The sequence below is a fragment of the Mesocricetus auratus genome, unplaced genomic scaffold (genome assembly GCF_017639785.1).
Source record: "Mesocricetus auratus isolate SY011 unplaced genomic scaffold, BCM_Maur_2.0 Super-Scaffold_6730, whole genome shotgun sequence".
Taxonomy (NCBI): Eukaryota; Metazoa; Chordata; class Mammalia; order Rodentia; family Cricetidae; genus Mesocricetus; species Mesocricetus auratus.
The window spans coordinates 64,003,914-64,076,002 of NW_024429184.1; positions in this window are offsets into that span (position 1 = coordinate 64,003,914).

Sequence of the window (72,089 nt, forward strand, 5' to 3'; positions counted from 1 at the left end):
TCCCAGGCATCAGCCTGGGATTCAAGAGTTAATCCTTGTCAGGTCAGCTGTTTCTGGGGATAAACCAGCCTAGTCTTAATCCCTTTGGTCATCAGTCTTCCCTCTCTGTTGCTGGCTTTCTTGAGTTCAGCTCAGTACTTAGCCATGGGAGTCTGCCTCTGAATAAAGTTTCTGTTTCCCAGACTCTCTGGCCATGGGATTGTAGGCTGGCACTCCCCAGATCTATGTCTAGAATCCATATATGAGAGAGTACATGCCATGTTCCTCTTTTTGTGACTGTGTTACCTCACTCAGGATGGTTTCTTCTAGTGTCATCCATTTGCCTGCAAATCTCAGGATTTCATTGTTTTTTTCTGCTGAATAGTACTCCATTGTGTAAATGTACCACATTTTCTCTATCCACTCTTCGGTTGAGGGGCATCTAGGTTGCTTCCAAGTTCTGGCTATTACAAATAATGCTGCTATGAACATAGTGGAACAGACATCCTTGTTGTATGAATGGGCATCTTTTGGATATATGCCTAAGAGTGGAGTTGTTGGGTCCTGTGGTAGGTTTATTCCCATTTTTCATAGGAATCTCCATACTGATTTCCAAAGTGGCTGAACAAGTTGGCATTCCCACCAGCAATGGAAGAGTGTTTCCCTTTCACCACATCCTCTCCAGTATAAATTGTCGTTGGTGTTTTTTATTTTAGCCATTCTGACAGGAGTGAGATGGTATCTCATAGTTGTTTTGATTTGCATTTCCCAGATGGCTAAGGACGTTGAACATTTTCTCAAGTGCCGCTCAGCCATTTTAGACTCCTCTATTGAAAATTCTCTATTTAGTTCTGCAGCCCACTTTTTAATTGGATCCTTTGGTGTTTTGGAGACTTGCTTCTTGAGATCTTTGTAAATTTTGGAGATCAACCATCTGGCAGATGTGGGGTTAGTGAAAAATTTTCCCATTATGTGGGCTGCCTTTTTGTCTTTATTAACTGTATCCTTTGCATGGGAGAACATTCCATTTTCTGAGGGCTTCTTTAATTTCTTTCTTTAAAGATTCAAAGTTCTTGTGATACAGGTCTTTCACTTGTTTGGTTAGCGTTACCCCAAGGTATATTAGGTTGTTTGTGGCCATTGTAAAGGGACATGTTTCTCTGATTTCTTTCTTAGCCCTTTTATCATCTGTATATAGTAGGGCTACTGATTTTCTTGAGTTGTTCTTGCAGCCTGCCATTTTGCTGAAGGTGTTAATCAGCTGTCAGAGTTCCCTGGTAGAGTTCTTTGGGTCATGTATGTAAACTATCATACCATCTGCAAACAGTGAAAGTTTGACCTCTTCCTTCCCAATTTGTATCCCCTTGATCCCCTTTTGTTGTCTTATGGCAAGGGCTAGAACTTCAAGTTCAATATTGAAAAGGTATGGAGAGAGCAGACATCCTTGTTTTGTTCCTGATTTTAGAGGAATTGCATTGAGTTTCTGTCCATTTAGTTTGATGTTGGCTGTTGGTTTACTGTATATGGCTTTTATCATGTTTAAGTAAGTTCCTGTTATCCCAGATCTCTCCAAGACCTTTATCATGAAGGGGTGTTGGATTTTGACAAAGGCTTTTTCAGCATATAGTGAGATGATCATGTGATTTTTGTTTTTCAGCTTGTTTTTATGGTGGATTACGTTGATGGATTTTCGTATGTTAAACCATCCCTGAATCCCTGGGCTGAAACCTACTTGATCGTGGTGAATGATTGTTTTGATGTGTTCTTGGATCCGATTTGCCCGTATTTTATTGAGTATTTTTGCATCAATGTTCATGATGGATATTGGTCTGAAGTTTTCTTTCTTAGTTGTATCTTTGTGTGGCTTGGGGATCAAGGTTATTGAAGCCTCATAGAAAGAGTTTGGCAAAGACCCTTCTGCTTCTATTGTGTGGAACACTTTGAGAAGAATTGGTATAAGCTGTTCTTTGAATTTCTGGTAAAAATCTGCACTGAGGCCATCTGGACCTGGGCTTTATTTGGTTGGGAGACTTTTGATGACTGCTTCTATTTCCATAGGGGTTATAGGTCTATTTAAAATGCTTATCTGTTCTTGATTTAATTTTGGCAAGTGATAGCTATCCAGGAAGTTGTCCATTTCCTTTAAATTTTCAAATTTTGTGGAGTACACGTTTTCAAAGTATGATCTGATGATTCTCTGAATTTTCTCAGAATCCATTGTTATGTCCCCCTTTTCATTTATGATTTTGTTAATTTGCATGTTCACTCTCTGCTGTTTGGTAAGTTTGGACAAATGTTTGTCAAAGAACCAACTCTTGGTTGCATTGATTCTTTGTGTTGTTTTCCTAGTTTCTACTTTATTGATTTCAGCCCTCAATTTGATTATTTCCTGGCACTCTACTCCTTCTGGGGGAGTTTGCTTTTTTGTGTTCTAGAGCTTTCATCTGTGCTGTTAATTCTCTAGTATAACTATTCTCTAGTTTCTTCATGTGAGCACTTAGTGCTATGAACTTCCCCCAGAGCACTGCTTTCAAAGTGTCCCATAGGTTTGGGTATGTTGTGTCTTCATTCGCATTTAATTCTAGGAAGTCTTTAATTTCTTTTTTTATTTCTTCTATGACCCTGGAATATTGCAGTTGTGCATTATTCAATTTCCATGAGTTTGTAGGTTTTCTGAAATTTGTGTTGTTGAATTCTAATTTTAAAGCATAGTGGTCTGATAAGATGCATGGAGTTATTCCAATTTTTTTGATGTTCCTGAGGTTTGATATGTTGCCAAGTATGTGGTTGATTTTTGAGAAGCTTCCATGTGGTGGTGAGCAGAAGGTATATTCTTTTTTATGTGGATGAAATGTTCTATAGGTGTCTGTTAATCACAGTTGGGTCATTACTTCTATTAGATCCTTTGCTTCTTTGTTGAGTTTCTGTCTGTTGTTCCTGTCTAGTGGTGAGAGTGGTGTGTTGAAATCTCTCACTATAAGTGTGGGGCTTTATATGTGATTTAAGTTTTAGTATTGTTTCTTTCACCAATATGGATGCCTTTGTATTTGGGGCCTAGATGTTCTGGATAGACACTTCATCTTGGTGGATTTTGTCTGTGATGAGTATGTAATGACCTCCTTCATCTCTTTTGATTGATTTTATTTCAATGTCTAATTTGTTAGGTATTAGGATTGCTATCCCTGCTTGTTTCTTGGGTCCATTTGATTGGAGAATTTTTTCCCAACCTTTAACTCTCAGGTAATGTCTGTCTTTGAGGGTGAGGTGTGTTTTTTGTATGCAGCAGAAGGATGGGTTCTGTCTTCAAATCCATTCTGCTAGCTTGTGTCTTTTTGTGTGTGAGTTAAGGCCATTCATATTGACAGATATTAATGACCATTGATTGCTCATTCTTCTTTGACTTGGGATGGTTGGTGGTGGTGGAATTATGTGTGGAATTTCACCCCTTTGTTCTTTTGGCTGTTGGTAGAGAGGGATTCTCTAATGCCTTTGTTTTTCTGGTTGTAGTTAACTTCCTTGGGTTGGCCTTTTCCTTCCAAAACTTTCTGTAGCGCTGGGATAGTGGATACGTGTTGCTTGAATCTAGTTTTGTCATGGAATATCTTGTTTTCTCTGTCTATAGTGATTGAGAGCTTTGCCGGGTATAGTAGTCTGGGCTGGCATCCATGGTCTCTTAGTGTTGGTAGAAAATCTATCCAGGACCTTTTGGCTTTCAGAGTTTCCATGGAGAAGTCAGGTGTAATTCTGATAGGTTTGACTTTATATGTTACTTGGCCTTTTTTCTTAGCTGCTCTTAATATTCTTTCTTTATTCTGTACATTTGGGGTCTTGATTATTATGTGGCGAGGGGACTTTTTTTTGTGATCCACTCTATTTGGTGTTCTGTAAGCTTCTTGTACCTTCATTGGCATGTCTTCCTTAAGGTTGGGAAACTTTTCTTCTATGATTTTGTTGAATATGTTTTCTGCCCCTTTGAGATGGTTTTCTTCTCCTTCTTCTACACCTATTATTCTTACGTTTGGTATTTTCATGGTGTCCCTTATTTCCTGAATGTTTTGTGTTAAGGATTTGTTGGACTTAAGATTTTCTTTGGTTGATGAATCCATTTCTCTTAGTTTATCTTCAACACCTGAGATTCTCTCTTCCGTCTCTTCTATTCTGTTGGTAATGCTTGTATTGGTAGTACCTGAATGTTTACCCAGCTTTTCTATTTCCTGCCTTTCTTCAGATTGTGTTTTTTATTGTTTCTATTTCAGTTTTCAACCCTTGCACTGTTTCCATTGTTTCTTGCAATTTTCGTTTTATCTTTTCATCCATTTGTTGCCTTTTATGATATTTTTGGTTTTTTCTTTCCTCCATTTCTTGCATTTTTTTGTTGTTTTTTCTTCTTCCATTTCTTGAATTTTTTGCTTTGTTTTTTCTTCAATTTCTTGCATTTTTTGCTTTGTTTCTTCTTCCATTTCCTGCCTTTTTGGTGTGTTTTTTCTTCCATATCTTGCATTTTTTTGTTTGCTTTTTATTCCCTTTCATGCATTTTTTTGGTTTGTTTTTTCTTCCATTACTTGCATTTTTTGGTTTGTTTTTTCATCCATTTCTTTGAGGTATATTCCTATATTCTCTTATTGCCTCTATAATTTTCATGAAAGTAGTTTTAAGGTCATTCTCTTCTGCTTCATTTGCATTGGAATGTTGGAGTTCTTTTTCAAGTTGAGGAACTCCTTGTTACATTGCTGAGAGTTTTGAAATCAGTCACTACTGAAGTTGTTAAAACTCTACAGTCTTCATCAAAGTAGTTCAATGTTTTGAGAACAAACTTAAATTAGAAATATTGTGTACACTAACTAGGAAACACATAAACTTTTTTTCTCATGGTTTTCTTTAGCATTCCATATACAACAGCACAGTCCTTCCAATTATTATTCATAGCATTTCTTTCATATTGCATAATTTTTGTGAGGTATAGTTTTATGGATTTTAAATGATATTATGTACTCATCATAACATTACTACAAAGCACAGCTTCAGTATTCTTAAGGCCCCCATCCTGATTCTCTATTTTTGCTTTTTACAAAGTTCTCCATCAAGATTGTGTAGCATGGTTGTCAGTTTCTAATGCTGTGACAAAACACCATGAGGAAAAATTGTATTAATATTAAATGGTTCAAGAGGCAGAATCAATATTGGTGGGAGAGCAATAGGTGGCTGGAGCCTAGATGAGAGATCACATTTTATGACACAAACAGGCAAGTAGAAGGAGTGAATTGGAAGTGGACAATGTTATGAAAAGCCTGTCCTCTGTGATGTACTTTCTTCTGCCAGCCACCATTACCTGGGCACCAAATACTCAAATATATGAACCCCCAAGGGAATCTTTCTCATTCAAGCCACTACAGATTATAAGCAGTGTTTTCATTTAGTACTGATTTCTCCCATTTAACAATATACATTTGATATCACTTCAGAGTTTCAGATTTCTTTTCACTGATTCATAGTTCATTTGTTCCTGTTAGGCAACACAGATCTCCTATAATTTATTTATGTAAAAAATAGCATCATTTGTTAGCTTCCAGTTTGCAACAATTATCAATAAAACCAACAGTAAGTGTTTCTATGTAGACTTTCCCACAGACTATAAGTTTCAACTCACTTACTTAAATTAAGAGTAAAACTGTAGGTTACCCTGTGGAATGCTTAGCTTCATCAGATGCTGACAAAGACATTCTCAAAGCAGCTCTACCATTTTGCATTCCTACAGCAGTGTGAGCTCTGTGGTTGCACACTGTGGTGGCACTTGGGATTGTTATAGATTTTATCTCTTCTGCCTTTGTCACTCTCTATCACTTTATGCACTTATACATAGAGCTTCTCATGGGCGTGGATGTCTGTGCTCCCCGTCCCATTGTCTCCACTGACACTGCTGGAGGTAGTCTGGCTATTACTGAATGTGAGTATCCTCTGGATTATTTGGCTTCTCTCACACTATCTGACTGAGGACATGGGGCAGTCTGTGTTTGTTATATGGTTTCTGTTTTGCTGCAGTGAGAACTTTGCCCTGCTGGAGGAAATGAGAGTCTTGGTAGTCACTGACATCACCCCTACAGAGGCGCTTGGGACATCTCTTCAAAACTTTATGAGGGTGGAAGTCTAGACTTCACATTTGGGCTTTGCTAGCATGGGTGGAAAGGGGTCTGGAGTGGCAGTAATAATAGACTACATTTCCTGTCTCAATTGACTGCCCCTTTCCTGGTTCTTTGCCAAGACTGCAATATTTTATTGGGTCATTTTATGCACCTGTTTTTCCTAGGTACTGGCCTTATAGTTTTAAGTCTGGAATATATGATGGCAAAAAAAAAAACCCAGGAATATCACTAATATGTCTTTCACTGGGCATCTCAGTGGGATCATAGTTCATTATCTGCTCTTTTCTATTGTTTGTTTTTAGAAGAAAAGGGATAAACATGCATACATATAAAAGACTAGAGAAAAATATATATCTGTTTCACCTTCCTAATACAAAGGTCATCTCAGACCTACTATTAAAATCTCTCTCTCTCTCTCTCTCTCTCTCTCTCTCTCTCTCTCTCTCTCAGTACATTTTGATACAGCACATATAACTAAATTCTTTTGAGTGAAAATTTTATCTGTTAAGATTTTCAGACTTTTGATCAATATGAGCAAGTAACTTCTGAAATATTTTGACTATAAATTTTGTTTACAATGTTTTTGATGCCACATTAAATTTTATACACTCTGTGGGAAAACCTTTGTGAACATTATCCTGTATGAGTTCTTGCATTGCTTTAAATAAACATGCTACATGGCAAGTCTGTAATTCAAAACATTTTGTGAATATTTGTGATATATTTTTCTTTTTGATTCATTGCATTGGCTTAATATTTACATTTGTTTCTCTAATCCATGTGGAATTTATTTGGGTATATAATGGAGATAAAGTTATAATTTAATACTCTATATTCTGCAAATAGTTAACAAGCATGCCATTATCCTGATGAAATAATCTTCCCTTTCTTTAAAGATTAGGATTGGCCCCCTGTGTTTGTTTGCTTGCTTCCATGTTTGACACTGCTTTCTTCTGACAGGTTTTTTTCCCCATTGGAATTTATAACAACATCACTGCTTCACTTAACCAGAGGCCCTTCTGCTTCACTTAACCAGAGGCCCTGATATATTTCTTCTCAGACTTTCTTTGTTTATAGTCATCACCACTCGTGCATCCTGTAGGACAGCTGACGAGGGAGGGGACAGAAGAAGACTCATTCTCTCTGCTTTGCAAACAGGCTTCATCCATGACTCTGTGGGGGATGCTTCATATAGTGTTTAGGAAAGACGGTTCTGGAAAGAATGCTAGCAGGAAGCTGAGCACAAAAGCCAAAGTTCTGCAGTGGTTAAAAGGCTCATTTATAGACATTCGTCAAGCCAGGAATTCTCAAATTTCCTCCCATTTTATTGCCCTATTAACTAAAAATGAAGCTAAGTATGGAAACTAAACAATCAATTATTTCACAGAAGGTAACTGGCTTTGGAATTAAATAAATATGATGTTGAAACTATGTGGCTTTTTCCATGTGGATGTTATATGTCCAAATAAGATTAAATGTACTACTTTTTTCTTTATCAATAATGGTGGAATAACAACATTTACATCGGGAACACATTTTTACATCAATATGTGAATAACAGACTCTTGAAAAACTCCTACTGATTAATAATTACCAAGTCCTTTTGTCTCTTTGAAAAGTTGCAGTTTGTCTGATACGTGTCTCTATCGATTATTGAATAATTATTACATGGGTGACATGTTTAATTTTTGTTTTCATTCTTTCCAAACATATGGGAATCACTGTGTGTCCTGCTGAGTTTTATCTGACCCTGTGCTCTGGTGTGTCTATTCAACACATACCTGCATGAAGATCTGAGGAGCATTCTTGGACAGATGTTGAGATACAAGAGACAGTCAAGGATGTCCAGACCAATCAGGAAAAAGGGATGTTGTTTCAGGGTACGTGGCCTGTGTTACTCTGGGAGCCAGCATAACCTGCTTTGGGATTGTGCCTGAACATGAAGACAGGGGATTTTGTAAGCCCAAATAACAAGGATTGGAATTAATTTTATAGATTAAAGATACAAAATCAGAAAATTGGGTGGGGGGTAAGAATTGTCACTATTCTCAGAAAACAGGCTCTTATGTTTAGAAAAACCTGGAGACTCCACCTAAAACTGATGAAAAATTCAAAACAAAAAGTGGGGTGATACAAAATCAACACCACAAAATAAATAACATTTTCACATATCAATGACAAGCTGAAAAAAAAAAGACAGAAAAAGTCAAGGAAAAATAAGGAAGTGAAAATCATTACATGGAAAGCTAGAAACACTAACATGTGCAGTTGAAGAAGACAGTAAAGAATGGAAAGGTGTCCGTGCTCACAGAAAAGAACTAATATCACTAAAATGTCCATACTCCTTGGTGCCCTGCACAGTCAATAAATCCTTGCCAAAATACCAAATGCATTCTTCACCCAAAGGGAAAATAAAGCTTTACATTTTATATTAAATTGAAATCCAGCATGGGACGGATCAAGACCCCCTGAATGTGGGTGTCAGTGAGGAGGCCTAGGTAATCTATTGAGCCTTGGGTATTAGATCAGTATTCATCCTGGATACCCAAATAGACTTTGGACTCCCATCCAATAATGAGAGATGCACTCTCACCCTGAACTCTTGGGGGAGGGTCTAGGCCCTGTCCTGGATGAAATGACAGATTATGGACACCCCCATGGAGGGCCTCACCCTCGCTGGGGAAATGAGGGGATATTGGGGGGGGTTGGTGGGAGGGCAGGGGAGGAGGGGAGGGAAAGGGAGAGGGACCTGGAATTGACATGTGAAGCAACCTTGTTTCTAATTTAAATTTAAATTTAAAAATAAAAAATATATATAAAAGAAAAGAAAAAAAGTCTCTGAATCGTCAAAGAGATTCTAAATGATAAGGCCTGAAGTGAGATAAGCCTTTCTTTAGATGTACAGCAAGAAGGTTAAACTGCACAACAATGGCAGACACCTAGTGATGTCACATACCACTCACAAATCAATCCAAAGCTAATTGGTTTTCAGCCAAGATACCAAGAATATGTAGTGGAGAAAGGATAGCCCTTCAGCAAATCATGCTGGGTATCTACATGCCCAAGAGAGTAGGCCTCTGTGTCTCTAATGAAAACCACAAAACCAAATATAAGGTATAAAACTATTGAGTTACCAGGAGGTAATATAGAGGGCACACTATAGGACATTGTTCTGAGCAAAGGTCTTCTGGATAAGATCCTAAAAACACAGATAAGATGATTGAAAGTAGAGGAAAGGAACCATGTCAAACGCAAATGCTTAAACACAGCAAGGGACTGGAAGAAATCATTCACAGACTGTTCATCTTAGAGATTAGTTTTCTGAATACACAAGGAACTTAACATCTCAATAAGAAAACCCCAATAGTCCAGTTTTTAAAAGGTAAATTATCCAAACACAAGCTTCTGCAATGAACATTCAAATGGCTGACATATGTGGGAAACATGTTCACCATTATCAACTGGCGATGGTCCCAGTTAGAATGGCCATTCCAGTAAGAAAAAGGAACACTCCATGGTGAGGCTGTGGAGAAGTGCAGGCTCTTAGACACAGTTGCTGTCGGACTAAACCAATACAGCATCAGGAAAATTTAAATTTTCCTCAAAAAGCTGAATGTAACAGTCTCATATGACTAGGCAGTATGTCCCTGTTCTTGGTTATGCATCCAAATAAAAGGGAACCATCAGGTGGAAGTGTGCAGGCTTCTTGTCATATTGTTCTCAGTGGCTTATACACGGAATCAGCCTAGGTGCTAATTAATGCATAAATGGATAACATAAATGGCGATGTGTATCCTCAAGGAAGATTTAAGTGTATAAACGTTCTGTTTCATGCTGCAGCACAGGTTAGCCTGGAGAGAAGTACAGTAAGAAAAATACTATTTGTACTTATGCTTACATGGAAGCTTGGACGTTCAAACCAAAAGGGGAAAAAAAAGTGGGAGAGGTAAACATTGCTCCTCACATTGAATTTGTGTGCTCCACGTTCTGCATAGTGGAAGAAGCAGAGGCAGCATCAGGAAGGATGTTAAGAAGTGGGATCCAGAGTAGTAAATCTAGAGAAGGGCGTAAGTATGAGAATGATGAGGGTTCTGTTTCTGGGCACACACCAGCACCAGCACCAGCACCAGCACCAGCACCAGGCTTTTCCTTTAGGAGATGACCAAAGAGTGGGAAATAATGTATGTTTTAGTTTTGTCAAATTTCTTTACAACTGATAATAGCAGACAGCTGACCCATCCCTACCCCAAGACTAGAGTTCAGAGTGAAGGTTTGGATTTGTTAGGTGAAAATTAATTAGGTCCAGTCCAATATTTTCATTTTTGGGTGAGTTAGTGTTTTTAATATAGTGTGTGAATTTTGGAGCTCATGCAACCACTGCTTAAATTACTGTACATCCATAAGATGATCCCACACTTCTTCCCTCCTTCCCTCCCTCCTCCCCTCCCTCCCTCCCTCTCTCCGTCTCTTTTCCCTCCTTTCTTGTTCCTTCCCTTCTAACTCCCTACTTCCCCTGCCTCTCTTCCTCTCCCCTCCTTTCTCCCTCACTCTATTTATTATTTGGAAGTATTAGATACAGCTTGTAAGAGAAGTACTAGAGCAGGAAGGTTGGGAAAAGCGATTCAGTCACCCATTAGCTTGAGGCTGGTGTGTGGAAATTGGCTATTTTATTCCGCCATTTATTCTCCAGAAATGTTTCTTTGAACCATTAGTCCCTTTTCGTCTCGTCTTAGCTCTGGCAGAGGAAGTAGGTCAGTTCAAAAGCACTGTGCTTTCAAATAACTGTAGGAAAGAAAACGAAATTGTCTTTAATTTGATATTGCAAGTCCCTAGTAACTTATCATGATTCTCCTTCAAGACTGCTTTTTAACAACAGTTCACCACAGAGGACAAGGGAAAGTACCACTCCAGTGCAAATATGAGCACTTAGAAAAACAACAGTAACAAGAAAGTGCTAAGTTCTGTTTTTTTAAATGTATATAGATAGAAAGCACTTTGAGAGCTGTGAGTTTTTCTGCAGCTGCCTTTCCTGGTGCCAACTCAGGCTGAGTGTGTGTGTGTGTGTGTGTGTGTGTGTGTGTGTGTGTGTGTGTGTGTGTGTGTGTATTGTATGGCTATGGTGTGCATGTATAGATATGTGATGTATGCACACTTACTTGCATTGGGTTGATGCCCATGCATGCATACATTTTGGGGCCTGTGATGAGCATTCTTCCAGCCAGCCTGGTCCCAGAGCAGCACCAACCCCAAATAATACACAGAGACTCTATTAGATACAATGCTGTCGGCTAATGTCCAGGGTTTCTCATTGGCTATAGTTCTGCTTTAAGTATTAACCCATGACTACTGATATATATATATATGTATACATATACATATATATGCATATATTTTTTTTCCTATAAGGTCTTATGTTACTGAGACTCCAGCTTCATGTGTCCTCTCCTACCGGGATCACATGGGGACTCCCTACTCTTTACTATACTTCCCAGAATTCTCCTTGACTCCTAGTCCCATCTATCTTGCTTCCTTATTGGCCATCAGTGCTTTAATTATCAACCAATAAGACAAATATATACACAGAAGGACTTCCTCCATCAGGGGCCCATACAGATGGCTCCTCTTCATCTTATCTCAAGGTCAGAGAGTTCAAAACTGTCCTTAATAAATTTAATGACCTAAAGGTTTAATACTTGGCCACTACAGGATGTTTGGGTCTTGGTAGCAGATGTCTTATCTAAATAACAACAGACTTGGTCTTAGGTGTGTTTACTCTTGACCCTAAAGGTTGGATAACAGGTGTGGTTACCAAATGCTTGGAGAATTGAGGGAAGAAGGTCTGTTTGTTCCTTATACATGATAATAGAAGTCTTCTGCCATGTCCCCCTTTTGGTTTGGGTACTTAAGAATGTTGAAGAATAAATTTGGGGTGTCCAGTATTCGCTGGATTGCCCTCCCGACTCTATCCTGTGTCTCTGTCTCTTTCTTAGTGTCTTTATATTCCCTTTCTCAATCCACACTCCCCCTCTTAGTTATGAACCAACTGGATCCGACTCAAGCCACAAAGAAAATTCTCTCTCTCTCTCTCTCTCTCTCTCTCTCTCTCTCTCTCTCTCTCTCTCTCTCTATCCAGGCTTGGCTTTCTTTATGGGTTCTGGAGATCTGTAGTCAGGTCCTCATGCCCATTTGATAAACCTTCTGTCCAGATTTCCACTGCTTACCTGTGAGAGTCCCAGAGAAGATACTTAATTTCCTCCCAAATCTCTTTTCCTTCCTTATCAGTAAAATAAGGCTAACAGCAGGAGTGGCCCTGTGAATAGGAAATATTTCCGTGGAATCCATGGAATCCAAGCGCTTGAACTCAGTGGCCCTTAAGAGGTAAGAGTAGCTGGTAAGCTCTGCCCACTGCTCCCATTTTCTGATGTTCAGTTCACCTAAGCTGGAGGCTGAATTCTGTCAAGGCAAATACTTCCCACTCAGAAAAATGAATTCTGATGTTTACAAAAATTAGAGATGTATTTAATTCATAAATCACCCCGAGTCACGGCTGATCTTGAAATGTGGAAATCTAAACCAGACAAATTTTTAAGAATGACATTTTTACACACACTTCTTTCTGCACAATTCAATTAAATGTGAAAATCTAAAGCATGTTGATATATATCAAACAAAAAACAATGAACATCAAAAAGGAACAAATTCTGTTGTGTCCTGAAAGTGCTCAACATACCTTTGTGTCTCTTGATGTAATACTGGGTCCCAGATAAGTGTTCCAGCCACATCTTCTGGGTGATACAATTTAACGTAATTATAATATTTCCAGCAAAAATAATCTGGTTTGGAGATTAAATGGAGCAAGCCTTTTCAAATAACTGGGAGCAGGGAAAACTGTTGCAGAATGTAGATGTATTTCTTCTTAACATGGGGTATCAGGTCTGAGATAGTTCTCCATGACTGGTGTCAACAATTCCTTCTGGGTGTACCATGTTCCCAAGAAAATACAATATGTAGAATGAATATATCTTTCCCAAGGGCTTAGTGTTAATTTCCCCAGGGCTTGGAGAAGCAACAGGCATCAAATTACCCAAACCATTGAGAATAACGCTGTTTTTGTCACATGAGGAATTTATTCTGAGCTCAAAGGTACTTGCTGACATTAGACTATAGGTATAGCAGACCTGTTAGCACCATAAACTGTCACAGTGTTCTACTGTTAGCAAGATGAACAGCACCATGCACCATGTACTGTCACAGTGTGTCCTTAGCTAGCTGAATTCATGTCTTCAGCTTGTTCTGGTTTCTACCTTCTTCCAGACTTAACAGACAAATGCATGCAAATAAAGTGATGGCCTTTTCCAGATTCTCCATTTTATTTTTCTATGAACAAAGGTAGGTACTATTTTATAGGCTTGTCTGTCAGTCTGGTACTAAATTTGAGTACATTTATACTTAGAAGAATGTGAATTTGGTACTGGAAACCAAAATATGTTATAGTAGGAAGTGGTTTTATAAGTTATTACCTGAAATGTGATTATAATAACTAAATTTAATGTGAACATCACCAAAATAATTGAAGAGTAGCTAAGATACACCCTTCCTTAAAAACAATTGATTGGTATCCTTGGAACTCCTTTTTGCATTTGAACGTGCTATGTATTAGATGCTTAGTAATTACAGATGTCAATTATTGCACATGCTACTTGCACATTTTAAATTTCTTATAAAGATGGAATTAGTTCCAAAGCAGACATACCAGGGACCATGGTCTGCAAACAAACCCCCATGTCTGCGTTATATAATGTACCCATTTTAGGGGAATGAATTTTGCCCCACAATGAACCATGCTTACTGTGGTGCTTTATATATACAAGGACTCTCTCATCATTCCTGGAAGAAAGATGCTTCCTCAGAGAAGGCCACAGGCCACAGGCCACAGCAACTAGAATATTATTTCCCAGATTCAGAGGGCAGAAATGCCCATCTTCCCCACTTTTCTCTGAACAACGCTGTGTGGCAGTAGGTAACATGAACTCTATGCTGGAGGTCTTACGGGGAGGGGATGCAGAAGCTGAACAGACAACTGGATTTCTCTAGGTCTTTTATGAGCATAAGATCAGCTGCTTTCAGTCCAGTCACATCCCAACAGAGCTGTCCACCAATTCATACCTATGATACCATGTTGATTAATCATGGCTGTTCACTTGACTGAGTTTGAAGTCAACAAAGAAACAAGCCTTTGGACATGTCTGTGAGGTTTTCTTAATTGGGTCAGGTGAAGCGGGAAGACTCATCCCAAAGAGGGCAGCACCTTTTAGTGGCAGACAGATGTAAGGAAATCCATGGAAAAATCTTTGGCTTTTTACCTGCCTGCCTTTGCATCTTGCTTAGGGGTGTATCTACTCTATTGTTGCCTCTGCAGCTGCTATCCTTTAATTATACTGAAATCCAACAACTGTTGCTGCTGTTTTTTCTCCTCTTCCTTCTTCTTGTCCCTTCCTCCCCTCCCTCCCTTCCTTCTTGCCTTCTTTTTTGCAGAGTCTCTCTATATAGCTTTTGTTGTTATTGAACTTAGTATACATGCCAGATAGCCTTCAAACTCATAAAGAACTGCCCCTGCCCCCAGTTCCACCTCTGCCAGCTCTTTGGCTTTGCAATATAGACTGGAGGTTGGTGGATGTTTAGGACTCCCCCACACCATCAGAGGCAGACTGGGACAGTGGAGGCATCCAGGCTTGCAGGCTGGGAAGTGACTGTCTTTTGTCTCACAATGTGAAGATACCACTGGTCATACTACCCAGTCGTACTGTGCAAACCAATCTAACAGAACCTGTTTTTAGTATATAGTCATTGTTATCAGATCCATTACTTTTAAGAATCCTAACACAAAAGTCTCAAAGCAACAACAACAAACAAATAAGCAAATTCCCAAATCCAGCAGACACCCAAACCAAATAACCGAACAAACCAAATGAACCACAAAGACCCTCCAAAATTTACTAAGAATGTATTGAGCATCCCATATGCAAAAGGTTCAAAATGCAAATACGGATTCCATGGGTTCCAATGAACTGTTCTTAAGGAGGAATGTACTCACACTTTAGGGGTATTCACATTAAATTCAGTGGTTTGAATAGCTTTCAGATAGCTGAACTCATGGAGCTTCCTGGAAGGAGGTGTGCCTAGGGAGGGCATAGATGCTCTGAGTCCCATCTCCTGTGTCTCACCATATGTCTTTATCTACATCCTTTGTGATATTCTCTATAACAAGCCAGAAAATGTGGCAAGTTCTGAGGACTGCCTGAGGGCATTAGACAAAGACAAAGAGAGGGTTTTGGGGGGTCATGAGGACAGTTGGGATGTCAAAAACCCATCAAAAACCTACTCTAGTAGTAGCAAATAATCATCTTTGATGAATGAAGGGGCAGGGACTTTAGGGACTAAACCTTCAAACTATGAGAACTGTCACTGTCTCCAGGTAGGTAGTGTCAGGATAGAATTGTGTCAGGGAACTCTCAGCAGGTGTCTGCTGCTGTAAAACTGCTTGTTCAGGGTAAAGGAAAACGCTGATGCATCTGGTGCCAGAGGTGATCTGTGTTGTGAATCAGAAGAGAAAACATTAAGTTTGGTTTTCCCTCCTTACTAGGAGCAGACAGGTTCTCTTAAAAGATTGTGGTAGAAACAGGCAAAAGTGTCACAAAACTGATATCGATTCTGAGCACACCTCGTGAGAACTTTGGAATACAGGGCAAGTTCGTGGCTTTAGAGTCTTTCCTTCCTCTATGAAGCAATGGCAGTAATCTCATCACTCATCATCCAGCACTGAGACAAGGCATGTAAAGGACAAGTTGCAGGATCTTAGCCCAACCACGGAAGGTGTCCGAGGAAGAGTAAGTGTTCTGCTTGCCCTTTCCCAATCTCCCAGAGACAATCAGATGCAGCAGGGAGTCTAGTCAGGCAGTAACTCATTTATTCTCCCACAGTAAACCTCTTTTAAAGGAAAAAAACACAGAACGGGCAAACAACCAAACAATGGTTTTAAAGGTCAGCCTAACACAGGCCTAGGTACCTTAGGCTTTACCTAGTGAACAGAAGCTATTCGTGCAGTGACCTAATCTGGTTTGATCTTGGCAACCAATCATCTTTTTGTTGTTGTTGTTGTTGTTAAAAAAAAAACCTCAGGACTCACCCATCTAACCTCACCTCAGTACATCTTTGACTGGCTCCTGTGCCCTACAGATTCCCCCTTTTTGTTTTAGACTGTGGCCCACCTCATTTTAGAAGTACAGGCCTCTTGGCATCTCTGCAGAGGTTCACCTCTAATAGCACCTTTTGTGAAGGTTCACTCAAAAGGGAGATATCCTCAGGCCTGAGCCTGTCACAGTGTATAAGGGGTTATCAGTTGGGTCTCTTGAGTCTTTGTTCTGATTAGTCTGACCAACCTATTGAAAAGGAAAGGCCCAAAGACACAAAGTTATTACTATAGAGGAACCCAACAGGGTGGAGCTTGCCTTATCCAGGAATCTGTCCCTGTTTTCTCACACCTCCATTGTCTCACACAGTGGAAGGTGTCCACCCCACCACATTTGGATATATCTGTTGCTATGTGATTGCTCCGGGGCATATGTAAAAGTCAATGTCCCTTAAGCCTTCCCTATTGGGAACATGTGAGCAGCCCGGGTATTGGGGGTCCAATACGTGGGGCAGGTGGCATCCCTACAACCCTCACATCCTTGATGAAGAGAAGTCCAGTCTCCCATGTCCCAAGATCCTTGGACCAGGTCACAGAGGTCAAAGAAGAGCATGGGTCATCAGGCCTGGGGGACTGCATCATTCATGGTGCTGTTGAGGACATCTTCATTGGTGGCATTGATCACCATCCATGTCATCTTTTGGAGATGATGAGGGTTCTGCTGGGTGGTCACTGTAGTAGTCAGCATCAGCATAAGGAGAATCATAGAGGTAAGGAAGTGGGACATCATCTGTAATTTTTAAAGAACATAAGAGCTTCTCAAGGATTTGAGACCCTTGGACATGGTTAGGTATCATTGTATTGGTCCTCTTATTTTGGAAGATGAGTCTTGACCACCATTGTTGCTTCCTTTCTTTGTTGGTAAATGTGTTCTTGGTCATTCTCCTGTATTATAGGAGCAGGCATGAATTTTAGATTTCTGGCCGGAAGTCATGTGGGTGCTTCCTCCCCTATGGGAAGACACATCCAATTTCTCTTCCCTTGTAATTAATGGGTCAGGGCCCCTCCATTGGGATGTTAGAGGGTCTTTCCATTTGACCTTAATGTGGGGTTTGGGCTTTAGGTGGCCCCAATGTTTTTGGGACTTAGATTCAGTTGTTCCCTTAGAAAAATTAAAAATATTAATAGTAAATAAAGCCATTCCTAGATGTAGATGGGGTCTGATTCCCTTTTTTGTTTTAAAACAATGATATGGGGGTCTAGCTCATAGTGTCACTGGGCTTGGGTCCTGCCCTTTATGATGGTATCAGCAAGCTGATCTGCCTGAGAGTAGACCCAGGGTATTCCTCCCACAGACATATGGATCCATTCTAATGGTTCTCTCTCCTGGGTTAGAACTACTGTAATCAGGGAGATTCCAACAAACAGCCAGAGGGACAAGGCCCTAATCACCGAATACCTCCTTAGAGAGAATTTGTCCAAGGCCTCTTGAAGGACAAGGAGCATCTTGCGGTGTTCCTTTGTCATAGTTATACTATCATGAGGTGCCTTGTCCTTTAGCAGGACATACAGGGGTATCACTTCTTCTGTGGGAATCAACACCCAGGGTCTTAGCCAATTAATTTCCCCTAGTAAGTGCTGAAGCTGGGTCAGGGTCCTAGATTCAGGCACCTCCAGAACATGCTTAAGCAGGCTAGTGTGTGTCAGCATGAGGCTAGCCTGTGTCAGTGTGAGGTGTGACCCAAGTACATTGAAAGGGGGCACCTTTTGGACTTTTTACTGGGGCAACACCAAAGCCCCCTTTTGTAAGCAATTGGAGTACCTGTGTCACAAAGCCCACCAGATATGCTGGATCCTGATGCCCCGAAATTAAATCATCCACATAAGGACATATTATTGAACCTTTTGACTTTAGCATAGGCCTTAAGAGAGTAGCAAGATACTGTTGACATAAGGTGGAGATATTAGCCCTTCCCTGTGGTAGCACTACCCATTCAAAACGTTGATCAGGTTTGGAATAATGAAGTGAAGGAACAGAGAATGCAAATTTATCACAATCCTCTGGATGTAGCAGTTTAGAAAAGAAGAAATCCCTTAATACCAATTAACATAAATGCAGGAATAGCAGGGGTCCAGTGCATGCCCCTTAAGGGGGTGCCCACTAGTTCCATCCTCTCATTTATCTTTCACAAGTCTTGGAGCATGTGCCAAGCTCCAGATGCCTTTTGAATTACAAACACCAGGGTGTTCCATGGGCTCATGGAAGGGCAGATATGTCCCAGCCTTAATTGTTCATCCACTAGCTGATGGAGTGCTAGCAGCTTAGGTTTAGTCAGCCAGCGGCCATGGCTTTCCAGGTGCCCATCTGACAGGCAGCACTCGGGGGAAGTAGTGGCCCTTATGATTAGGGGTACGCCAGCATAGACCTCACATGATCTACCCTGTAGTTTTTGAGGTTGAAAAATCCTTCTCTGTGACCCCCTTTAGGTCCTTTCCCACCCTTTGTGCCTCTTTCTCTTCCAAGATAGCCTCATAAACAGCCCAATCATCTGTGGTCCCAACAGCGTCCATTTGATCTAGCATGTGCTGTCCCAGAAAATTGGCAGTAAGACGTTTGACCTCTAAGGTCAATATCTTCCTTCGGTCCCCTTCTAGGCTGGTCCAGTACATTAAGTTCACTTCTTGATTGGGAGTTACCTCCCACCCCCCAAACCGGGGGTTGAGGTGCAAGCTCCCAGGGAGAAGGCCCTTCCTCCTCCCTGTCTACCAAACAGTGAAACTTCCTATCTCCTATAAAAATGGTCACTTTTAGACAAAGTCCTTTAATCAAAGGGATAGTCCAATAGATTTCTGTTGTCGGGATGTGAGACCTTCCAACCTCCTTTAGAGAGGCTTCCTCCCTTTTGTAACAAGGCTGGAGACTGCCCCTCCTCTAGTTTAAAGGCTTCCCCTCCAGGTCAAATTTTGGTCTACAGTTATTCTTCCAATGGTATCCCTTCCTGCACTGAGGGCATGGGGTGGGGGAGTGGTTAGCCCCTCCTGGCCTGCTATGGGGGGGTGTTGAGGGTTGAAGACAGTCTCTTTTAAAATGCTCTCCTGTCGACATCTGAAGCAAGTCCCTTTTCACAGCAGCCTTGAGGACCCTTGAACCTGGGTTGCCAGGGCCTGGGTGATGGCCTCCCTCATGGCGGTCATCTGTGCCTGTAAGGCCAGGGCCAGAGACTAGGATTGGTGTTGCTGGGTACCTACATCTTGGGAGGCTACCACCCATCTGGTCAGGGAACTGCCTTTTAATCCTGAGCAGGCCATTCTATGATCTCCATTCGTCCCTTCCTATACCAATAGTCTGACAAATTGCTCTCTGAGGTCTCTGGGTGTCAGCTTGTGCCAAAGTTGGACCTGGTTTATAAACTCTGCCAAAGGCTTGCCAGGCTTCTGCCTCATCTCAGCTTTGGGGGACTCAGGAGGCCCATCATCCCAGTTTAGCCTGGGCATTCAACGCAGATTGCCTCACCTCATCCTGATATGGCCCAGGAATCCCTGCTTGCTGAATCCCAGTGGAGTAACCATCTCCCATTCCCAACAGCATAGCATAGGTAATAGGGATGGTGGGGTTGGCTGACTTATTTGCCTCAGCTTTTACCCTACATTCTTCCTTCTAAAAGGCACACCATTTGATAAACTTATAACTAGAGAGGACTGCGTTAGCCACATCCAGCAAGTCCTTAGGGATTCAGGGATGATAGGTGATGTCCTGCAACAGGGTCAGTGTTCAAGGGGAATTAGAACCATCTTCTGCCACAGGCTTGCAGATCTCTTTAAGATCCTTGGCCTCCCAAGGATACCAGTCCAGATGCTTGCCTGGCCCAGGGGCCAAGTTTACCAGGTAGGCTTGGGGGACCCTAATTGTATCCTCCTGCCCCTTCTTGATTGGATAGGCCTCCACATAAACTGGGCCTCCAGGTCTCGACCTGCCAGTATCCAGTCAATCATAGGGGTCCAGGTCCCGTGAATTTTCCCTGAGTGTGATATAGGGGGACCCAGCCTCCTCGCTCTTGGGAGCGTAAGGTGGGGTTCTGGAGTTATTTGGGTCAGATGGTTTGGTCCATTCTTCCTCTGATTCAGCTTTGGAGAACTTCTTCAGTCTTTCTCCTCCTCCCTTCTTACTGAAAATAGAGTTACCCATACTGCGGGCCTCACTTACCCTGAGAGACCACTTGGCCTTGGCCGAGATTTAGGTCCTTGGAGCCCCAGGTTCAGGTGCCAGATGCAGGGTCTTAGCCCAACCATGGAAGGTTGAGTTGTGTCTGAGGAAGAGTAAGTTCTCTCTGCTTGCCCGTTCCCAGCCTCCCGGGGACAATCAGATGCAGTAGGGAGTCTAGTCAAGCAGTAACTCCTTTATTGTCCCATAGTCAGCCTCTTTTAAAGGAGAAAATGGCAGAGTGGGAAAACAGCCAGACAATGGTTTTAAAGGTCAGTCTAGCACGTGCCCAGGAACCCTAGACTTTGCCTAGTGAACAGGAACTGTTCATGCCGTGACCTCATCTGATTTGAACTAGGCAACCAATCATCTTTTTTTGTAAATAACTCAAGACTTACCCATGTGACTTCTCCTCAGAGCCATCTTTGGCTCATCTACCACTTTGCATCATTCTCTGGGTTGGAACACATCTTTATCCCAAGCATTCAGATGGCAGAAACAGGTGGATCTTTGTGAGTAAGTCAGACTTATCTATACAGCAAGTTGTGGAAAGAATATAATCCTAATTTTGAGTAATAAATAAATTGGAGTGTAATGAAATTATGTGTGCTACAATATGTCCAGGACTATGAGAATAAAATTAATATATAGATGGTTGCCAAGGAGAAATTTTATTTTAGGATATTGCTTTACTGGGTAACTTCTAAAAGTAATGACTTCCTCTGTTCATAATTAATATATAATTCATTCAGTTTATGGGTATTTTTTGCACCCATAGGGAAGAATTGACTGTAAATACTTGTTGAATGAGAATTTACCCAACAGGCCTCTTCTATAGAACACATGGAAGAATCTGTACTATGCTCTAAGAAACAGCAAGAAGTTATATGGGGTAGTTCAGGTCTTTAACCTAGAAGGAAATCCCACATCTGCTAGTGTCATTTCTTTCTATTCCCTAGAAAGAAATAATAATATTAATATGAAACCTGAAGCCACAAAAATGATAGAGTTGCCTGGCCCTTAAGTGATGTGGATGTGTCATGGAATTTGTTGCTTTCTCCATTTATACTGATTGAAAGGTTTGCTGGATATAGTAATCTGGGCTGGCGTCCATGGTCTCTTAGTATTGGTAGAATATCTATCCAGGACCTTCTGGCTTTCAGAGTTTCTATGGAGAAGTCAAGTGTAAGCCTGATAGGTTTGCCTTTATATGTTACTTGACCTTTTTCCTTAGCTGCTCTTAATATTCTTTTATTGTTTTGTTTGTTTGGGGTCTTGATTATTTTGTGTCGAGGGGAGTTTTTGTTGTTGTTTACTATATTTGGTGTTCTGTAAGCTTCTTGCACCTTTATTAGCATGTCTTCATTTAGTTTAAGAAGGTTTTCTTCTATGATTTTGTTGAATATGTCTTCTGCCCCCTTTGAAATGTGTTTATTCATCTTCTTCTATACTTCTATTCTTAAGTTTGGTCTTTTCATGGTGTCTCTTATTTCCTGTATATTTTGTGTTGGGGAGTTTTTGGACTTTAAATTTTCTTTGGTTGATAAATCTATTTCTCCCAGTGAATCTTCAACATCTGAGATTCTCTCTTCCATCTCTTGTATTCTGTTGGTTTTGCTTGCCTCTGTAGTACCTGTCCAGCTTTTCTATTTCCAGCATTCCTTCAGACTGTGCTTTTTTATCATTTCTCTTTCAGATTTCAGCCCTTGCACTGTTTGAATTGTTTCTTGTAATTTTTGCTTTGTCTTTTTCTCCATTTCTTGCATTTTTTGGATTGTTTTTTTCTTCCATCTCTTTAAGGGATTTTGTTACATCCTCTTTGAGGGCTTCTGTCATTTTCATGAAGTTGCTTTTAAGGTCATTCTCTATTGCTTCATTTGTGTTGGGATGTTCAGATCTTGCTTGTATAGGGTTTCTAGTCTCTGGCGGTGTCATATTGGTTTCTCTGTTGCTGAGTGTATTTTTATGTTGTCTCCTTCCAATCCCTTCTTCCAGTGGGTACAGAAGGTGCCTCTTCCTCTCCTGGTGGGTACGGGACCAGGGTTCCCTTCCAGTGGGTGTAGGCAAGTCCAATGCTCTGATAGCTCTCCTCTTCCTGGTCTCATGGGTGGAGAAATGGACAAAGATGCTGGGGTGCTTGGGATGGATGGAAGCCCCAGTGGTAGACCCCAGGCACAGGAGTGTGGCCTTGAAATAGGCCCTGGTATATTTAATCTTGTGGGTTGCACAGGAGACTAGAATGCTGGGGTGTGTTGGCTCCTGCAGCCAGGATTGAAGCCACAGTAGTAGACCCCTAGCATAGGCATCTGGCCCAGCAATGGGCCTGGTTTACCTAATCCCATGGGTGGAGCAGGAGACTGAGACGCTGGGGTGCATTGGCTCCCACTGCCATGATGGAAGACACAGTGATAGACCCTAAGCACAGGCGGCCAGCCCAGAAATGGGCCCCTGTTTACCTCTTTTATTAACATTCTTCTGATCAAAAATAAAACTCAATATTAAGGATAACCAAATGATAAAGAAATATCCTTGGCAAAAATTGATGAAAAGTAAATGTAAACTTTTAAAAATAATACAAAAATATCAAACAGAAATCTTTTATGAAGATGGTATAGCCATTAGGAATAATTCTTTATACCAGTGTTGCATATTAACACATCAGTTCACCTTGGGGTATCTGACATGCATAAAAACCATATGCTTGGAAAAGAAACAAATTAATGAGTCAAGAAAACATTTTAGGACAAGAAGCAAACTTTATTCACTTTTCTATCTCTGGAGTCTCAGAGAACAACAGTTCTGATGGGTTGCTACCCTATAATGTTTCCTGAGCAGTGTGTGAATGAGATAATGAATATGAAATTAAATTTATTTACATAGAGACATCCACAGTGTAGCCTGGGTCCTCATGCTGCCGGCTGCCTGAAGCGTTCATCCTCCCTACAACCAAGCATGAAGCTTAGGTGTGCAAAAGACACCCCAGGGCAGCCTGGGTCCTCACAGTCTAGCCTTCCTGAAGCACCCACATGTCTGGCTAGTGCCTTGTCAGGTTCCAATATGAGCAAGTATATGGTGGAGAAATGGGGGAGAGAGACAGTGAGGGCTGTGAGGAATGGACTGATTTTGGTGGCCTGCTTGCTCCCAGGAACCAGGATGGTGTCTGGACCTGGGCTACATACCTATGGCTATGTCTGGGTCTGTGACAGCCAGGGTCTATATTTGACCCATGTGGCTACTAAGCCCATAGGGATGCCCAGGTTGTGGGCCACCACTTGTAGCCATTTTGGAGTTCAAAGGCCTTGCCACCACCAGGACCATGTTTATCTGAGTGGTACATGCTATCACTGGGGGACATGATGACATTTGGACCTGAGCTGTTGCCAGGGGCCATGTCATGGTCTATGGCCCTGCAGCAGTCAGGTTCTATGTTGATGTCCATGGCTTCAGTAAGCACTGAAGGCTGTGCAGATGACTGGAGTATGGTCAAACACCCAAGTCCATGCTGGTTCCCGAGAACTATGCTTCTGCTGGGGTCTTCTAATCTGGATGCCCTGTGCTACTACCCAGGACCATGGTGGCATTTGAGCCTAGGCTGTGGTGAGGGACCGTGTCTGTGTCCATGGCCCTACCATAGTCAAGGTTGGTATCTCTGACTTCTAATACCACTGAAGGCCATGGAATTACCTGGGGTCTGGGTTATCGCCTGAGGCCAAGTGGGGATTTGAGAGCCATCCTGCAGATGGAGCCATACAGATCTGAGTAGCTTGTACTACGAGGTGCCATAGTGACATCTAGGCCTGTGCTGCAGTTAAGAGCCATGGTTCCATTCTTACCCTCAGCATTAGCAGTCAGGGTCTGTATTGATGTTTGTGGCTCATGATATCATCAAAGGCGGTTCCAATTCCAGGGGACTGGGCAACCACCTGAGGCCATATTGTTGTCTGAGTACCATACTTACCTGGAGACTTAACAATGGGAGTGGCTTGAGCTGTCACCTGGGTCCAAAGCCTGGGCCATGCTGGCACCTGAGGGCCATGCCACCACCAGGTTCACACCAATATGAGTAGCCTGTGTTGCCACCTGGGGGCAGTTTTGTGTGGGCCAGGGCTGCTGACAAGGGCTATGTCTGGTGGTCCTACCACAGCCAGGGTCTGAGTCAATGCCCATACCATCTAAGGCCATCCTGAAGCCAGAGATCTAGGCCACTACCTGGGGCCATGTCAGTGTCTGAGTGCCACTTTGCTACAGGGGCAATGCTGATCTGTGAGGCCTTTGCTGTCACTGGTGCTATGGTGCCAGCTGGGTGAGGGCTGCAGCCAAGGGCCATGTGTGGGTCTGTGGACCTCCCACAGCCAAGATCTGTCCATGGCTCCTGATACTACCAAAGTCCATCCTGATCTGATGGCAGGGGATCTGGGCCAACACCTGGGGCCATGTTAGTGTTCAAGGGCCATAGTGCTGTAGAGTCTATGCCAATCTTAGTGGCCTGTGTTGACATCTGGGGCCATGGTGACATCTGAGCCTAGGCTGCTGCCAGGAACCATGTATAGGTCTGTGGTCCTATCACAGTCAGGGGCGGTGATGTTTGTGGTCTTTGATGTCACCTGTCTGAGTCTATGACCCAACAGCAGCCAGGTTCTAGGCTGATATCTATGGCTTGTGTTACCACAGAGAGTCATAGAAACCGTGCATGTTGAAATCCAAAGTCCTTACTGAGTCAGCCCTGTCTCTCACTGGCACCAGAATAGCTGGCCTTGTGCCTTGCTGGTCACTGTATCAAGAGAGGTGGTATGCCCTCCTCCCCCATAAGAGAGCTGATCCCAGCACTCAGGAGAGATTGTCCCGTCCTGCACCACAGGCATGGGAGTGCTGGTCCTGATGGCATGGGTCTAGGAGAGCTGGTTCTGGCCCTTTCCTTAGGGGGTGGTCCCAGGTCAGCGACCACCCAGATCTACACCCTGGGCCTTGGATTGGCCCACGCTAGCAACTGCCACATCTTTGACCTGCTTGAGTACTCAAAGGGACTTGCCCTGTCCAGCAATAACTTCAGGATCACCATGACATGAGCCAACAAGATATCCAAGCAGAGTTTTGGTGAGGGCCTAGTGATGATGCTCTGCCAAAAGCCAAAGGCATTGAACCAGTCCAATGACTCCTTGCAATGAACATTTTGCGACGGGAGCTGAATGGACAAAAGAGGTATACTGGGTGACACACCACAGCTCTTGATGAGCACTAGGATGAATGGAGAGGTGTTGGAAAGATGGAGGAATGAGGTGGGTTCTTTGTTTTGTTTTTAACTAATTTGGGGGGGTCACACTATAGGCACCCCCGTGTGAGGGGTGGGTATGGAGGGACTGGGAGGTAAAGTGGGACTGGGTGGCATGATGTGAAATTTCAAAAGAGTCAATAAAGAATTGCATTGAAAAAAATCCTTTACTGAGAGCTTCCAGCACTTTTTTCAAGAATTGATAGCACTCTCTCTTTGAATAGAAAACCACGTTAACCTCTCCACTCGAGGAATGAAAACTCGTCACTCTTCTTCTTCACTGACAGCACAGAAGCATGGTCTTTTCCGCTCAGTTATTTATGTAGGATCACCTTCCAGCTGCGCCGTTCCCTGTCACCTGGGAAACATTTATCTCCACGTGCTCCTAAATCTCTCTTAGATGATTCATGCTGGATTTCAGTCCAACCACCTTTAAAAAAATATAAAAACAAACACTCCCCAAGGTGCCCAAGTTCAGGCAGTTCCAATGTGCCTTATAAATGGCCATAAACCATGTGCTGTGGAGTGGAGAATAAATAGCCCTTTTAAAAAGCAGAGCTGCCAACAAAATTGAGATTCCATTTTTAAATGATTTTCTGCAAAGCAAACATTTTCCAAGCTTGATCTTTGTGTAATTTTTCACTGGCATTTTTCAAGCTAGAAAGGAAGAAAAAGCCCTGCACATGTTCTTTTTGTAGAGAAAGGTTTAATACTCCACTGTGTCACCAAGTCCCAGTGAGCTAATTTGTTCTAAAGACAACATTACTCCATCAGTACAGCACAGCTGAACCTCCAACTAACCTTCCTCTGTCTGCTTTCCAGAACCCTAATGAGGCTCTCCGCCAGAATGGTCCTGCAATTCTGTGTTCCTTTCTTTCTGGATGGAAAATATGTGCATATAAACTTCACTGTTTTTGTATGTCAGAGGAAAGGTGGCACTATGACAGTCTAAGATTCATTACTCACACATACACACACACATATGCATGTACACACACACACACACACACACACACACACACACACACAAACACTTTGTTCCCTGTCTTACAAAATGTGGAATCCCTTCAAAGAGACAGATGCTCAGAGTTCACATCAGAACTCCACGTTAAAGCAAGGTCCCTAAAGAGCAATTGTGAACAGATAGAACTAATCCGAATCCCAGTGTTTAGTGTTTTGGCCCAAGTCTGTTTATTTCTTCAGTTTCAGGACATCTTGCTTTTAACGTCCTTGCCCACTTGAGTAAATGATTGCAGCTCTGCCCAAGACCTCCAGGAAAATAACTCACTTTCATCTATTATTTCTCCCTCGGCTCCTTCTCTCGCCCCAGCCAGAGACATCAGAAGACACACTTTATAGCTATTCATTTCTTTCAAGTTTAATTGCTTTGTTGACATTTAAACATGCTGGGTTCAGCAGCTCCTCTGTCCTGATGAAATGATTTGATTTTGCTGTATTTACCCAGAAAAATTCTGAAGTGTTGGAAACCTGAAATAGTTGATATCTATATTATTATGTATTTGATGTCTATAGTCTTATGCTAGTTAAACACTGACAGTCTTTCAATTTAACTTTTACTTGTTAGAATTGATAGTGAAAAAGACAATGTGGCTTTGATTTGAAGAGGGCCCTTCTATCATCTCCATCATATATTAAAGTTCTCTAGTCCAATGTATTCTTAAAGCATAATATCTTAATATCATTTTATTCATAGAGAAGCAGTTGAAGAATGTCTTAAATATAGCAGGCCAAGCGATGGACAAGGAGCACAATTTAAGCTCCAGTCCTTAAGACAGAGAATAAGAATCAGGCAAAATTCAAACCATTTGAATTATGTACACTGTATCAAATCCTTATTTCCTAGTCAATGACATTGCAAGTGTTATCAGTATCAAGAAAAGGAGATGGGTGCTGTCTAAGTCTTGTATTATGTACTCCCTGACTTCATGCTGATGCCCTAACTCATTACCCTATATCATGAACTTATTTGAATACAAGGTGTGCTTTTGTTTATTAGTTTCTGGATGCAGTCAAATAGTGACGTCATTGCAGTGGGCCCAGATGAATATCACTGCTTCCTGTTTAAAAGGGGGGAAAATTTGGATACACTGACACACTTAATGCTGAAGGAAGACATGAAAAGATAGCCATATATCTACAAACCAAGGAATGATGAGAATTCCCAGCAGGCCACTGGAGCTAGGGGAAAGGCAGGAAGAGGTAGTCTTTCATCACTTTAACACAGAATCAACTACACTGACCCCTTAATCCCAGCTTCAAGCCTGAAGAACTCAATAAGAAGTCCCTGCTGCTTATGTATATGGACCTCAGTTTGGGAGCTGCAGTAAACACATAGATCCTTAGTTTTCTCATCCTAAACTCCTAATGAACTAAGATTGAACAACTAGGTCAATGACTTTATGTCTTTGTTCTGTATCAAGTCATCTCCAAACATATGTGCTCGGTCAAAACCTCAAAAGCTATTGAATAGAATCCCCGAAACAGGATAAAAACTACAGTCAATAGAAGTTCTCTGTCAAAGAGATAAACCCTTTCTTTGCTGGACCACAAGTCCTGTTTATGGGTGAGGCAACAGCTTCAAGGGGATATCTTATTTGTAGAGAAACATGCCCTCATTTTTGTCATTCACTGAAGCCTCATGAAAGTGACTTCAAACTTGGCCACAGATCAGGTTCATCTGGGGGACTTTAAAACAAAACAAAACAAAACAAACAAGTCACCCACACAATTGTAGGCTGTACCCAGATCAAATAAAAGAGACTCTCCAGGGTGAATTCCTGATGTCGGTATTTTCTTAAATGTCCATGTGGTTGCAATGTGTGTACTCAGGTCTGAGAGATTTAGGTTTAATCTTAAGAAAGAAAAGTTATGGGCAATGACTAATCACTAATTAGCATTCAAAGATCAGATACTTCCAAGTGACCTAATAAATCAACCAGCATTCACCTCCAACCTTCCCAAGAGAGTGTTCTGTTCCTTTGTTCTCCATTTCTTCTCCCAAATGGGCTTTTGCTTTCTCTCACTCCATGGCACATTTTCCTACCTATTGTCTTTCTTGCTCACTTTGTTATTTTCTTATTATCTCACATCATCTAATCTATTTTTCAGTTCGAACTTCTAATATTTATTTAAGGCATTCCATTTCCAAACTCAAGATGTTTTGAAACTTACTTCCTTGAATGCTCCCATCTTGGCCTCCAAACTTTTACTCCCGGTATTCTGATGGTATTTTGAATACCACTGAGGGTAACACCAGCTCATCATTAAGCAACTCTGATATTAGAGATTCATATCAAGATTAGCATTTATACATATGCTAATGTAAACACATACACGCAAAGAAGTTTTTAATATATATATAAACTTTGTTCATAAAGCTGGTCCATCTCTGAAGAATATTGTGACAACGGAAACTAGAAGGCAGCAAGAGACAACATATGCACAACTCAGAGAATGCAGTAGAGGGGAACAATGACTTTAGCACCACTGATGGAGCTTTGGAAGGCACCAAGAATGAAAATTTTTATGACTCTGAAAAATGGCTTAGCAGTTAGGAGTTTACACGGCTTTTGCAGCAGAGCCAAGTTTGAGTTCCAGCACCTATGTTCGGCAGCCCACAACCACCTCTTACTCCAGCCCCAGGTGATCTGATGTCTTCCTCTTGTTGTCCTGGTCACCTGCATTCATGTGTACATACACATACACAGACACACAGCAATACATGCACAAACACAAACGGAAATATAATCTTTTAGAACTGAAGATTTAGAACTGAGGGCAGCACATAACTTGCTCTGGACTGAATTTAATTTCCTGAGACTGTCTTGCTGGAAATTTTGAGCATTGTTTCTTAGATTTGATGCTATCCCACTCTCATTTTGTTGTGGTATAATTCTGCAGGGTAGCAGGTTCTGTTTCACTCAGATCTTAGCTGGGTCACAAAAAGAATGTCATAATGTCTTCAGGGACAGGAACACAGATATTTGATGTCACTAAAAAGTAAACTACCATTAGGTGTGTAACAGGTCAAGCAGAGAAAAACCCTAAGTTGTTCCTTTACCTTAATTTTGCTTGCTTTTAAAAGTCCTTTTCCTGTTCCCCAGACCCTGCCTTCCACCTCCACCCTCTAGTACAGAGAGAGAGAGAGAGAGAGACAGAGACAGAGACAGAGAGAGAGAGACAGAGAGAGAGAGACACAGAGAGAATAGAGCAAGAGTACCCAGGAGTGAGGAGAGGATAGACCCTTGAACTCACCCACCAGAAGAGGGAGAGACCCCACTTATACCCACTGGAAGAAGAGATGGGAAGTCAACAGAATAAGAACATATCCAACAACAGAAAGTCTTCTATAACACTACCAAGAGTCTAGGGACTCTATACCGCCAAAACCTGAACATCTCAGTGCAGGTGAAACAGAAGAGAATGACCTTAAAAACAACTTCATAAAAATGATAGAGGCCCTCAAAGAGGATATGAGAAAATCCTTTAAAGAAATGCGTTGGGGAAATACTGTGTATATGACAATAAAGCACTGTTGGCCAATAGGGAAGCAAGATAGGTGGGACTAAGAGTCCAGGAGGACTCTGGGTAGGAGAAACACAGGGAGTCAAGATGTAACTTCCATAGGGATAAGAAGCCTGGAAAGTTCTCCAGTAAGAGAAATACTTAGATTAACAATTATGGGATAAATACTTAAGTCAGAACTAGCCAGTAAGAAACAAGCAAGACCAACAGCTTCATAATTAATATAGCCTCCTGTGTGTTTATTTAGGACTGATGCGGCTCTGGAACCAGGCTAGCAGGAAGGCTTCTCTTTTACATAGAATGGAAGAGAAAAACTAAAATATAAAAGAAATTAACATATCTCTTAAAGAAAGTCAAGAAAAAAACAAACAGATAGAGGAAACAATTAAAACAGGTCAAGACCTGAAAACTGAAATAGAGATAATGAAGAAAGCACAAACTAAAGGAATTCTGGAAATAAAAAAGCTAGGAAACGATCAGGACCTGCAGATGCAAGCATAACCAAAAGAATGCAAGAGATGGAAGAGAGAATCTCAGGTACTAAAGATAAACTAGAGGAAATAGATTCATCAAACAAACAGAATCTTAACTCCAACAAATCCTTAACACAGAATATGCAGGAAACATGGGACAATGTGCAAAGACAAAACCTAAGAATAATAGGTAGGGAAGAAGGTGAAGAAACCCAGCTCAAAGGTGCAGAAAACATACTCAACAAAGTCATAGAAGAAAACTTTCCCAACCTGAAGAAGTATATGCATATGAAACTGCAAGAAGTTTACTGAACACCAAGTAGAGTGGAAAAAACAGTTCCCTCATCACATAGTAATCAAACACCAAACATACAGAATAAAGAAAGAATATTAAAAAGGCCAAGTAACATATAAAGACAGACCTAATCAGAATTATACCTGACTTCTACATGGAACACCTGAAAGCCAGAAGGTCTTGGATAGATGTTCTACAACCACTAAGAGATCACAGATGCCAGCCCAGACTACTATAGCCAGCAAAACTCTCAATAACTATAGATGGAGAACACAAGATATCTCTTGATAAAACCATATTTACATAATATATATCCACAAATCAAGCCCTGCAAAAAATTCTGGAAGGAAACTCCAAACCAAGGAAGTCAACTACATTAGAAAAGCATAGGCAATAGATAATCTCACTTTACCAAAAGTCCGAAATAGGGAAAAACTCATACACAATACCACCACCAAAAACAAATCCCAAACAAACAAGAATCAATAACCAAAGGTCATTATTATCCCACAATATTAATGGCCTTAACTCACCTGTAAAAAGACATAGGATAACAGAATGGATATGAAGACAGAATCCATCTTTCTGCTGCACATAAGAAACACACCTCACATTCAAAGACAGTTGTTACCTCAGAGTCAAGGGTTGGGAAAAATGTTCCAATCAAATGAGTCTAAGAAGCAGGATGGTGTAGCTACACTAGTATCTAACAAATTAGACTTTAAAGTAAAATTAATAAAAATACATGAAAAAGGTCATTACATATTCATCACAGGAAAAATCCATCAAGATGAACTCTCAATTCTGACCATCTATGCATCAAATATAGAGACAACCACATCCATAAAGAAAATATTACTAAAACTCAAATTACACATTAAACACCACACACTTATAGTCAGAGACTTCAATGCCCCACTCTCACCAAGAGACAGGACTACCAGACTGAAACATAACAATGAAGCAAAGGAACTAACAGAAGTTATGACCCAATTGGTTTTAACAGACATCTATATAACATTTCATCCAAACACAAAAGAATATACCTACTTCTCAGCACCATGTGGAACCTTCTCTAAAATCTACCACATACTTAGCAACATAGCAAACCTCAACAGATACAGAAAAATTGGAATAACCCTGTGGATCTTATCGGATCACCACCGTTTAAAGTTAGAATTCAAAACAACACAAATTGCAGAAACCTACAAACACAAGGAAATTGAACAATGCACAACTGCACCATTCTTGATTCAAGTAAGAAGTAAAAAGAATTTAAAGACTTCTTAGATTTCAATGAGAATGAAGACACAACATACTCAAACTTATGGAACACTTTGAAATCAGCGCTGAGAGGAAAGTTCATAGCACTAGGTGCCCACATGAAGAAACTTGAGAGTAGTCACCCTAGGGAAGTAAGAGCATATTTGAAGGCTCTAGAACAAAAAGAAATAACTCACCAAGAAGGAGAAGACAACAGGAAATAATTAAACTGAGGGAAAAATCAATAAAGTAGAAACAATACAAAGAATCAATGAAACAAAGGGTTGTTTCTTTGAGGAAATCAATAAGATAGACAAATCTTTAACCAAACTAACCAAAAAGCAGAGAGGGAACATGCTAAATAACAAAATCAGAAATGAAAATGGGGACATAATAGCAGACACTGAAAAAATCCAGAGAATCATCAGGTGATACTGTAAAAACCTGTACTCCACAAAGTTTGAAAATCTAAAGGAAATAGACAATTTCCTGGCTAGATATCAATTACCAAAATTGAATCAAGAACAGATAAGCAATTTAAATAGACCTGTAACCCCTAATGAAATAGAAGCAGTCATCAAAAGTCTCCCAACCAAAAAAAGTTCAGGGCCAGATGGTTTCAGTGCAGAATTCTACCAGAAATTCAAAGAAGAGCTTATACCAGTACTCCTCAAACTGTTCCACAAAATAGAAGCAGAAGGGGCATTCCCAAACTGTTTTTTATAAGGTTACAATTACCTTGGTACCCAAGCCACACAAAGACACAACTAAGAAAGAGAACTACAAACCAATATCCCTCATGAACATTTATGCAAAATGCTCAATAAAATACTAGCAAATCAAATCCAAGAACACATCAAAGATAGACTATCATCAAGTAGGCTTCATCCCAGGGATGCAGGCATGGTTCAACATATCGAAATCTATCAATGTAATCCCACATATAAACAAACTGCAAAAGAAAAACCACATTACCACCTCACTAGATGCTGAAAAATCCTTTGACAAAATCCAACACCACTTGATGAAAAAGGTCCTGGAGAGAAGAGGGATAACAGGATCATACCTAAACGTAATAGAAATAATATACAATAATCCAACAGCCAACATCAAACTAAAAGGAGAGAAACTCAACCCCATTCCTCTAAAAGCAGGAACAAGACAAGGATGTTCACTCTCTCTATATCTCTTCAATATTTTACTTGAAGTTCTATCTAGAGCAATCAGACAACAAAATGAAATCAAGGGGATACAAATTGGAAAGGAAGAAGTCAAACTTTCACTAGTTGCATATGATATGATAATTTACATAAGTGACCTGCAAAACTATACACAGGAACTCCTATAGCTGATAAACACCTTCAACAAAGTGGCAGGATATAAGATTAACTCGAAAAACCCAGAAGCCCTACTATATACAGACTATAACGGGGCTGAGAAAGAAATCAGAGAAACATGACCCTTTACAATAGCCACAAGCAACATAAAATATCTTCGGGTAACACTAACTAAACAAGTGAAAGACCTGTATAGCAAGAACTTTGAGTCCAAAGAATATACCAGGAAATGGAAAGATCTCCCATGCTCTTGGATAGGTAGGCTCAACATAGCAAAAATGGTAATCTTGCCAAAAGCAATCTACATATTCAATGCAATCCCCATCAAATTATGGGTACAATTCTTCACAGATCTTTTAAGAACAATACTCAACTTTATATGGAAAAACAATAGACCCAGGATAGCCAAAACAACCCTGTACAGCAAAGGTACATCCAGAGGCATCTCCTTCCCTGACTTCAAGCTCTATTTAAGATCTATAGTCCTGAAAACAGTTTGCTATTGGCACAAAAAGAGACAGGCAGACCAATAGAATTGAATTGAAAACCCTGACATTAAAACACACACCTACAAATACTTGATTTTTCACAAAGAAGCCACAATTATACAATGGAAAAAAGAAAGCATATTCAACAATTGCTGCTGGCATAACTGGATGTTGGCATGTAAAAGACTGCACACAGATCCACATTTATTACCATGCACAAAACTTAAGTTCAAATGGACCAAAGACGTCAACGTAAATCCAGTCACACTGAACCTGATAGAAGAGAAATTGGGAAGGATCCTTGAATGAATTGGTACAGGAGCCTGCTTCCTGAACATAACCCCAGTAGCACAGACACTGATATTGACAATTAATAAATGGGATATACTGAATCTGAGAAGCTTCCTTAAGGCAAAGGACACAGTCAACAAGACAAAACAGCAGGCCCACATCTGACAGAGGGCTGATCTCCATCATTTATAAAGAACTCAAGAAGCTAGTCTCCAAAACACCAATAATCCAATTAAAAAAGTGGGGTATAGAAGTAATTAGATAATTCTCAATAGAGGAGTCTAAAATGGCTGATAGACACTTAAGGAAGTGCTCAGTGTCCCTAGTCATTAGGGCAATGTAAATCAAAACAACTCTGAGATACCATTTTATTCCTGTCAGAATGACTAAAATCAAAACCACCAAAGACAGTTTATGCTGGAGAGGATGTGGATAAAGGGGAACACTTCTCCAGTGCTGGTGGGAGTGCCAACTTGTACAGCCACTTTGGAAATCAGTATGGAGATTCTTCAGGGAATTGAGAGGAAGTCTACCACAATATCCAGCAATTCCACTCTTAGGCATATACCAAAATTAGCACATTCAGACAACAAAGGACATCTGTGCAACTATTTTGCAGTGTTATTTGTAATAGTCAGAACCTGGAAGCAACCTAGATGCCCCTCAACTCAAGAGTGGATAGAGAAAATGTGGTACATTTACACAACGGAGTACTACTCAGTGGAGAAAACCAATGGAATATTGAAATTCACAGGCAAATGGATGGCACTAGAAGAATCCATCCTCAATGAGGTAACCCAGTCCCAAAAATACAAACATGGTATGTACTCACTCATATATGGATTTTAGACATGGAACAGGGAATTGCCAGACTACAATCCTCACTGCCACAAAGGCTGGAAACCCTAAGAGAGACTTACATGGTACCCAGGAGCAGGGGAAGGAGACAGGATCTCCTGAGTGGATTGGGAGCATGTGGGACAAGAGAGGGAGCTGGGATAAGGTGAGGGGAAGAAGAGGAGGAGAGAGGAGAAAACAGGGGACCAGGAAGCTTGAGTCAGGTGAAGAACAGAGGAGAGCAAGATGAGAGATACCATAATAGAGGGAGCCATGATAGGTTTGAGGAGAGATCTGGCATCGGGGAGATTTCCAGAGATCTACAAGGATGACATCAACTGGCTATCTCATCAATAGTGTAGAGGCTGCCTTAAATACCCTTCCCCTATAATGTGATTGATAACTACCTTACGCACCATCCTAGAGCCTACATCCAGTGGCTGATGAAAGCAGAGGCAGACCCCAGTAGTTAAACAATGAACTGAACTCCTGGAACCCATTTGCAGAGAAGGAGGAGTGATGAGCAAAGGGGTCAAGACTGGGCTGGTGAAGTCCACAGAAGCAGCTGACCTGAACAAGTGAAAGCTCACGGACCCCAGACTGATGGTTGAGAGGCCAGCATGGGACTGATCCAGGCCCCCAGAATGTGGATGTCAGTGAGGAGGCCTTGGCAATCTATGGGTAGTCAATCAGTATTTGTCCCTGGCATATGAATGAACTTGGGGAGCCACTTCCATGTGGAGGGATATGCATTTGGCCTGAACACATGGGGGAAGGCCTGTGCCCTGCCCCAGATGATATGACAGACTTTGAGGATCTTCCCTGGAGTCCCTCACCTTACTTCGAGAGCAGGGGTAAGATGGGAGGAGGGTGGCTGGCAGATAAAGAAGGAAGGGAAAGGGAGCTGGGATTGACATATGAAGCAGGCTTGTTTCTAATTTAAATTTAAAAAAAATTTTAAAGTCCTTTTGCCACGTTCCACTCTTTTTTGCCTCATAATCATGGTAAAAGCATTTAAAAAAAGCCTACTCCCATAATGTTACAGAATTGTTTGTACATGCAAATCAAACTTCCTTACAAGGTTTTGCAGAACTTGGCTATCTAGAATTTCCAAGAACGCATACTGGGAAACATTGGTTTGGGTGGGACCCATATATTATAACATACATTGAAAAGTTTAATAAATGACCAGGATTTCTTCCAAACAGCCAGTTGTCTTGATATTACTTCATTGTTCTGGTTTGTCACATAGGCAAGATGCTTATTTATTGGATCAAAGGTGTTGGTTTTTTCTCATGCTTTATGATTGTTGTTACTGTTACCTACTCTTAAAAATGATTCTTTTTAAACTAACAGCCCATTTAACTATTAAGCAGAGATCTTATTTTCTGATGAAGATTATGCAGAAACAGTGAATCACCATTTTCCTGTCTGGATGTTCCTAATAAGCTCAATTAGGGTATTAGTTCCTAGTACCTGCATTAACAGAGTGTTACAACTCAAGTGGCCTCAAACAGCAGACATATTCTTTCCTAGATCTGAAGGATGACATCTGAAATCAAAGCACCAGTGGGGTTTCTTCCTTTGGATGGCTGTAATGAGGAGAATTCCATGCCACTTTGCTAAATTGTGAGTGCCAGCCATGTTTTGAGAGTGCCTTGGTATAACTCCAGTCTTTGCTTCTGTTATAACATGGGATTCTCCCAGTGTCTCTGTACAAGATCTTCCCTGTTCTTATAGACACTAGCCTGACCTGACTGAATTGGAGAAGATCAATTTATAAATTTGTTCACAACCGTAGTTACTGGGTTAAGGTGGTGCATGTAATGGAGAGACAACACATCTCAGTGTGTTACAGGAACATGTGTGTATATCCCCTTATACAGCGTCCAAATTTCAATGTTAGGAAAACCAATTATTTGGCAAAGAAAATGGTTAACTTGTTCCCAACATACATATTATGTTTTTGTTAACTATTCCTGCCTATTTGAAAACTACTCAGTAGTATTTAGGTCTTAATCTTAGTTTTCATTTTCTACAATCACTTTGATTTTTAAAGAAGTGACATTATTTTATTGATTTCAAATTTCTTTTAGTTTTAATTTTAAACTTTTAGTTTGGAAAATGTCAGGGAGAATAAAGTGATGAAATTGCGTGAGTGTACCATCTCTCAATTAAAGACAACATTAGTTTATTCTCTTCCTCCATTGCTTCATAGACTTGAAGCAAACCCAAGCCTTTTGTTATTCTATCCATAATATTCTGAAGTCTATCTTCTAACAGGAAAAGCAACAACAATGGGTTAGTTATCCCATTTATAAATGTAGCAGTTCATTAATATTAAACTCTGATCATTATTACACTTTCCTTGATTTTATTTTATATTTTGCATTCACTTTGCATTTTAGCTCCAGAGTTTACTGAATAATAGGGAAGATTACACCTTTGTTCAGGTTTTAATTGTTTTTTTAAGCTCTGGAAATCAAACTAAGGCCCTCATCTACAACAGTCACACATCAATTGATTTTTGCTTCTTCTGATATGCATATTTCAAATTATACATTATAGTTTATATACTGTAATTTACATGTAACTCACATTATATGTTACTTATTATTCATGTTTATATATTTATGTTTATAAATTACATATTATCATTTTAAAGAGTCAAGCTTTTCTGCAAAATAGTGTTGTGCTCACCTGTGTGACAAGGTTGATTGTCCCAGATGACACAGCTCCCATCTCTCAAGCAAAAGCATGTTACAGCATGTAGCTAGTGACATAATTAAGGTAGCTTCTTTCATGAGCTCTGATCTTATTGTGGGCTGGTCAAGGACCATTCTGGATATTTTTGCTTCAATGACATCCTCTCCTTGACATGCACTGCTCTACAGTACATCATTGCCTGGACATCCCCAGAGTGCTGTTTACCAGGTATTTCCTATGCTGTGCTTCTTAGGAATGGGCAGACTATGTAAAGCCTTATGGGATTCAAAATTAATGTTTTAGCACAACCATGTCCTAGGTGCTAGTGCATATTTCCACCATCAGGCACTTGTGTCATAGATGTCTGGTTAAGCCACTTTTGGTGTTGTTAATTCACATACAAACATCATTTTTTAGATATTTAGGTTACAAGTGTTGGTAAAGAGTAAAAATGCAATTATTCTTTCTTTATTCATTAAAAAGGATAGCTTCATTCAGAGTAGCACCTATTATGCTACTTTGAGTAATTCATAGAGAAAAGTGAATAGAAATGTTTATTTCCATCTGTTACCACTGTTCACACTACTGATAGGGTCCACTTAGGATCCTCCAAATGTGACCAATGAAGACACACCTAACAGATGCTTTCATGGGTTGAAACATACATACATTGTTCTATGATTCTGAACATCTCATTATAGATGCTTAAATTATTCACTTTGACCAGTAGCAATCTCTTCTTGGTTCCTAAGTCTCTACTAAAGCTCTGCACTTATGACCAAACAACATGCGGAGGTTATACTGTGTCTCTGTGCCAAGATTTGGAATCAATCATAGTTTGAAGGAGCCAGGGTGTTCATGGCCTCTGTCTTCTGGCCGAATTTATTTTGGGGCTCTCCTGGGACTCAATTGCTTTTGGACAGTGTTTTCACCCTTTCTATATTTTATGAAGGGCATTTTTTTCTAAAGTAAGTACTATGGAAGACATAACAGGGCCCTTGTTTCTTTGAGTGCTCAGATAAAACCCAGGTGGTTGGATGTAAGAAACACAGTGAGATTTCATTTTAAAATGTAATAGGGTAACTAAATGATGGAGTTGCAGTGTTCCCTTAGACAGAAGACTAGAGCCTCATAGTCCAACAAAACATAGCTGGAAGTCTATAAGATTTCATTTTCTTTAGCTATGATGGTAGGCCCAACTGCAAACATACCTATGGAGAATCAGTCAACAGTCTTTCAAGAAACTAGTGTAGACCAATGTTTTTGTGGTGTTGTTGTTGTTTTAAACTACAGTATTGAGCCAGTGTTAAGAAAATCATGGTTTCGGTTGTTGGTGGCACACGCCTTTAATCTTAGCACTCGGGAGGGAGGCCAGCCTGGTCTACAGAGCGAGATCCAGGACAACCTCCAAAAGAATACAGAGAAACCCTGTCTCCACACACACACACAAAAAAGATAGAAAATCATGGTGTCAAATGCATACTCTGGGTTCATCTAGTTGTTCGTTCGTTCCTTCTACCTTTCAGCATATACAGACACACACACCTTAAGCATATAGCAGATGTTTAGGATGAGGGACTTTTAGGATGCCAAGGCTGTATGGAAAAATTTTAAAGTAACATCTAAGATTTATTACATACAATATAAGCAACATGAGGAAAAGTTAAGTATATTTATTCTTCTGACCATCTGGTAAAAAGTAATTCAAATATACAATAAGCTATGATTTTCTTGTTGTTTAGCTGGTAATGACAGAGTATGGAAAAAGAGAAAATCACATTAATAAAAAGAAGCATATAATTCAATGGAAACAGTATAACTTGAATTAAAGAAGGGAAATCGGTCCTTTATTTGTTAAAACTGTGAGCCCTTTAAATACAAAGTGCCAGACATCTGGTTGTTACAGCCTCAGGGCTACAGCAATAAGCAGGCAAGGAAAGGGACTATGTCCCTGACCTCAGACTTGACAAAAAGCCAACGTGTTTTAGTGCTTGGCAATGTTATTTTACTGACACATGTCAAATAATTTTAATTTATGGCCATATAATCCCACATCTTGAGGCTCAGCTTTGTAACGCACAATAGGGGCCAGTGCAATAGCATGTGTGGTGTTAGAGCCACGTGAGATTGTAACTTAAACTTTATGTTGAGATTTGTGAGTTTAAAGAAATATCTTTAAGTGTTTGCTTGCCTTGATAATTCTATATTGTATTAATGTGCTTACAAATTCACTGGACTCCATTTGAAAAATTTAAATAATCCAGATGACAGCTTAATTTCATAAGTAATGAGAGCAAACTCTGTCATATACAAAAGACTGGATCCTCCTTAAGCTACAGATGGCCATGGGGTGAATGCTGCATGAGAGAGCAGTCTTTATAAGAAAGAGTGTATGCAAGCATATGGTGTCATCACTGTTGACTATTTTCATATTCAACATAGAAAACTGATTACTTTTACATTTCAGTTGATACCTGTACTATTAGTAATAAATGTGGATTGAAAATCATCTTCCCCAGGGAAAAGCACACAAATTGGTTATCCAATATCAAATGGTCAGTACTAAAAACACAATACAACTAACATTATACAGCTGAAAAATTTTTATATATACACACATATATATATTTGTATATATAATCTTATATATATAATCATATATATATAGATGTATATATAAGCGATTAATGAGAAAAGAGGCGATAAACTTTAAAGAAAGAGGAAGAGTACATGGGAGGGTTTGCAGAGAGAAAAGGGAAGGAAGAAATGTAACTATAATTTCAAAAAATAAAAGAAACAGTTTTAAAATGCACAATATGATCTACTAAAGCAAACTCATTTTTGAATGCCAGTGTAAAAATCTTAAGACAAAAAGAGAATCAAATGGACTCCAATGGAAACCAAGGAAGAGAAAAGCACCGAAAGCTGTGTTTTTTAATTACTATTATTTTAATTTTAAATAGCTTGTTTTAGATGTCAGTCGCAGTTCCCTCTCCATTCCCTTCTCCCGCAACCCCTCCCACCATCCTTCCCAGCCTCCCACCCTATCGCCATTTCCTTCTGCATAGGGGATATCTAGAGTCTGTCATTTCACTCAGGGTAGGGTCCAGGCACTCCCCTAAGAGTCCAGGCTGAGAGAGCATCCCTCTTTGTGTTATGGACACATGATGTCTGTTTGTATGCCAGGGATAAACATTGATCCACTTCCCAGGGCCCCATAGGTTGCCCAGGCCTCCTCATTGACTCTCACATTCAGGGGGTCTGGATCAGTCCCATGCTGGCGTCTCAACTGTCAGTCTAGGGTCCAAGAGATCTCCCCTGTTCAGATCAGCTGTCTCTGATGGTTTTGCTAGCCCATTCTTTGCCAATTTGCTCTGACCTGAGTGGAGTCCAAGAAGAATGAATACGATCAAAATATATGCATGAGAAAATTTGAAAATAATAAAAAATGTAATAAAGGTAAAGTAAATGAAATTGAAGAAAAAATTGCAAGTGTCTTTGAATATGAGAGAATACATGGATTTAATTCACTGCTGGTGGGTTTGGATGAATGTCACATAAGGAACTTCAGAGTGGTGTTCCTGGGAACTCATTAGATCTTTAGTGGAATATCATGGCTCCCTTATGTTATTGCAGACATGCCCTAGAGGGACTTGGTGAAAGCAAGGTCTGTTTTCTCTGTTTCGCAGACCATGGTAAGAATAGATTGCTCTGTTATGCATGCCTGTGATGACATGTCCTTATGAAAAGCCCAAAAACAGGGTGATTGTGTATTCTTGGAAAATAACCTCCAAAATCATGAGCTAAAATAAATCTTTTCTCTTTGTATGATAATTGTCTCAATTCAGTGGACAATTAGTAATCACACTACTAGTTTCACAAGGAAAAAATACCCATCAAATCTGGATATAATGACAAAATACTCATTGATATACCTTCTGCAACATAATATACCTTACTCCCTCCAAAAGCTAGTATGGGAAAATTGGGTGGGTGGATGACTCAAGTGCACAGAAAATCACATCAAATTGGAGACATTAAATACACAGACAGGAAGATGGCATGAAAGCAGAAACCTAAATTATGCATTTTGTGAATATCATCTAAAATGTGACTTAACATACTGTTTGAAAGCTGGCTCCTGTGTTTCTGTGAGTATGTGTGTAATGTTGTGTGCATCATTCATGTAAGAGAATACACAGGCAATAAACCAAGTAGGAAGGATTTATGGTGATTTAATAATAGACATTTTACTCACAATAGTCATTATTTGTAATCGTCATACACACATGATAAGGCATTTTAGAAAATTCTTCAGAATTTGATAACCATCACTGGAATTTTACCTTACAGGAAATATACAGCTTTTATATTTAAAACTACTTGTTTAGAAAGAGAAATTACTCTATGAAAACACTGTGAAGTAGAGGAACATGGCTTTTGGAGGGACATGAAAATTGTGAAAGTGAGTAACTGCTAACTACTAAGTGTTATATAATCCACAACGATCTCCTATGATGGCAGTATCTGGCATCATTTAACTACATTGTCATCTCAAGTCCTTCAAGCACCCAAATTTTAAGGTAATAAAAAGTCATGATTTTCACTTAGTATAATAGGTTCTGTCCTCAGCTTAGAGTAAATACAGAATATACAACAGACAGTGGACACCTCTGTTAAGTCAACACACCAGTCATTTTTAAATCTGAAACAATATATGAAACACTTTTCTTGGGTAAATTATGGCTAGAAGAGGTCATTAAACCAAATTATGATTCACTAAAACCGTTTTTCTTAACCTAGCATAGGAGAAGTATTTCAATAGTATATTTTCATTTTAAACCTTTAAAATATGTATGTTCCTTTACATATTTGGCATGGATTTTTCCACAAATAAATATTTCTACTTATTTAATATACATTTTTTGATTTTCCAACATGCCAGTCACTATTTTCTGCTTTAGGGATCCATAGACCCTGAAAAGTGAAATGCCATGCTAAAGGGCGTCAGAGGCAGAACCAGATAGAATACATGGCTGCGTGAAGTATTGAGAGGCATAAGAGTAAGGAGTCTTGTGACAGGGGCAGAGTGGAAAAAAGAGAGCCCTGAAGAAATGCATGACAGATACTAGTGATATGATTCAATATGATGGAGAGAGGAGAAGATGGCTCAGGAGAGTCAAGAAGTTAAATAAAATCATGAACAGCCTCACTATTGTAGCAGGAAGTCTCCAAGATAGGCATTTTCCTCTGCTTGGCACATCCTACTCCTGATGGCCCTTCCTCACCAATTTCTCTACAGCCTGCGAAGTATAATAACTCATCATCGAAGCCACTACTGTCTTCTCATCATTGAAGCTACTACCCCCTTACCACTTATAAGAAGACATTGTCATGTAAACACTGGCAATTAGACTAAAATGCAGGTAGACCAGGGGGAGATCAGGGATAAAATTTCATTGAAAGACAACATATCCTTGGTACAAACAAGGTAATTGCTAAGCTGGAACAATTAAATTTTAGTATACTTTCATTAAGTAGGTTATGATAGAATGTTTTCTAGAAGGACATTTGCTTCCCACCTGTTTTTCAGATCTGCTTCAAAGATCTGTTTTTCTTGGCAGCGTCACATCCATATGGATCTGGCTCCATATGAAGTTTGCATTTCCATTAATTCTCAAAAAATACAGGTCAGTTTAACACATGCTTAGATGTTAGTTAGGGTTGCAGGTTGCACAGGTGTATTCAGTTTGCATTTGACATTAAGTATGACACACTGTTATTCTATGCAATGATATTTTGTTGCTGAAAATAGACTAAAGATGTATAGAAATGGTTTTGTATACTTTCCTTTGGCAAAGATTGTTCAAGTGTTACAAAAACCAAGTCAGTCTCATCTTTATGAGTTATAATTCAAAAGAGTTGCTTGTGGTATCATTTATTCTATCCCTCAGAAAATTATGGTTATTAACATTTGTGCTATATAAATAAAGATGAGTAAACACAACAACAGAAACTTGGAGGAACATGTCCACTTTACCTAAAAGTTAAAGTTACTGCATCACTGGGAAAGCTTGACACTTTCATTTTTTTTCAGCACATGTTACCTAGGTGATGTGTTATGATATGTGTCTCCTGCTAGATACTCAATAGACTAAGACCTCTCTTTGCAGCTAAAGTGATAGGTACTATGGAAATGATAAGAAGTTAAGAATTCACTCTCAGAAAGCAAGATCTGTTTAAAAATGTCACACAGAGTAAGCATTGTTTTCCAGAAAATCTTGTATGAACTCTTCATTTACCAGTTGAGAAATTTTCAGCTCAAGGGCAGTAACTAAAGTAGAAAAGGCTATGATTGCCATACTTGTCTCCAAAGGGGGAAGGATAGGGACAGGTGCCATTACATCAAAGGAAAAGACAAATCCAACCAACTTACTTGTTTCAAAGTAGATTGAGAAAATGAATCAAGTGAAAACATGAACTGTATAAAAGGGTTGTACACAGCCATGTTGGCCAGACGTCAACTATGCCACATATCCCCCAGGACCTGTGTTGTCTCCCTGAGAAGTAGAGCCTTTCCACTAGTGTTAATGGTTACTCAAAGTCATTGTGAGGTCAGTACTGGAGTTCAGCAAAAGCCTTAGTTGGAAATTAAAAGCCAAGCACAGAAGTAAGGCCACTGCCTTCTGTCTGTCTCTACTATCATCTCTTTTTTACAAGAACAAAAATCTAACTTCCAATGCTTATTTTGAGAGTTCATATTGAATTATTTTAAGACCTTTCAAATGAGCATGATGACACACACCTGTAATTCTAGCACTAGGGACACTGAAGCAGTAAGACAGTCAGTTTAATGCCAGGTGACTTCTAAGATGGCTTGAACTAAATCATAGTACTCACAAAACAACCAACAAAACAAAAATAAAGCATATTAAAGTACTTTTGTTATATGTTCTGTGACAAAACTTTTTCTGGAGAGATGCAGTACACATGTCTAATCACCCCAGATAGGGAGCCCACAACACACCAAAGTATAAGTAACACCAAAGACCAATCTGGTGAACCGTGAGATTTATTGGGGTTACTTACGGGAATATGGGTGAGGGGTTACATACAGGAGCAGAAACGACTCAAAGCCAGCTGCATCACCAAAGCTTGCCCCAGCATGGGTAACATTTCACAAATTCTGGGAACCTGGAGCATATTGCCCTTCAACAAGTTGAACAGTGTCCTTTCGAGGTGACTCAGTTGGTCTAAACCAGGCAGATTGGTTGGTTTCTGCCAGGCAGCTGGTCTGGTCTCACAGTATTCTTTGTGTCTCCACTTGCCTGAAAGTCTTTTTGTTGTTCAGCTTCCTTCTATCTAAGGGGGACAATTAGTTATCATTGGTTACTCTGACCAGGAATGACCTAGTGAATCTGGTCAGCTTCAGGAACTTCTTAAAGCTTTTTTGAATTATTTACCTTCCAATCTAAGAAGCTTCCCAAGGGATGGAATGTTCAGTCTTGGGGGAATCTGCTATATAACATCATGGAGTATGAATTTTTATATTGTTTATATGGTTTTATAGTAAAAACTTGAAAGAATAAATCATACTGAGAAGATGCAATTAATTTAATTATGACTTATGGGTTTATAATCAAATGATACAGTCATGACAGACTTCCAAATTAGTAGAAAAGTTAGTATAATGTACTAAAACCCTTTAATTGGAGGCATTTTTCACATGATTTTACCAAATCATACATTAGATTTTTATATAAACATTTGTTATTATTTTTCCTTTCTTATAGAGATCTCGACAAAAAGAAATACTGAAATAATACTACAACGTAAACCACCAAGTATTAAAATGCAATATAATTATATATATATATATATTATTTTATTTTTCAGACATCTTTCACTTGTAACTCAGTTTTACCTGTTTGTGGTAATGAGCTGATAGTTGATCGATTATCATTGCTTGATAAGCTGAGATAAACAGTGGGGAAAATTTATCCAAAGCTGTGGCCAAATGTGAAGTGTTTGGCATGGAAATGAGTGATGTTCTTGTCCAGGACAACAGCCACCCTATGAAAGCAATCTCTGCTGTTGATGCTGGTGGCATCACTCAGGGTTTGGCCCTGTCTAGGAGCATGCTTGGTGATGGCAATAAGGAGTTTTAGTCCTTTTGCCTGTCCTATAACCTTTTGGAGCTGGAATATTAGAAGAAATAGGAATTTTATACTTAAGGTTATGCAGTCACAGGGAAGGGTTTTTTTGAATGGGAGTCCAAGTGCTCTGAAAATGTTATGAACAATGAACAAATAAAATTAAAATTAAAAGGCTTTTGCAAGCAAAGAAACAAGAGGATGAGGAGTTGGGTATGGGAAGGAAAACTTTGTTGGCTACCCACTGGAAATGGGAGTCCTATTTAGGGCATACCAAGAATTCAAGAAATTAAACAACCCAGTTAATGAGAGGTCTAATGAAATGACCAGGAAGTTCTCAAAAGATGAAACACAGAAGACTACTAAGCATGAAAAAAAGTTCAACCTCATTAACCAGCAGAGAAATGCAAATCTGAACTACAAAGAGATTATATCAATTGTTATCTTACTATAGCCACAATGGTAATCATTAAGTGAGGAAGGGATGACAATACAGATGGAGAGAGAAGGAATAAATACCATTAAGGATGCTTGAAAAGTCACAGGGAGTCATAACATTTTATGATTACCCAAAATTACATATAATACATACAAGTGATGATATATGCATACAAATAGTTTGAATGAAGTTATAGGACTTGTGGTGATAATGCTTTCTCCAAGATGTGGACTCATCAAAATCAATACTGCAGACGTGGGAAACTTCATTTTGAGCCATTGGTCAGTGTAATCAATAATTCCTCAGGAAACACAGACTGTTGATGTTGCCCTTGATTGAGTCTCAGCATCTGACATGAGTGTTATTACTAAGGAAACAATGGACTTCAGATACAGGATTTACAGAAATCAAGCTGGAACTGACTTGAAAATATCTTCCCTGGGGATTCTTTCACTGTACTAGGTGTTTTACAGGCTGCCAAGAGGGGGGGAAGAAAAACCAACCAATAGTTACACCTTTGTGTGCTACCTACAAACCACAATAATGACTGACATGACAAGATGTCCCAAAACGTTCAATCATGGCACTCAGGTAACCAACAAATGTGTTATTGGATTTAAGGCATCCTCGATAGAAGGAAATCCATGTATGATACTGCAAACCTAGCCAACTCCATATTGCTAGTGAGTTCATAGATCTTAGGGGAGAGCCTGCTATAGTCACTTTTCTAAAACTATTTAATTCCTAACAATGTTCTAAATACTTATCCTTCTAATCTCAGATAAGTTTAGATATTATCCCCTCATCAAGGAAGCTCTTTTGTTTTTGCAGCAGACAATTACCATTAAAGAATGAACATCCAAATAAAGAGAAAACTCGTAGTGTAGTGCCCAACCTCAACAGATGAATCCACAACACAACTTCTACACATAGCCTCAGGGAACATGAGGGTCAAAAAAAAGTGATACAAGATCATGTTTTTTACATATAATAGAAAAGCCTACTCCTATGTGTTACAGGGTTCTTTGTCCTGGCTGGTCCTGTGGCCCATGAGCCCCAAGTGAACAAATGGACATTTTATTAGTCATAAAGCTATTTGACGATGACTAGGACATCTTATTGCTAGCTCTGTCTTAATTATTAACCCATCTCTGATAATCTAAGTATTTCCACGTAGTCTTATCTTACCGGAGAAGGGTCTGGACCTCTAATTCATTTGGCAGTTCACATGGCAATTGTGTGTGGTGAGCCCACTCTGCCTACCTTTTCTAGAATTCTCCTTGTCTCTGAGCCCTGTCTATCTTCCTGCCTCATTGGCTGAACAGTGTTTTATTCATTAACCAATGAAAGAAACATATATACAGAAGGATACCCCCATCACCTATGCAATCTTAACTAACAGGATAACTGCCTAAACAAAAACTGAATAATTCCAACACCTGTTGACATCTCAACACAAGAGAGGGAAATCTCATGGGGCTCCACCCCTACATAAACTATAGGAAATTAATAACTGCCAAGAGGAGGAGAAATCAGTTTTTTCCAGAAATGAATCTCTCAGTTGGTTATTCAATACCAAATGGTCATCCCTAAAAGGATATACATACAAGCAACACTAAACTGATTTAGCAAATTGGATTTATATTTGTATACATAAATTCATACATGTAACAATAATAATCAAGAAAAGAGGCCGTGGATTTGAAAGCAAATTATGGAGGGTTTGAAGGATAACAGGGAGACAGGGGTGATGCAAATACAGTATGTATATTTGAAATTTTAAAAGAAAGGATTGAAAAACAGAAAAAGAAAATAAAGAAGATTCTGTCAAGGAAGTGGAGCAAGAGGAACACTTGCATATATACTGCTAGTGGAGCTGTAAACCGTCCAGCCTCCATGCATGTTAATTTGGAGGATTTTCAAAAAATATAAACTAGACCTAAGACATGACTCACTTATATTGCTCTGTGTATTTATTCAAAGTCTCTTAGTGAAAGTATATCAGAGACACTGGCATATTAATGTAGCACTGTTCATAATAGCCACATTAACAAACCAAACTTCATATGCAAAGACAGAAATTTATGAGGACAATGTTAGATGTATATACAATTTTTCAAGTATAAATAAAGTTTTATGTATTTTTGGGAAAATGGAAAGTAGAGATAATCATATTAAGCTAGAAAGACAAATGTTGTGTGTTTTCTCTCATCTCAGCTTCCTAGATTTTGGTTACATAGAATCATGTGTGTATTTATAACATGAAAACAGAAGTGAAATTGTCCAGGAGGACAAAAGGAATGGGAGAGACAAAAAAATGAGAGCTCTGTGCATAGAGGGGAATCTGGTCAATGTACAATCTATGGTTCTATTTAAAAGTAATTCGAGTTGTTAAATCTTCATATCATGGTGCCTCATTTGTTCATGGAGCTGGTTTAATAGACTACAGGTATGATTTTTAAGGCATAAAGTATAATACTTTTTCTCTTCTGTCAGTGATCTTGAAGTAACAACCCTACGTACCCTTTAAATCTATCTACTCTATTAGTCATCTTGACTTGTCATAACAAATGCCACAAACTTGGTAGGTTACACACTAGTAATGTATTTTCTTACTGTTCTACCAACTAGAAATTCAGCTCAAAGTGATGACAAGTTTGATTTCTCCAGAGGCAGTGCTTCATGCCTCACAAGTGGTTTTCTTCTCATCGGGTGCTCCAATGGCCTTCCGTCCATGTGCATGGCCATGCCTGGTGTCTCTTGCTCTTCTTGGGAAAACAATCAAGTAGCTATTGGATAGAGACCCCCTTTTGTCATATCACCTTAATTACTTCCTTAGAGGCCCCATCAAAAGGCACAGCAAAGCTAGAGGCTCAGGTTTCAACATATGAATTTGGGAGGGCACAACCTAGTCCATGTAACCAAGGGATTTTATCCTAACCCCTTGCTCTTCCTGCAGCTTTTAATGCAAATGCCAACACTACAGGTATCTCCTGCCACAGGATAGAAAAATATTTGGCTAAAGATTGTAGAAAAGAAATTAAACAAGAGCTGCAAGTGGAATTAAAACTAGTGAGCTGAGTAACTAATGAAAATGTAACAACTGAAGACTAAAGAAATTTTAAGAGAATTAAGTAGCAAGTTACTGTTGCTTATATCAAGCTCACTATTCTTCCAGAACACCTGGAAATGAGCTCAAGATATTTGAATAAAAAGGCTGCACATTTTAAATTAAGCTACTTCTAGGTGATCTAGATCAGAAAGTAAATGGTTCCTCTTTGTGTTTTTTTGTGTGATTTTTATACATATTTTATTTTTAAATTTAAATTAGAAACAAGGTTGCTTCACATGTCAATTCCAGATCCCTCTCGCTTTCCCTCCCCTGCTCCAGCACCCTCCCACCAACCCCTCAATATTCCCTCATTTCCCAAGGGAGGGTGAGGCCCTCCATGGGGGTGTCCATAGTCTGTCATTTCATCCAGGGCATGGCCTAGACCCTCCCCCAGGAGTCCAGGGTGAGAGTGCACCTTTCATTGTTGGATGGGAGCCCAACGTCCATTTGTATACCCGGGATAAATACTGATCTACTGCCCAAGGCTCAATAGATTACCTAGGCCTCTTCACTGACACCCACATTCAGGGGGTATGGATCAGTCCCATGCTGGATTCCCAGGCATCAGCCAAGAGCTAACCCTTGTCAGGTCAGCTGTTTCTGGGGGTTAAACTAGTCCAGTCTTAATGCCTTTGGTCATCAGTCCTCCCTCTCTGTCACTGGATTTCTTGAGTTCAGCTCAGTGCTTAGCTGTGGGAGTCTGCCTCTGCTTCCATCAGCCACTGAATGAAGGTTGTTTCCCAGACTCTCTGGCCATGGGATTGTAGGCTGGCACTCCCCAGATCTATGTCTAAAATCCATATATGAGAGAGTAAATGTCATGTATCTCTTTTTCTGACTGTGTTACCTCACTCAGGATGATTTCTTCTGGTGCCATCCATTTGCCTGCAAATTTCAGGAATCCATTGTTTTTTCTGCTGAATAGTACTCCATTGTGCAAATGCACCACATTTTCTCTATCCACTCTTCAGTTGAGTGGCATCTAAGTTGCTTCCAAGTTCTGGCTATTACAAATAATGCTGCTATGAACATTGTGGAACAGACATCCTTGTTGTATGAATGGGCATTTTTTGGATATATGCCTAAGAGTGGATTTGCTGGGTCTTGTGGTAGGTTTATTCCCATTTTTTCTGAGGAATCTCCATACTGATTTCCAAAGTGGCTGTACAAGTTGGCACTCCCACCAGCAGTGGAGGAGTGTTCCCTTTTCACCACAACCTCTCCAGCATAAATTGTGATTGGTGTTTTTGATTTTAGCCATTCTGACAGGAGTGAGATGGTATCTCAGAGTTGTTTTGATTTGCATTTCCCAGATGGCTAAGGATGTGGAGCACTTTCTCAAGTGCCTCTCAGCCATTTTGGACTCCTCTATTGAGAATTCTCTATTTAGTTCTGTAGCCCACTTTTTAATTGGATCCTTTGGTGTTTTGGAGACTTGCTTCTTGAATTCTTTGTAATTTTGGAGATCAGCCCTCTGTCAGATGTGGGGTTAGTGAATATCTTTTCCCATTTTTGGGCTGCCTTTTTGTCATGCTGACTGTGTTCTTTGCCTTACAGACGCTTCTCAGTTTCAGGAGTTCCCATTTATTAATTGTTGATCTCACTGTCTGTGCTAGTGGTGTTATGTTCAGGAAGCTGTCTCCTGTACCAATTCATTCAAGGTTACCGCCCACTTTCTCTTCTAAGAGGTGCAGTGTGGCTGGATTTATGTTGAGGTCTTTGATCCATTTGGACTTAAGTTTTGTGCATGGCGATAGACATGGATCTATCCACATTCTCCTACATGCCAGCATCCAGTTATGCCAGCTCCATTTGTTAAAGATGCTTTCTTTTTTCCAGTGTATATTTTTAGCTTCTTTGTCAAAGATCAGATGTTCATACATGTATGGGTTCATATCAGGGTGTTCAATTCAATTCCATTGGTCTACCTGTCTATTTTTGTGCCAATAGCAAACTGCTTTTAGGACTACAGCTCTATAATAGAGCTTGAGGTTGGGAATGGTGATGCCTCCAGATGTTGCTTTATTGAGTAAGATTGTTTTGCCTATCCTAGGTCTTTTGTTTTTCCATACAAAATTGATTATTGTTCTTTCAAGGTCTGTGAAGAATTGTGCTGGTATTTAAATGGGGATTGCATTGAATCTGTCGATTGCTGTTGGCAGGATTGCCATTTTTACTACATTGATCCTACCTATCCAAGAGCATGGGAGATCTTTCCATTTTCTGAGGGCTTCATTAATTTCTTTATTTAAAGACTCAAAGAGCACTTTGGATGTCAGATGATCACACTGCCATCACATAGAAAATCAGCAGATTTTTTTTACATCTTTTAAAATAAAAAATATATAGAGGAGAAAAAACGAATGGTAATATATAGAGGAGAAAAAAAAGGAAGAGTAAGCAAAACCTGGCACATCAAGTTAATGCAGTACCAAGCTCCTCTCCCTGCATCAAGGCTGAGCAAGGCATAACACAATGGACTCTGAAAAGCCAGCACCTGTACCAGGAATGGATCCCGGTTCCACAACAGACCCAGCCACACAACTGTAACACACAAGCAGAGGACCTAGTTCAGTCAGTCCCATGCAGGTTCCCCAGCTGTGGTTCAGGATCATGAAGGATAAACTCACAGTTTCCTCATTTCATTATTCTACTCAAGGCATCAACATCTTCTTTAAAAATATTTTTTCTTGGTTCTTGAGAATTTCAGCACCAATCAACAGAATATGATCATTCCTACTCTCCACTTCCCCACATCCATATGCTCATGTGTAGCACTCAGCTGACTCAGTAGATTACAAAGGAAATCAGATTGCAGCTAATTAGAGTTTCTAGGAGCCTCTTGGAATATTAAAATGATAAATTTTCATGATTTTTTCACATATATGGAAGAACTTTCTATACTTCTTGGTGAGTTAGACCTAATAAGAGAGGTAAATAAATAAAAAGCAACATATGACTAACTTCAGAAGAAACAAAAATATTTAAGGAAGCCTAAAAAAATCATACATACTACCTACATATGGCCAAGCTAGGGAAGCCATCACACACCTGTGGCAATATGGACCTTAAATATTGGGCTATGTAATATTGCTGTTGTGTTGGTATGGACAGAAACGTTACATGGGCAGATGAGATGTGTGTGATAGGAACAAAATTGAAGACACCTCAAAGATAGCCAACTGATATTAAAAAGCAAGATGTATTAACATAAGCAAATAGCACTATTTACAAATCTGAAAATAAATTCCAGAACAAAAACTCATTAGAAAGGAGAGCTTTGTAGTAGAAGCAGGGATTACTAAACATTCATAGAGGGTGCTAGAAACCAGGCACTCTCCTGGTCTGCCTTCAGTGACTCAGCATCAGCAGCCAGGTCATCAATGGTGTTAAAGACAAATGCACCCTTTAAAAGGTCTCCGCTGTCACAGAGCACTGTCTGTCTGTCTGTCTGTCTGTCTGTTTGCCTCTCTCTCTCTGTCTGTCTCTTCTCTCTCTCGTCTCTCTTCTCCTTTTCTCTCTTGTCTAAGCTGTCTGATGCCCTTTCACGTTCCCACATCTAATAAGTCTCTTGGTTGAGATTTGTTGTGTGATGTTGTCTCTGCAGTATTCCCTGGTATGGGTCCACCAAGATACCCTGCCCACTTAACCCTAACAGAGGGAGTCAGAGACAACACAACTAACTAGATGAAAGATAGATATAGACTAGCTAAACTTTATTAAATGATTAAAGTATAATGTATATAAAAAACCTGAAACTAAACACAAATTCTTGAAATTAGAAAGCAATAGAATTAGAAAATCACTTAAAACAAGAATTCCTCAAGGCTAATATTGTTCATATATAAACTGGTTAAATGTAAAAACCATTAGAACTCTGTCTTAAAATGAAACAACCTGAGGAAAGAGAATCCATGCATTTAGATGGTAACAAAAATTCATTTTTTAAAAGTGATACAAGTAATAACAAAAGTGAGTTTAAAACACCAAATTGGAAATTATTGATACAGCAATAACTACTCTGAGATGATTCTATATGATCTTTTGTTAAAACTATGAAGTGAAGTTTCCCACAAGGCATTTGCTGATATTTATAAGGAACTTTAAAATTCTTATGTTATTCAACTCATAACTCATTTTCTTGGACTCTTTCCAAAGAAAATAAAATCAGAATTGTAAATAAGGTTGTGTGCATTGGGAACTTGTACTTACGTTAGTGTTTCTTGGTCTGGGTTCTGACTGCAACAGTGTTTTTACTTTGTGATTGTTCCTCAGACTGTAGAATAGTGATTTGTGAGCTATTCTACATGTAAATTGTTGACATAAAATGAAACCCAAAAGAAGAAAATGGTTAAACACTTAAAAGCACACTTTTACTAGAAAACCAATAAAGTGGAAATGTTCATAAGTAAAAGAGCAGGACGACCATGTGAACTTGTTTTTACAAACCAAGTCATGTAAAGACTCAAAACCTTCATTAGTGATATAGAAGTTTATGACATTTATTTTACCATAGCATTTCAAATAATGACACTGAAAACCTGATGTTTATGTAGTAAAGGTGGACAGTGAAATTTCAGAATCTTATTTCCCCATGGAAGCTATGTCTCATTTGCCGCAGTGAGTAGCCTCTCCATAGAAGCTTGCTACCTAACGTTCCTAGCTGTCTCTGTTGAACACATACCTATATTGAGACTGTAATGGAGTTTAGCTATTTTGTTGTATCATCAAAGCAGGCCCATTATTAAAAAATGCATTTTTCTACATTGGAAACTAATATAAAGCATAAAAGCAAACAAGCAGAGTGCCAAGAAACTGAAACTTAAAAGGACATAAAAATGTCAGAAGCAGCCTTAAACATCCACATAAGTGCTATTACAAAACTGCTAAAAATTTGTCCCATGGAAGGTAGAATGGCAAAGATTTACTTTGTATATGTGCAGTATAACCAAATACCTAAAGATCTCTTATGTTTGCTTGCTTTTTACAAAAAACACTCACATGTATATAAATAAACAATGTTTCAAATTAATTTGCTTTTGAAATAAAGCAAAGAGAGAAAGCTTCCTAAGAGATATGGACATAATATGAGGTCACAGTCATTGATTCACCATGATTCCGTAACTGGGGTACAGGACAGAATAGAGTTCAGGGTTAGTCCTTTCATGTCTATAAGTAGAACTAAGTACCAATGGAAGTAAGAAAAAAAGAGCTGGGGGAGTTCATTTATAACACAGAGAAGATATGCATCATAGCTGTTTCTATGAAAAGTAAGTCCAGAAAGCTAATGGAAGTAGAAAATCAAATGCTTATTCTGGGAGCATATGTAAAATTCTGGAATTCCACAGTATCAGAAGTGAACACTCTATTCAACTAAAGGCATCAAAGGGAAAGCTAGGAGATGGGTGTCAGAAGAGGACTTTGAAATCTCAGAAACTGGAGAGCATTCAGAGACTCAAGTAAATAGGCTTGGCTGGTTTGGCTTTCCCTTTGTTTCTGTGTGTAGGCATGTTTACTTTTGATGTGATTCTCTCTCTGCATCCCACACTGACCTTGAAATCATGGTCCTTTGGCTTCAGCCACAATATACCACTCTCCCTAGTACACTATTTTCTTTGTTTCTGAAGTTGTGAGGATGAAAGACAAAGGTTTGTGTGCACTAAGTAAGCCCTGACCCCCTGAGCTATATCCATGGCCTGAAACCAAGTAAGACACATGGTCCAATGCTAACCTTCACATGGAAACAGCAAGACATGGGAAATACTCAAGAAAATATAGGGCCAAGACTAGTAAAATATGTTATAATTCACTAGGAGTTAGAGAGATGCAATTTAAATTTCAAGATCCCTTTTACAACCACTAAAGTGGCTTGTAAGGTGGTTCCATACCCACTCAGGGAAAATTCCCACACAAACAAATGTTTTCTACTTCTTCTTCTGGAGCTAGGTTTGATAGTATTTAATAAAATTGTGCATCTGCCTTCAGCCACAGCAATTCCACTCCTCCATATGTATACTGAGGAAGTCATGAGTGATGGAACAGAGGATGAGATCATAGATGGTGGAGGCAATACAGATTTCCATGCCTGGAGAATGTTTGAATGGAATCTAATCTCTGCAGGACTGATACTTAGCTGTAATCAGAAGCTGAAAGTGACCAGTGGAATACATAGAAACCCAGTAAGAAGCATGGTCCAATGGTATATTTGAAAACTCAAATGAAAGGCCTAATAGGCCACCATGACTATTTCTTGCATTACACATATATCTAATGAATACACAGACAATATTATATTAATGTGACATATGAGGAATGGCTGTCATTGTGGGTCTTGAGAGTATAATTGAAGACCTGAAGAAGAAGAAAGTTAATATAACACAAAGCAATCATTTCCTGACTCATTTGCTATACTAGGGCCACATAGAGACTATTGCTAATCCATCTTATTACGATGAAGTCCTTTATAATATATCAATAATTATTTAATCAATTAATTTATTCTTTATTGATGTTCTCTCAGCCGGACTCTTGGGGGAGGGCCTAGGCCCTGCCCTGGATGAAATGGCAGTTATTGTAGATCCACTATGGAGTGCCTGACCCTTCTTGGGGATAGGACTGGAGATTGGGTGGGGGACTGGGCTACCTGGTGTGGAGGGAGAGGGAGAAGGGGAGGGAGATGGAACTGGGATTGACATGTGAAACAAGATTGTCTCTAACCTAAATAAATAAAAAATAAAATAAATGCACTTGAGAAGTTAAAAAAAAGTTATTCTTTCATGTTCTTTACCCTTGGACTACAACTAAGTCACAAATTATTGATGACACGCTTAGACATTTTTATTTTAGAAGCAATCTTATTTACATATCAATTCCCCATTCCTTTGCCCTCCCATCTTCCCATGCTCCCCACCGATCCTACAATCCACCCTCCACACACTCCCCAGGGATAGTTAGGCCCTCCACAGGGGACCATCAAAATTCATCACGTCATTAAGTACCTGGACTGTAATAGTATCCCTCCGTAGGGAATGGGCACCAAAAGTCCATTTGTGCACTAAGGATAAACACTGGCTCTACTGATCGAGGCCCCGTAGACTGCCCTGGCCTACTAGGTGGCACCCACATTCATAGGACTTGGTTAGGTCCAATGCTGGTTTCCCAGTTTTACTACTAGGGTCTCTGTGCACTCACTAGGTCAGGACAACCGTTTCTTCGGTTGCTCCAGCGTCTTGGCTCCTTTGTCCATTCCTCCTCCCTCTCCACAACTGAATTCCTGGAGTATGGCTCAGTTTTAGCTGTGCGTGCCCGTTTCTGCTTTCATCAGCTACTAGATGGAAGCTCTAGGAATGGCAACCAAGGTAGTCATCAATTTCTTTATAGGAGATGGGCATCAAAGGCAGCCTCTCCACCACTGATTAGATTCTTAGTTGGGGTCATTCCTGTAAATCCCCTAACATTTCCCCTGTGCCAGACCTCCCTCCAAACCTATATCAAGGCATCTCCTTTCTTACCCTCCTCAATTCCTCCCCTGTCTCAGTCCTCCTGTTCTCCTCCACCCTCCCTGTTTCCCCCTCTCCCACCTTCTTCCTTTCTATTCCTCCTTGCTCCCAATTTGTTCAGGGGTTCTTGTACCCCTCCCCTTCTTCTTGGGACCATGAATTCTTCTCTTGGGGTATACCTCATTTCCTAGTTTCTCTGGTGGTGTGGATAGTAGGCTGGTAGTCCTTTGCTCTATGTATAGTATCCATATATGAGTGAGTACATACATGCTTGTCCTTTCTGTGATTGGGTTACCTCACTCCGGATGTTTTGTTCCAGGTCCATCCATTTACCTGCGAATTTCAGGATTTCATTGTTTTTTTTTCTGCCGAGTAGTATTACATTGTGTAAATGTAACACGTTTTCTCCTTCCATTCTTCCGTTGAGGGGCATCTAGGTTGCGTCCAGGTTCTGGCTATTACAAACAAAGCTACTATAAATATAGTTTAACATATGTCCTTCTTGTATGAATGGGCATTCTTTGGGTATATGCCCAAAAGAGGATTGCTAGATCTTGAGGTAGAATGATTCCTATTTTCCTGAGAAACTGAACTGTCATATTGATTTCCAAAGTGTTTGTGCAAGTTTGTACTCCCACCAGCAATGGAGGAATGCTCCTCTTTCTCCACATCCTCTCCAGCATGGACTGTCATTGGTGTTTTTGATTTTAGACATTCTGACAGGAGTAAGATGGTATCTCAGAGTTGTTTTGAGTTGCATTTCGTTGATGGCTAAGAATCTTGAGCAATTTCTTAAGTGTCTTTCAGCCATTTTAGACTCCTGTATTGAGAATTCTCTATTTAGTTCTGCACCCCACTTTTTAATTGGATTGTTTGGTGTTTTGGTGACTAGCTTCTTGAGTTTATTGTATATTTTGGAAATCAGCCCTCTGTCTGATGTGGGGTTGGTGAAGATCTTTTCCCATTCTGTGGGCTGCCATTTTGTCTTGCTGACTGTGTTCTTTGCCTTGCAGAATCTTCTCAATTTTAATGACTAGACTACTAGTGTTATGTTCAGGAAGCAGTGTCTTTTGCCAATTCATCCCAGGGTACTTCCCACTGTCTCTTTTAAGACATTCAGTGTGGCTGAATTTATGTTGAGGTCTTTGATCCATTTGGACTTAAGTTTTGTGCAAGGCAATAGATGTGGATCTAATTCCAACCTTCTACATGTTTGCATCCAGTTATGCCAGCATCATTTGTTGAAGATGCTTTCTTTTTTCCATTACAAAACTTTAGTTTCTTTATCAAAAATCAGGTGTTTTTAGGTGTGTGGGTTAATGTCAGGGTTTTCAGTTTGATTCTATTGGTCTTCCTGTCTACTTTTGTGCCAGTATCAAGCTGTTTTCCGGACTATAGCTCTATAATAGAGCTTGAAGTCAGGGATGGTGATGCCTCCAGAAGTTCTTTTATTGTAAAGGGGTGTTTCTGCTATCCTGGGTTTATTGTTTTTCCATATAAAGTTGAGAATTTTTCTTTCAAGGTTTGTGAAGAATTGTGTTGGCATTTTGATGGGAATTGCATTGAATCTGTGGATTGCTTTTGGCAAGACTGACATTTTTGCTATGCTGGTCCTACCTATCCAAGAGCATGGAATATCTTTCAGTTTTCTGGTATCTTCTTTACTTTCTTTCTTTAAAGAATCACAGTTCTTACTATACAGATCTTTCACTTCTTTGGTTAGCATTACCCCAAGATATTTTATGGTGCTTGCTGCTATTGTAAAGGGTGATGTTTCTCTGATTTTGTTCTCAGCCTGTTTATTGTCTGTATATAGCAGGGCTACTGATATTTTTGAGTTGATCTTGTATCCTGCCACTTTGATGATGGTGTTTATCAGCTTTAGGAGTTCTCTGATAGAGTTTTTCGGGTCACTTATGTAAACTATCATATAATCTGCAAATAGTGAAAGATTGACTCCTTCCTTTCCTATTCACATCCCCTTGATCAACTTTTGTTGTCTTATTGCTCTAGCTAGAACTTCAAGTACAATATTGAAGAGATATGGAGAGAGTGGACAGCCTTGTCTTGTTCCTGATTTTAGAGAAATCACATTGGGTTTCTCTCCATTTAGTTTGATGTTGGCTGTTGGTTTGCTGTATATTGCTGTGTTTAAGTATGTTCCCATTATTCCTGATCCCTCCAAGATCTTTATCATGAAGAGGTGTTGAATTTTGTCAAAGACTTTTTTAGCATCTAGTGAGGTGATCATGTGCTTTTCTTTTTTAGTTTGTTTATATGGTGAATTACATTGATGGATTTTTGCATGTTGGACCATCCCTGCATCCCTGGGATAAAGCCTACTTTATCTAGGTGGATGATTTTTCTGATGTGTTCTTGGATTTGATTTGCCAGTATTTTGTTGAGTATTTTTGCATCAATGTTCATGGGGGATATTGGTCTGTAGTTCTCTTTCTTAGTTGTGTCTTTGTGTGTCTTAGGTACCAAGGCAATTGTAGCCTTGTAGAAATAGTCTGGGAATGTCCCTTCTGCTTCTATTGTTTGGAACAATTTGAGGAGTACTGGTATTAGCTCTTCTTTGAATTTCTGGTAGAATTCTGCACTGAAACCATCTGGCCCTGTTCTTTCTTCAGTTGAGAGACTTTTGATGACTACTTCTAGTTCATTGGGGGTTATGGGTCTATTTAAATTGCTTATCTTTTCCTTTAGATTTTCAAATTTTGTGGAGTACAGGTTTTCACAGTATCACCTGATGAGTCTCTGGATTTCCTCATTGTCCATTGTTATATATCCCCTTTCATTTCTGATATTGTTAATTTGCATGTTCACACTCTGCCTTTTGGTTACTTTGGATAAAATCTATCTTGTTGATTCCCCCCCAAATGTGAGTGTCAGTGAGAAGGCCTGGACAACCTATGGGGCCCTGAGCTGTGGATCAGTGTCTATCCCTGGTATACAATCTGTCTTCATGTGCCTATAGCACAAAGAGAGATGCTCTCTCAGCCTGGACTCTTAGGGGAGTACCTTGACCCTACCAAGAGTAAAATGATAGACTCTAGACATCCCCTATGTGGAAGGATTTGGCAATAGGGTGGGAGGGAGGGTGGAAGGGGAGTGCGGGAGGAGGGGAGGGAGAGGGAACTGGGATTGACATGTAAAACAAGCTATTTAAAATTAAAATAAAAAAAAATACACACACACACACACAAAAAAAGAACCAACTCTTTGTTTCATTGAGTATTTGTAATGTTTTCCTAGTTTCTACTTTATTGATTTCAGCCCTCAATTTGATTATTTCCTAGTGTCTTCTCCAGGAAGTTTGCTTCTTTCTGTTCTAGAGTTTTCAGTTGTGCCGTTAATTCTCTAGTGTGACTATTCTGTGTGTGTGTGTGTGTGTGTGTGTGTGTGTGTGTGTGTGGTATGTGTGTATATGCATGTGTATTTGTGTGGGCATGTGTGTTTGTGAATTGTGTGTGTGTGTGTGTGTGTGTTTGGAAAAGGGCATCAGATTCTCCACAGCTAGAGTTGCAAATAGTTGTGAGCTGCCTAACACCAGTGCTTGAAAATGAGCTTCAAACTTCTAGAAACTTAGCAAGTTTTTTAACTGCTGAGTCATCTCTCCAAACCCTAGAATTTTACATTTCAAATTAGGAAATAAAAAAATCTATTAGTGTAAGAAATCAGAATAAATGATTAAAAATTTTAAAAATGTAATATTTGTAAGTTATGAATGGAAGCGTCTTATATACCTGCCCCAGTGGCTTAAAACTCAGCCTTAAATTCTCATGTTAAAAAAAAGTATTCAGATTCAGTAAGGTATACATGTAGTTCATGAAACTAAAATATGTACAAAAATATAGATGGAAGACAATACTGGAAAATTGTTGAAAAGAAATTTAGTAGAGAAGAAGACATTAACAAAAACCTTTGGAAAGGAAAAAAAGTAGCCTTATAACAAGGCAGCTTTAGAAAAACAGAACAAATAACAAATAGAAACTTTAGGTAAATTATAGAATTTGCAATGCAGTGCCTCATTTAGTGGAAATTATTCTTGTAGCAGATGGTAACTGACACAGAGACCCACACCTGAACAGTGTGCAGATCCTGAAAGACGCTGCAATATTCAGTCCTCCATGGGATGTCTTCATTAGATGCCTCCACTCAAGTTTCTGATTTTGTGTGACAGGGGAGGTGGAAAAACGGGAAGAGCCAGAGATGAGAGATGGCTCCAAAGAAACTGTCTTCCAGACACAGCAGGACTAATGCACATGAACTCACAGAGACTGTGGAAGCATGCAAAAGATCTGCCCAGTTTCAAGTCAGATGGTATCCAACACCAAAAAGGGGAACACATATGGGATAGCTTCTTTAATTAAGAGCCTATGTACACTTAATAACTACTGGCAATGGGAAAATCAGTTTTCCCCTATGTAATGTCAGAGACAGTATTAACCATACTCCAGGGCAGGCCCTGTACTCAGGAGAAGGTTTCCAATAACAAATGAATTCAGTGTGTGTGTGTGTGTGTGTGTGTGTGTGTGTGTGTGTGTGTGTGTGTGTGTGTGCGTGCGCGGGCATGCGCTTTTGAGTTAGTCTTAATTACTTTTTTGTTTATTTGTTTTGAGGTTTTTGGTTTTTTGTTTGTTCCTTTGATAGATAAAGAGAGATTCTGAAGCAGGCAGATAGGGAGATGGACATCATCTAGGAGGAGTTGGGATAGGTAAAACCATGAACAAAATATATTATATGAAAACACATTTTAATTAAAAAGAAATTTGAGGTAAAATACATCCCAGAAATACATTTCCCAGTCTGACTCCAAAAATAAGACTGTATGAGGTCAACTTAAAAATCTGGCAACTGGCTTACATGTAGAGCTTTGAGTGACCAGCTAGTCAGGTATGTGATCATCATGGTGGGCTTGAGTCTAAACTCTACTATTTCTTAGCTGCTTGGGCAAATTATTTAACCTTCCTAAATGTCAGATTTCTCCCTCGGAAAGTGAAGTTAATAATGACTTATCCTTCCAGATAGCTTAACTGTTAATTTAGACAGTTCTTGAAAAGATCTTACTATAGTTAGACAGTTAATGTCAAACATTATAAATAACAATCATTGTCATCAATCTTTCTAGAACAGAGTGGCATTTCAAAGCCCCCTCTTACCTTTTTGGCAATCTCTTCCATGTTTGCAAGCTTTTACTTTTTATATTTCAATTGTGTAATTTGTTAAAAATATCAATGCTTTTTCCATGTCTCTGGTGAACAGCATATCTCTAAAATGTAAAAGACAGTGGATGGATGATTAGAGGCTCCTGGAACTTACCTCCTCTCCTAAGAAACCCAGCAGCAGAGGTCTAGTGCCTACTCTGGATGAGTGACTTTTGGAAAATATTACATCTCAGAAAGGAAGAGTCTGAAACCTTGTGAGACTTGATGATCTGGGACTGAATCATAGAGAAAGGAACCTGGTACCCCAATTACTTCATCTCTGGTCTCTCAACTGATGAAGACTCCTTTTGTGAAAAGAAAGGGAATGAGCAGCCCAAGAAACTCCATTACTGTGAACAGAGATGACCTTGGCTACTGGACAATTTCACATTTGCCATAGGTTTGTAGTGTAGCTGGGGAAGCCGCTTGGCATTTGATATAGTAACTTTGCTTTGGAGAAGGAACTTACACTGTCTCTCTCTGTCATTCTCTGAAACCTGAGATACTAGGCAATGTATTGTAGAGAATCTTGTGTCCTAATCCTTGTTCTCTTGAGAGTTAGCAATCTCTGCATGTCTCCATTGTTGTGATCCCAGGGACAGTCTACCACAGTGGATTGTAGCTTCACAATCCAACTTGACTCAACAGAGAAATTGTTATTCAAGCATCAAGTTGCCATGCCATGCTGCATATTAAAAGGCACAGGTATTTCAGCACATAGGAGCTTGAAGAATGCTGTACTCAAGAAAATAAATATGAGGATGGTTGTCCTGTGAGATCTAAGGTGTGGCCAGATGCATGAGGGATTCTGCCACTAAGAGTAGGTGTAGTGCAATAGACCAAGTCCCTCTAGCCTGTATCTTATTTTCTTCTTGGTAACTTCACCCAGGAGCAGGTATACTGAGTCCATTATCACATTTTGTACATGAAGCAGTTTCATGACACAGTCTCTATGGATCCTTATTGATACCTCCCTTTATTCTGTATGTGGGTGTATATCATCACTAGAACTGAAAGTGGGTGCCAAGAAGAGTGATGGACATCACCACACATGTAGATTTGTATGTGTCACGCCTAGAACTGGGAACATACATGGATAACTATTCATGTGCCTAGGCTACCACTCAGACTTAGGGATGATACTTCAGATGCCCTACCATTCCTAGATCAGCCAGTATCAGACATTATTTCCAGTAATTTTCCCTGTCCATACTTAGGGAAAGAAGCCAGTGTCCACTGGTTGTTAGTCCTTTCATTGCTAGAATGGACACTCGCTGTACACTCTATACTCATGTTGAGGTTCATCATGCCTGTCTATACTACCCTTACTCAAATGGACTACAGTGAAAAAAAGCCTCTTTTGCTTTTCGTGTTGCACACTGTACTTAAAACCATTAATTAAAGCCCATGAAGCTAGTGAGAAACTATTATGGTGCCTAGCTAGTATCAACACCATTATTGCATACTCTTAGGCATATTTTCAGAAAGCTGTTTACTATAGAAGTCACCTTCTACAATAAGTAGAAATAGCTAACTCACCAGATGTATAATACTCTGTTTTATTATTAAAAAGTACTTAAAAAGCAACAAGTATGATTCTTCCAAAAACAATAAAACTCTCTAAAAATGATTACAGGGCCTGGAAGATAGCTCAGCAGATAAATGTGACTGTTACTAAGTCTAATGACTTGAGTTGGATCCCTATGACCAACATGATGGAAGAGGAGAACTTACTCCCTTAAGCTGTCCTTTGATGGGAGATGTCCTACTTTATGCTGTGAATATATGTTTCTCTTATTGGTTGACAAATAAAACTGTTTTGGTCAATGGACAGGCAGAATTTAGTCAGGGGGGGAAATCCAAACAGGCATAGAGAAAGGTAGCGGGTAGAGTTGAGGAGATGCCATATTACTGCTAAAGAAGCAAGAGACCTGTTCATCACCAGTAAGCCAAGACCACATGGAGATACACAGAAATGGATTAATAATTAAGAGAGAACTAGCCAGTAAGAAGCCTGAGCCATTAGCCAAACAGTTTATAATTAATATAAGCATCTGTGTTAAACGGCTGTGGGACGGGGTGGGACAGAAACTGCTGTCTATAGTTCTCTGACTTCCACACTTTCTGAGAGACATATGGATGCACACATATGTCTTTTGTCCTTTGATTTCCAAACATTCACTCTTTCCCTTTTCTTCTATATAGCATTCTCTCTCTCTCTATTAAAATGTTAAAATGTAACAAAACTTTGAAAATTACACAGAAATTATTGATAACATTCCTGATAAGGAAGTTAAAAGAATTGTAAATGCTTTTAAGGTATCTGGTAAGATTAAATATTAATTACATTCTATTGAATGAAATTAGAAGGATAATTCATAATATAAATGAGAAATATAGAAAAAAGTCATAAATCTTGAAAATAAAAAAATAATCCCCTTGGTAACAAAGAGCTCGATGGGTAAAACAACATCAAAAGTACTATTGTAACTTTCAACAACAGACAAGATCAAGCATAGAAAAAAATATAAACTTCAGACAGCCCTTGTGATTATTCCAACCAAGCAAAGAAAGCAGAAAAGGGAGAAGTAGAAAGAATGAAGACAGCCTCTACCTTTGACATTTAAACAAGTCTATATTTACAGTCCTTGGAATACCCAAAGAAGGAATAAGGAAGGATGTACAAAACTTATTTGATGAAATAATAGTTAAAACTTCCTTAATCTTGGGAAATCTGTGATTATCCAGATACAAGAAGACCATAACACACCAATTCAGGCCAGACATGCACAGAAAAGGTATTTATTATAACATATCATAATTAAAATGCATAAAGTGTGTGACAAAGCAAGATCACTTAAAATTTCGAGAATACCAAATCCTACTTCAGAAAACTTTCATTGGACTAACTGCTGATTGGTTTCTCAGTCAAAAATCTTACTGGCCAGGAGAGGATGGAATAAATGACTCCAGTTTCTCACATAAGTAGCGGTCTAGTGTTCAAGTGTGCTGTGCACAGCAAAATTATAAATGAAGGAGAAATAAAGACTTCTAAGACAAGATATTCCACTAAGGGGTACCAATAACAAAATAAGGAATGCCCTCAACAGGAAAACACAAAACCCAATTGATAGAAGATTCGTAAGACAGAAGAAGACAAGAAGTTCACATACACAATAATCTCCTAAAAGACACATGGTATACAAGGAAGAATAAAATGAAGAATGCTAAAAACGAAAGACAATACATAGTAAAATGAGAGTACTATATTTTACTTATTTATAACAACCTTAAAAATGAAGAAATCACCAATCAAAGACAAGGATGGAATGGATACAACCACAAGATACAATGGTGAGTTCTCTATTCAGAAGTCTCACCTTATCCATAATCTGAAAATGAAAGTATAGAAAAGAGAGTCCGAACACTGAGAGCAAACAGGAATAGTTACTCTTACTTCAGACAAAATATTCTATAACACAAAAGCCATGAAAAGAGAAAAAAAAAGTCAAGGGCTCAAGAAGATGATAAAATAATTGTAAATATATATGATGCATCTAAAACACAGCTTCAGGTTTTATAAAGCAATCAACATCATGTCTAAAGGGAGAAATTTGATCCAATATGATAATAATAAGGTACTTCAAAATACTTCATTGATGAGTAAATCACCTACATGAAAAATATTTTTCAAAGGCATCAAACTGTACTAGAGATGAGGAGGAGCTAATAAGCATCTGTAGAGCGTTTCATGCAACAGCTGCAGAATATGCACTTCAGCATGTGAAGTGTTCTCTAATAGAAACCACATGGTATATCACAAACAGAATCTCAAAAGATCATTAAAACTCTTAAGTTATATACATGTTTCCTGATCACAATGAATTAGAAGTAGAAATAAACAACAAAAAAACTACTTTAGAAAAATTCACCAATCCTTGAGAACTTCATGTTATTGAACAGTGAGTCATTGAAGAAATTGGAAGAGAAGTTTGAAAATTCCTTAAAACAAATGAAAATGGATGTACAATATATCAGAATTCACTAAAAATTGCTAATAGGGACATTTATATTAATAAGTGGTCATGTCAAGAAAATGGGGAGATTTGAATTAAACAACCTAATTGTGTGCCTCAAGAACACATAAGTCAAGTGCAAAACAAAGCAAAAATCAGCAGATGGAAAGAAAGAGAAGACTAGGGTGAACAAATAAAGACCATAGACTAATATGAAGCACCAATGAATACAAAAGGTTTATAAAAACAAAAGCTAGCAATGGTCTACCTTTCCCAATAAAGAGAATAAGACAGAAGACTCATGAAGAAAAAAATGAAACGTTACACCTGATACGACAGAAATACAAATGTACATTAGACCTTTTGAGCAACGATGTTACAATCAAGTAGAAAATCTGAAAGTGAATTAATTTCTGGCCACCCAAAATCTATAGAAAATGAACCAGCAATGAGACTACAGCTCTATTAAAATGCCTTTCCCTTAAAAAATATCTCAAGACTATACTTTGAATCCTATAGATTTTTAGGGAAATGATACTCTTGTTAAACTACTAAATTCTTATTAAACTATTCCAAAGTTTTGAATAAAGTCATTCTAAACTCATTCTGTGAGAACAACATGGCCAATAATGACACTAGAGAATAATACAATGACCAAAATGAAAAGCACAGATCATTGTCTCTAATTAATGTAGGTGCTCCATAAAATAGTAGCAAACTGAACTAAACAGTATCTAAGAATGATACACGTTATAATAAAGTAATGTTTATCCCAGTAAGGCAAGAAAAGTTCAACATACAAAAAACTCAAATCATATCACATGATTTACCAACCTTCCATTAAGTCCCCTCTCCCTATCTTCCACATGTCTCCTGTTCTGTTTATACAGGTACTCATTCCATTCTAAACACAGAAATCTAAAACTGTTAATCTTAGTTTTACATATGAGGTGAGTGGTGGCTCTTAATGAAATATTTATCAGGGAGTACTCAGTTAGTACTACTCTTTTTTTCTAATAATTCAAAAGAATTTAATTAGTGTCAATTGAATAAAAATTTGAATAGGCTATTGAGCTAAAAAGACTTTATATATAATATTTATGCAAATATATTATATTTTCTTATATTTTTCATATTTTAAAATAAATACATATAAATACCACATATATTTATTCTTTTTTGTGTGTTTATTTTATTTTATTTTTTTAAATTTATTTTTCAGTTTAAATTTAGATAAGAAGCAAGGTTGCTTCACAAGTCAGTTCCAGGTCCCTCTCCCTTTCCCTCAGAAATATATATATTTCTGAAGACTATATGTAGATATAGATATAGATATTATATAATTACACTGAAACTGAGTTGAAATCTTCCTCCCTTCCTGTTATTATTTAAAATATTTTAGTGTTAACTCATTGTATGTGACATCTCCTTTGTCTTGGACTATGAAGATGACATTTTTTTTATTTCCATATAAAGTCAATGTGACTGACAATGCAACTACTATTCTGAGTGTAGCATAAGTCATGGGATTAGCCTGTGAGCTGAACTGTTCCAAAACTTTACAGAAAGATGCATTACCATTGATCTCTACATCATGAACTCTTCTTGACAATTCTTTCACCCACTGTAATATACGATTTTAACTCTTAGTATCAATAGCATTCCTGGAGGCTGAATTTGTACTGACAGTAAGTGTAAAGTGTATTTTAGTACTGTTTCAACTGCGACTAGATTTTTTTCTTGGAATCTTTAAATTTTAACTCTTGTATCTTGCTGGTTTTTTTTCTGATTTCTCATGATGTTTCCTGGACCTGTTTTTAAGAAAGTGGGCATCAATTTAATGTCACTAGCTTAGCGTATAGCTTGATAATCTAGTAGGAAAAATTCTTCAGTAAGAAGAGAATAAACTCAGGAGTGGCAGCAATGAAGCAGCTAGAAAAAAACTACAAGATCATGCCCAATACTTTTGTGCTCACTTATTTGCTCTAATTTGCTCAAATTTGATGATGGGTTTAAGAGTTAGCTCTCAGAATGCTAACACCTGACCCCTGTCTTGCTTTTTCCATTCGGGCTGTGGATGACTGAATTTTGGTCATTCTTTGTTTTCTATGGAACCATTACAACAGAGTCAGTGTGTCTGGACCACACAGGTGAGCATTCTAGACATACCTCCCCTTGCTGACAGGCAACACAGGTAATGATACAAAGGGCTTTTCAATATTGCATGCCTGTCACATTAAGCTCTTTAGTATTCCAACCTTCCTGTGAATGGAATCTAATTCATAATTATGAGTGGTGCAAAACAGGAAAATGGATTCCAGAAGCATGCTATTATGACAAAAAAAAACTCAGACTTGCAATGAATGCCTTATTTCAGCCTATGTTTAGACTTGTACCAAAGGTATCAAACTTCAGCAATTCTAATGAACCTCTTTCCCAAGAAGCTCTCGAAGTTCCTACATGTCGCTTAAATGGCCATAAAATCTATTAAAATTATACACTGGAGATAATGGTCTACTAATGATTGAATTAGTTATTAAATTCTGTCAAATTGTAGTGAATCTCTATAGTTCTCCCAAGTAATGGTTTTATCTTTCTGTAATCTTATTAATTAATTATATGGACTCTTGTAATTCTAGTGCTTGAGTCTCCTGCAAAAAATCCACAACAAGAATAAATTTGGCCTGTAACGTTTAACACTTCTGTCTTCTCAACATGTCCCAGGACCATCTCATATGTGTTGATTCTACCCATCCTAACTAGTGCCATTATATTGTAGACAAACTTATTGAATAGCACTTTTTTAAAAATTTAATTCAATAATTGCCTATTGAATATGTACCATATACAACAAGTGCTGGTTCTTTCTCCTTAATTAACAATCGCATGAGAAAAGCAAGGCATGTTCACAGCAAACGAGGGGCAATGGAAACTGTTGAGAATCTGCGCACAGGACAGATTTTGCCATGACATTTCCAACATGTGTATCTTTACACTTGATTCATACTGATTCCTTTACTTGTCTCCTATTCCTTATCTCCTCATTCTCTCACACTGCTGTCTTTCTTCCTCTACAGATCTCTGCTTCTGCTTTCTATAATTTGATATCTCTGTATAGGATTCAAAACCCTCTGTAATATTTGTCTTATTTCCTTCCAAGCCCTCCCTCAGTCATACTCCTTAAAATCTCCTCTTCCAAGAGGCAGATAGATTGAAAGAGCCAGTGGGTATGGCAGACACCAAGGAAATGGTGCCTTTTGGAAACAATAGAATGGATGACTAATGAACTCACAGAGCTGTGATAACATGCACAGGGCCTACAAAGTCCAAGCCAAACTACGTTGCAGTGCTGAGAGGAGGAAGCGAGCTCCCACCCTAATCCTATGGGTATTCTGAGTTAAGTGAAACATTCAAAGAAAGAAGGTCACTCCATGATGGAATCTGGCTCTGTGGCAGCAAGGAGGAACCTTGAACAGCCATGCAGAAGCATATTCATTGTCACACAAAAGGTGTTTTATGGATAAAAGAAGTTCCTCATACCAAAGCCCCTAACCTGATCTATATGTTTTCTGAAGGGAAGCATCACATTCCTGCAACTTTAGCCCTTATTGTGCACTGTTTGTAGTACTTAATAATGTAAGACTTTCCACATGTGCCAGGATCATCATGGGGCCAGGCATGCAAAGGCCATAAAGCTCCTTCAGAAAAAACAACAGAAAACAATCACTGTTTTCCACAAAGATTTCTTCAAGGTCAAAGTACTTCTAAACTATTGATTCCAATATTGACCCTAGGTAGAGTGAAAACAACTATTTCATTCTAAAATTTACCCTAGATTCTGATTATAGTAGAATTCCACAACATTACCTCCAATTGACAATGGCCCACAATGGAAAAATTCATTTTCTCCAATAAAGTCTCCTGGGTATACAAATCATATTCAAGGGCAGGTTCCACTCCCAGTAGTAGGTGGCCAACACAAAATTAACTCCATGGCATTTTGGTAGACTTTTTGTCTTGTATTGCTTTGTCTTTGCTTTTGTTGTTCGTGTTTGGGGTTTTGTTTGTTGCTTTGTTTTTTTTTCTTATTGGTCTTTCGCTTATATATTCTGATTTTGTGTTTCTATGTGTATGTGTGTGTGTGTTTCTTCTTTGTTGTTATTTTATTAGCTTGTGTTATTTTCTATGTTTTCTAAGAAGTGTGAAAAAAAAGAAAGGGTATGAAGTTGGGTATTTGGAGAAGTGGGAGAGGATCTGGGAGAAACTGGTGGGGAGAATTCCATGATGAAAATATATTGTATGAAAACAATTCAATAAAATATAAAATTACTTTTCAAACAACTTATGATCAATGAGTGACAACAGCAACAGATTTCTTCTTTCCTCATGATCCCCTTCCCAATTTCATTTTTAGACACATGACCTTATTTTAATTTTGACATATTTTAAATATATTAAAATACACAAAAATGATACCCTCTTTACTATTTCCACTTCTGATTCTTCTTATCTCTTTTAAAACAGATATGCTATCTAAAGTTTGCAGTGCATATAGCACTGTATAGCTATCTGGGTGGATTACCTTTCTTTCAGGGGGCTTTCTCTTACTCAGTAAAAAGCTGCATGCAATGTCCAGCAACTCTGAACAAGAATATTAATGAAAAAATGAAATGTGAAGCAAGGGTTAACTCAGCATATATATGTATATGAACACACACACACACACACAAACACACACACACCACACATACTCTCATGATAAAAATCAACCATTACTTTTGATCGGCAGCTATAGAGTCTCCAAGACAAGAAAAATACAGAAAGTAGGAAGTTCAAGAGTATGTAATAATTGTTTAATACATAAAATTTCAAAGGGTGCCTCTGAAAAAGCTTGACATGCCCGTTTAAAGCAAATAAATTAGACATCCATTAGATACTTTGGTTTCATTTCCAGCTGGGAGGGCCCCAAATAGGAGGGTCTAAAGCATGGGATAGGCTGTTTAAAAGTATGCCACTCCATCAGTCCCAGTCCCCCACTGTTCTGTGCTCTTGATGACCATAATGATCTTAGCACTTGTGCTAAAAGACAAGCTCTGAAGGGTAGGTGTGTCTGTGTAGCTAATCACCCTGAAATAGAAAAATCACACTTTAAAAAGTGACAGAAAAGGTGCCATCAGCTCTTTGGCTGCTTGTCTCATTGAACTGCTAGATAACTTAGTGTATCCTCTGGTTGAGCAATACATTCCATTTTCCCAGTAGATGTTAAAAGCACACTTGCTCTCTATACAATACAGGCTTCATCTTTCTGAAATCATGTGTGAGGGTGCAAAGACATTCCTTCCACACAGCTCAAGTAGGAAAATGGAGGAGGAAAAGGAAGCCACAAGAAGTATAGCTCGTATCCAGGATTACAGAGTCCTCATCATAGAACCAGAAAGTCTGCAGACATAGATGATGTCACACATCATAAAGAAAACAGTTACTCTACAGCCAGCTACCTGGACGGTTTTCATGTAAACCCTTATTCTTTTAAACCTCTCATTCTAGAAATTCATACCCCCTAAGATGTATTGGCTATGTTTTAAACTGATGGCTGACAGAGTGGAAGGGCAGAGAGCTGGATGGTTTGTCAAGGAAAAGTGAGGAC